This window comes from Epinephelus lanceolatus, chromosome 18 (assembly GCF_041903045.1).
Source record: "Epinephelus lanceolatus isolate andai-2023 chromosome 18, ASM4190304v1, whole genome shotgun sequence".
NCBI classification, from domain to species: Eukaryota; Metazoa; Chordata; class Actinopteri; order Perciformes; family Serranidae; genus Epinephelus; species Epinephelus lanceolatus.
The window spans coordinates 40,369,318-40,441,406 of record NC_135751.1 but is presented as its reverse complement, the minus strand read 5'-3'; the positions used below and the strand labels follow the sequence as shown (position 1 = coordinate 40,441,406).

The 72,089-nt window shown below is 43.1% G+C and overlaps 2 protein-coding genes across 4 annotated transcripts in view; one reads left to right on the top strand and one right to left on the bottom strand.

The window, feature by feature from the left end:
* Positions 1-15,646, top strand: part of LOC117268361 (phosphoribosyl pyrophosphate synthase-associated protein 2) — a 17,805-nt gene extending 2,159 nt beyond the window's left edge. For 2 of the 3 annotated variants that reach the window (XM_033644726.2, XM_078161096.1), the window contains exons 2-10: positions 1,275-1,435; positions 5,421-5,473; positions 8,985-9,051; positions 9,174-9,346; positions 10,915-11,030; positions 12,036-12,091; positions 12,363-12,672; positions 12,849-12,995; positions 13,083-13,700. In XM_033644726.2, the coding sequence (XP_033500617.1) occupies positions 1,353-1,435; positions 5,421-5,473; positions 8,985-9,051; positions 9,174-9,346; positions 10,915-11,030; positions 12,036-12,091; positions 12,363-12,672; positions 12,849-12,995; positions 13,083-13,241 (1,164 nt within the window). In that variant the 5' untranslated portion in view covers positions 1,275-1,352 and the 3' untranslated portion in view covers positions 13,242-13,700. Of the gene's footprint in view, positions 1-1,274; positions 1,436-5,420; positions 5,474-8,984; positions 9,052-9,173; positions 9,347-10,914; positions 11,031-12,035; positions 12,092-12,362; positions 12,673-12,848; positions 12,996-13,082 lie in introns of all 3 variants that reach the window. The other variant, XM_033644728.2, reaches the window with a different exon arrangement.
* Positions 15,647-27,829: 12,183 nt separating this feature from the next.
* LOC117267882 (neurabin-2-like) lies at positions 27,830-70,459 on the bottom strand. Its single transcript, XM_033643944.2, has 15 exons — positions 70,332-70,459; positions 58,051-58,455; positions 57,522-57,718; positions 57,087-57,437; positions 56,254-56,979; positions 41,536-41,668; positions 40,902-41,022; positions 36,644-36,748; positions 36,127-36,262; positions 30,098-30,241; positions 29,886-29,939; positions 29,567-29,698; positions 29,335-29,432; positions 28,720-28,816; positions 27,830-27,968 (listed from the first exon to the last, which is right to left on the bottom strand). The coding sequence occupies exons 2-15, from the start codon at positions 58,367-58,369 to the stop codon at positions 27,915-27,917; spliced, it is 2,667 nt and encodes an 888-aa protein (XP_033499835.1). The 5' UTR covers positions 58,370-58,455; positions 70,332-70,459; the 3' UTR covers positions 27,830-27,914.
* Positions 70,460-72,089: the final 1,630 nt, after the last annotated feature.

The window sequence follows — 72,089 nt, the reverse complement described above, 5'->3', positions numbered from 1 at the left end:
GGAGCTGAATTAACAGAGGTCTCTTCCTCTCCAAAACAAAACAGGCCAGGTGATTTTAAACTGGTAATAACACTGAATATAGCAGTTGCACATTAAATAAAAAAAAGGGGGTGCCCTCTAGCTCATCTAGTAGAGCAGGTGCCCCCTGTACAAAGGCTGTGTCCTTGCCACAGTGGCTGCAGGTTTGATTCCAATCAAGTTTAGAAATTAGCACCAGCTGCCAGCCAAATGATGGTTTTCTAGACAGTGTTTTTCCGACTCGTCACAAAGGAGCTGCAGTCTACGGTGGCCAATGCGAAAACGTGAATGTACCCATCTTGAGGCAGTGTTTGGTTTGTCCGTTCTGGGCTACTGTAGAAACATGGTGGTGCAACATGGCGATCTCTGTGGAAGAGGACCCGCTCCCTATGTAGATATGAACAGCTCATTGTGTCACAGCTACAGAGCTGCCTCAGCCTAGAAATCATATTCCAGACGTAAGGGAGCATGCTTGTTTTGAACAGACCACATCATCATCATCATTTCACTTTTTTTTCAGTAAAATATGAAATGCAATAATGACCATGCCTTCTAAAATCACAACTCATATCACAGTATCTGTCAATATAAACGCAGTATGACTTTTGTGGCACATCTCGCAGCCCTAGAAACAACTAACTGATCAGAATTGACAGATTAATCAGCTGATTACATTTGTTAGTTGCAGACCTATAGAGAAATATAACATTCCCCTGACTATTGATTTAAAATTTATGCTTGATTGACAGTGAAGAGATGCAGCTGAAACAGTGTGTTGCAAGACACGTCTGTCATTCAGTCTAAAAGGAGAAGTCCTCCTTGCAGTTTGCAGGAAGTAAATAAAAAACTGAGTTGCATTCTGAGACACGTTGCCGCCATTTGTGCTCATTTGTAACTTCAGCACAAGATTTGTGCCGAGGGCTTCTTATGGCTAAACATCAGTCTGAATGCAGCTGCCTTCCACCCACACACAGGCACACAGGTGTAGCTACTGTCAGTCAGGGTTGGTTGGCTGCAGTATTTTTATACCCGTCAGCTGTCGTGGTTGTGTGCCACGAGGAAACAGAGTTATTTAAGTATTAATCCTGCTTTTATCTGACGAAGCTGCTTTATGAAAAAGAGATTGTGTTGCGTGGCTCTCTGTAAGTCCTCAGGGACAAAGTGAAACATGTTTCCTGTTCCTCCTCCTCTTGAGTTTACGAGAGTTGACGCATTGATATTAAGGGAAGTAATCGCCCCCCGCCTCCTCTCTGCAGGAAGGGCTCAGCGCAGCGTGGGTGCCCAGGGATCCACTGCCTGAGTGTGGGGAGAGCAGCGGCCGAGACCCCAGAGACATGAACCACACCAAGGGAGGCCTGGTCATCTTCACCGCCAACTCACACCCCGCCAGCCGCGAGCTGGGCAAGAGGATTTCAGAGTGAGTACGGGCGGCCCGGGTGACATATGACACACAGAGACAAACTTTGCAGGTGAAAGTGGTTATTTTAGAGTACATAACTCATGTGGGTCCTTCAGGAACAGGTTTGTCACCTTCCTTCTCTCAGTGAAACAGCCTCTGCAGGAGTGTGTTGTTGTTTGTTTGAGACGTGCTCTTCAACTTTGGTTGTGCCATGTTTTCTGTCTGAATCGCTGGGTCTGCCTCTGTCAACACATGTTCAGTGTTTACAATATGGCCGACTAGAGCCAGCACTCAAAACTGCAGCTAAGCAAAATATAGGCACTTTGGAATATAATTTAAAGTGATAATGCTCCAGATTTAGCTAATGCTAATATTTCTTTGTTTTACCTTTTATCCAAAAATGAACACAATATACTAAATTAGTTCTTCATATCTGACTATGGCAGCCTAGATCTGCTAAGAAAGGGGAATTTTGACTTTCTTTTCATAGTTTGCGAGATATCTGCAAAGTGCAATAAATGATCTTGTTGACTGACAATAAAACCAGATATTTTTGTCCTTGAGGCGAAATTATTTTTAAAAAATCACTGCAAGTTGTATGTTTAAAAGGTGCGGACACACCAAACCGACATCAAAGAACTAGCGGCAACGAAAGCCAACTGTTGCGTCGTCTACGTCGCCTCACGTCGCCCTGTGTCAGTTGCATTTGAACACACTACACGGACTACATCCGACGGCCAAGTAGCACGTACGTTCTGCGCCTGCGTGAGAGAGAGCGGAGTGAGAGAGTGGTACATCCTGTCAGCCGAGGGGTTTCCTATCTGTGCAGCCGAGCACTGCAGCACCTCCACGGACTATTACATCCAGACGGTCCCGGTGTTTCCTCCTCAGGCTCCACTTCACTCAGCTGCCCGATAAACCCGCTGCTTCTTCCCACTTTAACCTGAATAACAAACCAGGGCTCAGTGGTCTGGTTGGATCCAAACGGAGAGCCGGGGCTAGCTCAGAGACTAGCGGAGGCTAACTGGCTGTGCTTCCCTCCGGTCATGCTACGGCTAACGCTCCGCTAGCCGGTCCCAGCTAGCTCCGGCTCTCCGTTTGGATCCAAACGGAGAGCCGGGGCTAGCTGGGAAGCTAGCGGTGGCTACAGGGGCGAGGAAATAAAACCTGAACAGCCAATGAGAGTGATCTCTCTCACCGATAAGCTCCGCCGCCGATTCAACATGCTCAATCGGCCGAAAAGCCGCTGACGCTGAAGTGCCGACGGCTCGGTCGGGTTGGTGTGTCAGAGCCTTAAGAGATGTCGTGGTCATTATGACTTCTGCTCTTCGTGCATCTGAAACATTCTGTGCATCCCAGTACCCATATTACCATACTGTTATGTATGCTAGAAAAATATTTAGCATGTCGTAATTAGTGCTGTCAAAATAATGCGTTAATTTTGATTAATTAATCACAGAAAAAAATCATCTGTTAAAAAAATAAATGCTGATTAATTGCTGCATTTTCCGTGGTGCCCTTTGACCCGGTGCATCACTGAAGGCCACAGTGACGAGACGACACTGCTCGGCCCCGTGACTGATTTACATTTAAAGAACGCCCAGATGGAGCTGTTGGTAGGAGCAGCGTTTTCTGCAGGTTGTGCAGGAAGGAATTTTCATACCATCGGAGAACTCCTAGCGCTAGCAGCCAGCTGCGTCAAGCCAAACTCCAGCAGGCGTTCAGACTGAGTCAGTCTACCTGTGACCGACTCACTAACTCCCTTACAGAATGGACTGCAGACTAGTTTGGGTGTTACAGGACAGCGGGACAACTGTGTCCAAAATCCAGCAGCTTTACAACGACACATCTGACAACAATTATTTGGGTTTCCTGGCATCTGCTGAACGCTCACATTTAACCCTGCAGATGACTGACTCCCCCGTCAGAAGATGACTTAAAGACCAAAGTTAAAGAACAAAGAATAAAAAGTAGAAACATAAATAAATACAAAATAAAGGAGTTAACTAATAGTAATGATAAAAATAAATAAATAATACCATAACAAAATAGCTTAATATTACATGCTTGTCACTTAGTACTCCACGCACTACTTAAAAATAGCGTAATTAAAAAAAAATAAAAAATCAAGCTAGCGGAATATTATTAGATTAATATTAGGTGATTTACAAAATGACATCTCTTATAAAAGTTATCAGACGAACCTCTTAAAGTGTATATTTGTTTTCTAACTGTAAAAAAATACATCAAACCCTGGAGCCAAGAAGAGACGGAGGATTTAAACTCCTCAAAAGGAGAAGAGAAACACCTCTGAGCTATAACTTCTGTAAATTTGACTCTGAGGTGAAAAAATATTTACACCATAGAGCTGTGAGATATTGTCTTTAACAGTCACACAGCCTGCACGTTTAAATAAAAGTCCCTCCAGCTAACAGAGTACGAATTCAATGGAAACTCACGACCTAACTGATCATCTGTGGCCTCCTTAAAATAAGTAGTCACATGATGAGATGCATCAACACATTTCATTGTGTCGTGTGTAAACAAAATATTCATGAACTCAAACTGTACTTGAAATGCACACCAGTGCTCCTGCTCGCCACAAGGACATGGAGTCAGTGTTTAGAGAACAAACAGAGGAGTCGGTCGGACTCGTCAGACACTTCACACTCTGTGTGTGTGTGAGATGAAATCAAACAGCACATTAACAGTTAACAGGGAGAACTGCACAGTGAGGTCAGCTCGTCTCATGAGGTGTAACATAACAACATATAAATGTCTATACTTAGGCCTCCGTCAGACAGAGGGAGGTCTGCAGGCTGAGGCGTCTTTGTTGTTTTAATGTTGCTAAGCAGCCACTGAATCACCTGCCCTTAGTTTAACCCTTTGAACTCTGCAATAGAGAGAGTCTGCTGCTGCCCACAGTAGTGTTTTTGCTGAGTGTGATGTCATTTCTTGAGTACGGGCCTGTGTCCACATCAAGTCTTTCATCAGCAGAAAAGTGGTGGCGGGGCGCTGGGGAGTGCTCCATCCCAGGGCTTCCTAAAATCCGACACTAGAAATTCGCTAAGTAGCTAACACGATGCTACATTAACAGAGCGTTGGCGACACCGCCACAAACAAGCTTACAAAGCGAACGGTGATAAAAGCACAGCACTAACCAGTGGGGCTGAGTATCGCCACTGATTTCCTGAATCAATTCGACTTTGATTCACAGGTCACGATTCTATTTGATATCCATTTTAGATTCAATGTGGGATATTTCAGTTACAGTACCAATTTTTGCTAGTATATGGATTAAAACTGAATATTTAGTTAAGTTTAAAAAAGAATAAAGAACACAGACATCAATTAACTCCTTTACTATCGGCGAGATTAACCGGGTTAAAGCGTCACACATCCATGGGAAAAAGTGTATATTAAAAGATAGATCTCGGACTTTACGAATCGATACCGGGTCATTCAAATAAAGATTGTTTTGGATCGGATGAATCGATTATTTTAGCCCTACTCACTAGGAACAACTAGGATCCGCTGGTCGATCTGCTCCCGAAAAATTAGGTTTTCAATACTGGTGCCTTTCTGAAAAGTTCAGAGGTTTTCAACTTAAAGTGCTCAGAGCGGCTGCACAAAACAAGCAGAGCGCTCTGAGAAAAGACGCTGAGTGTGGCGCTTGATCTGATTTGACAATGGGAAAAAAAACACCAATGACATCAGCATTTTTCAGCTCTCAGTTTAAGTTTGTCCTGCTGAAGGTGTTAAGGGTACTCCTGCAAAACCCGTGAGACACGTGGAACGGAAAAATGCTAAGTGCCACAACACGCTGTGTGATTATGTGTATTTCTTTCTTTATTTTCTTAAATACATGTTTTCTTGTTATTGAGGAAATAACCTGTTGCTTTTTCTTAGCGCTCCGTTTCTGCACAAATGTAAACATACAAACATCATCTGAGTTTGCAAAGCTAAGTTGAACTCCCTCTGTCTCTCTTTGTCTCTCTCTCAGGCGGTTAGGGGTGGAGCTTGGCAAGGTGCAGGTGTACCAGGAAGCTAACAGAGGTAAGATGGCGTGTGATGGGGAAAGACTCCCTGTGCATGTGTAGATATTTACCTACAGCTGCCCCCTGATAGTCGACCATACGTTAGTCAACCAGAAAGATCATTAGTCTGCAAGATTTAGTTGGTCGCTTCGTCGCAGAGACCTGTGAATGACAGGCTGTGAGACTGATGTTGGTGGAGAACAGCACACAGATAAATGATTGCAGTGCTGTCTTACTGTGTGTCAGCAGGTTAACTGTTAAACTGTGTGAAAGTGTGTTTATGTAATTGGAGCAGAGGCTGTGTGTGTAAAGCAGCAAGTTCTTTGAATTTGAGTTACATAACACAACATATAATATTATCTGCTGCTCTAACACTGCAGCTTTTACCAGACTGACTGCAGATGAAGGCCCTGATCACACAGAAAGAGTTTTGTAGGTTGCAAAAGGCAAGATGCACCAAGCGGTCTTTTTTTCCATTTTTAATTGAATGCCACTAGTAAAAAAACATTTGCTGCGTCATATTTATTGTTTTGAAGCAACCACCCCGTCACCTCCTTACACTAACCTTCCCATATGTTTATTTCATAGTGTGTAGCTGCTGCCATGTTGAGGCAGAGGGTACTGTCTGTAGCTCTGGTTGAGGGTGAGAGGCTGTCAGCAGATAAACAGAGATCTGTGTGGGTACATGAGACCCTAAAAAAGAGGCTGGATCATGGGGAGTACCACCAGTTGGTCCAGGAGCTTCTCCTCCATCATGGACGTTTACAGGCAGATTTTAGGACGACTCAGGGGCAGTTTGACAACCTGCTGTCTATCATCAGGCCGTATAGCTCTGGGTATCCAGCAACAGCTACCACCAGTTTCTCCTCCATTGTTTACCAACTGTAGACTTGTTGTCGTGACAACCACAGAAGCCCCGCCTCTCAAATCATCCCATTGGACAGTGGGGGAAAAGTGGTGATGACGTGGGGCGCTTTTCTGCTCTAAGTTGAAGTTTTTTGTTTTTTTTTCAACTCGAGGAGTTCAGAGCGCTCTGGCGAAAATGCCAGGTGAGGCTCGTAGCAACGCAGAAACAGCGAGCAAAAAGCTTCATTCTCATTTAAAACTATTCCAAAAAGCTGCTTCCAGCTGCTGAAACACTTTCTGTGTGATCAGGGCCTGACTGGTTTAATGTTTGTACAGAGTCGTTGTATTCCTCTGTGTAGTTTGGACCTATTTATGAACCTATTTATGAACCTCATTCTGTGGTTGCTTGTCAAAGAACAGCAGAGGTCGTGTGAACACTCATCAGCATCATCAAACTAGCCGTTTCACTCCAGACTACTTTACAGAGTATTACACAATCTTACTTCTTCTGTATGTTTGTTATGTAAATCAGGTGAGACTTAAGACAAAGTCCAAATGTTTTATGGCTCATTATGTAATTTTTTCTCCACACAAAAGCAAATAATTGATTTCAGCAGCCGGCTGGGGGGTTTGTCATTTCCAGAAAAAAATAACAAACTGTGTGTTTACTATTTAAAATTTACAAACTTAAGAAACAGCAAGTACTTGCTTTTTCTTAAGTGGTTACATCTCCAGTCTGACCTCAGGCTCACAGCTGACAGGTACCTGGTTTGTGTATATGCCGTAACACAAGTGAAGAGAATGAGTAATGGATTTGCCGTGAAAAAACAGCTTATGATGCGATGCGATAGTTGGACAATTGCTTGTGGTCAGGACACTTTTTAAAAAAAAAAAAAAAAGAAAAACCACCGGATAATTTCAGCACATAAGATAATTTCAGCACATAATTAGTATTAGGATGTGTTCACACCGGGCGCGAATAAAACAATGTGCGTACATGTAAAGTCATGTAAAGACGCTATTAGATACAAATTCCCACCAGGCGGTGCGATGGACACGACACAAGTAGCTCAATGTCCCATCATATGCTTATTGAGAGTTGTGTAGAATTGAAAAATCTGATCTTCAGCGACACATTTGCGCCGCAATAGCCAATCAGCATTGAGATCCTCCTGGGACGTATGGTGCTGAGGACGTCAGCATAAGTTCATTTATCAGAAAAATGGAGGAGAAGCTGATAGTGTCAGTCTGTGGCTACCCTGAGCTTTATGACCCCACGTCCTTCTTTTATAGAAACAAGAATATAAAAGGAGCTCAGACTGAAAGATTTGATTTCACGTGTGTATGACACAAGTTAAAGCCTTTGCTCACTGATTCTGATGCGTTTTGTGGTTTTATTCGGTGCAAAATTAGCAACACATGACAAAATGAAAATGAACATTTCCTTCTTTGCCTCTCTCCACTGGAGTTACCTATCTGACTGTCATCACCCCCTTCCTGTCTTTCATTTGGCACCACAGCTGCATGAAGAGGCAGAGCTGTCCTCTGCGTCCTGTGTGCGGTCCACATCCTCCTCCTCTTCATCATCATCCACCTGAATATCACTATCTGACCTGTTGGACGTAGCTGTCTGAGTTATGAAATGATTCTGTGCGCCCTGTTCCTCACAGCTGCCACATCTCCTTCACTGATTCTTGGTCAAACGTGTCGAAAGGCTCTGATGGATGTGAAAAACCTGTTACTAAAATTTAACGATGAAAGTTTCAGGTTCAGTGTGCAAACGTGATCGACACAACGTGAGGTTGTATTTACTTTTAGACGTACGACAATTTCAGATGAGAAAAACAGTGTGCAAAGGCCTCCAGTCGTGTGTGTAAAGCGAGCCAATGCAAATTATTCTAGTCTTAAACTTGCACGAGTAACACAGCTCCAACACTGCTCCAACAGCCCTAGGTGGTCAGTATGAAGTGTTTGCCAGCAGATCCTCAGGAACACTTTCCAAACAGTCTCTGCCTGCACCTGCTGCTTTATCACACAGTGCTGCTGCTGCAAGTAAGGCAAAACAAAGAGCAAATATTTAGCGTGGTAGATTACATGTCTGAAGCTATTTTCACGTACAGCAAGATGGCTTGGTGAGAAATTTAAATGGGTCTGAAGGTAGAAAGTCTGTCTGTTTGGATCATAGTCAGAATGTCCTGTACAATATTCACCGGCCTGTGTCAGCATTACACTGAAACACTGAAGCAGCAGTCAAGGTCGTCAGATGAATTTTCCACATCATGAATATTCAGTTTCTTGCTCCCAAACTGCTGCTTGCATCAACTCTCAGCTGTGGCTCAGTTTCCTCTGTTTCTGCCGGACGCTCGGCTGCCGAGGAAGCATTTTGTTTTCTAATCTCTATTCCGAGGGAAGCACATTTTTGGAATGCTAGTATCTACAATTTCACACAGTGGAGCGGAGAGGGAGGGAGGGAGGGGTGTGTGTGTGTGTGTGTGTGTGTGTGTGTGTGTGTGTGTGTGTGTGTGCGGCACAGAGGGCTCAGATAGCCCTCTAATGAAGCTGACAGGCCCTGCAGGCTTTGTTATGATGTAGGAGTGGTGTGTGCGTGTGCGTCTGATTGTGTGTTTATGTGCGCGTGCTTTCTTGCTGCTTCCTCTCTTCTCACGTCCTCTTTGTTTCCATAGAAACACGGGTACAGATCCAGGAGTCGGTGCGAGGCAAAGATGTCTTTGTGATCCAGACAGTGTCCAAGTAAGAACGACAACACACACAATTGAACATCTCGACACAGTTTGTCCCCTGAAACATCTCACTCACATCACGCTCTCCTCCTCCTCCTCCTTCTCTTTCTCGCCGTCCCTCGGCTGCGTCAGGGATGTGAACACCACCATAATGGAGATGCTGATCCTGGTGTACGCGTGCAGGACGTCCTGTGCCAGAAGCATCACGGGTGTCCTCCCTTACTTCCCCTACAGCAAGCAGTGTAAGATGAGGAAGAGAGGCTCCATCGTCTCCAAGCTGATCGCCTCCATGATGTGTAAAGCTGGTGAGAGACAGAGACACAAAACATATGACATGACCTAAAAGTATTATTGCAATGTGTTAAGTCTGTGATACACAAAATACATCTCAATATTTTGAAATCTCCTCTAAAAATACTACTTAAATACTAAACCACTAAAGTACTGCTACAATTAAGTTAAATAAGGAACTGTTAAAAAGTTGAATATAATACTGTTATAATAAATTTAAATAAAGCAAAGTTAAATACATTTTTTAAAAAGTACTGTAAAAGTTTAATAAAGCACTCTTGTAATAAAGTTGAATAAAATACTGTTTTAATAAATTTCAATAAAATACTTTTAATTAAAACATTTTATTATAATTTAAAATTTAAATAAAATACTGGTAAATAAAGTTAAATAAAATACAGTTATAACAAATTTACATAAAGGACTGTTTTATGAAAAAGTTAGATAAATACTTTTATAATAAATTTAAATAAAATACTTTTATAATAAATTTAATAAAGAATAATAAAATAATGTTTTAATTTAAAATTTAAATAAAATACTGGTAAATAAAGTTAAATAAAATACAGTTATAACAAATTTATAAAAAATTTAAGTACTGAAAAAGTTAGATAAATACTGTTAAAATCAATTTTAATAAGTATTGTGACAGTTGAGTTAAATAAAGTCCAGTTAAATAGTTTTTTAAAAACTACTGTTTAAGTTTAAATAATAATAATAATTTAATAATAAATTAAATTGTTTAATTATTTACTTAATTGAATGATAAGTAGATTATTTAACTATTTTTATTTAATTAGATAATAATTTAAATAATACATTTACACTAAGTACTTTTATAATATCGAATAAAATACTGTTATTTAAATAAAGTACTGTTAAAATAAAGTTTTTAAAACCTATTGTTACAATAAGGTACTGTAATATTAAAGTAAGATAAATAATAAAGTTAAAGTACTGTTCTAATAAAGTTAAATAAAATATTGACATAATGAATTAAATCAGAACCAGTGGTGCTTTTATTCTGAAGCACTTGGCTCGTCTCAGCAGGAAGTGTTGATATATTCGTTGGGAACTTGAAGCCTCCGGCCACCAGTTAGCTGTTAGCTGTTAGCTGTTAGCAGTTAGCGGCAAGTTTAACTGTCACAGCGGTGCTGTTAAACATGAGGATTTATTCACTGTGAGCTGGAAACAAATTAACAGCTCTCCACTTCATATATTAATAATGTTTGTAAGTCACACTGGTGCTCCATGGTCACAAAATGATCAGGGTCTGGAGCCCTGCTGAAACTAAAAATATGCTCCTCGCTTGCTCACACACTGGCGAAAAAACAATGACGTGACAATTTATACTTGGTGTTCACAGTACAGTGATTTATACATCCATGTGGAACAAGCTGTGATACATCGAGTGTTACCGATACATCATCCACTGCTATTTGCGGCATCACAAATAAAACATTTTATTTAGAGAATGTTTAACATTTATATGAAGTGAGACAAGGCTAATCTAAAAGTGTGTGTGTGTGTGTGTGTTTCTACTGCGAGCACTAACACCAGCACACTGACTGTGTCCCTGCAGGTCTCACCCACCTGATCACCATGGACCTCCATCAGAAAGAGATTCAAGGCTTCTTCAACATCCCAGTGGACAATCTGAGAGCCTCGCCCTTCCTGCTGCAGTACATACAGGAAGAGGTAGAAACACATGCCACACACACACACACACACACACACACACACACACACAGAACATGAATTTCATATTAAAGGACAGCTAAATTAGTTTTCTTACCTTTTTAAAGGGGATCTATGTAGAATTCAGAGCATGTATGAATTGTCTGGATACAGATCTTAACATCAGCAAACAGTGCTAAACAATGGCAACAGTGCTGACAGAGCTAGCTAAGGGCTAATTTATGCTCAACGTTAGAGACAGATGGAGCCGTCTGTCCGTACTCGGCGTTCATTTCATCCTTTTTGGTGCACAGATTTTGAAATCTTACAGATATGGACAAAATGGAGCGGTACCACTGGGAGATCATGGAGGCAGTGTAGCATAGTTCAAGTGAGAGATGACTGTAGGTGACAACAACAAAATTTAAATAATAGTGGAACAGAACAAGGTGAAACTGGTGGTTTCTCCTCCATTACAGCCTGATGATAGACAGCAGGTTGTCAAACTGCCCCTGAGTCGTCCTAAAATCAGCCTGTAAACGTCCATGATGGAGGAGAAGCTCCTGGACCAACTGGTGGTACTCCCCATGATCCAGCCTCTTTTTTAGGGTCTCATGTACCCACACAGATCTCTGTTTATCTGCTGACAGCCTCTCACCCTCAACCAGAGCTACAGACAGTAGCCTCTGCCTCAACATGGCAGCAGCTACACACTGATTACTGTGAGGATAGATAAAATGAATGAACTGTAGATTGATTACACAGAAAGGTTAGTGTAAAGGGGTGATGGGGTGGTTGCCTGGCAACAATGACAAGATGCAACAAGCGTTTTTTTGCTTGTAGCGTTCAACTACTACATAAATAGGCAGTGTGGTGCGCCTTGTGTTTTGCAACCTGCACAACACTCTGTGTGATCGGGGCCTTAGTCAGAATCCGCACCAGCTGATGACCCACGTAAAAGACAGAAAATAATCTGTTTGCAAATCTGACATTTAATTTGTGTCTTTATCTTTAATGTACCTGCAGATCCCTGACTATAGAAATGCTGTGATTGTGGCCAAATCTCCAGCCTCTGCCAAAAGGTACAGTCACCTCTCCTCACTCGCTGAAATCAGCTGTTTTGTCCGTCTCACCGCCCTCTCCTTCTCCGGGGAAGTTAAGGTTCAACTTTACATCTGTAGCAGCACTGCTGTCTTTTTTTAATCTACCACTGTGTGGCGCCAAATGAGAACTGTTCATATGTTTACACAGTGATGATATGTTCTGTATATTTATTGTGTTTGTACTTGCTGTGATGAAGGAGCGCAGTCAGTCATTACCTGAGTGTTCCTCTCTGTCTGTGTGCTCCTGCAGGGCTCAGTCGTTCGCCGAGCGGCTGCGTCTGGGTATCGCAGTGATCCACGGTGAAGCTCAGGATGCAGAGTCGGACCAGGTCGACGGGCGACACTCCCCACCCACCGTCAAGACCACCGGAGCCATCCACCCCAGCATGGAGATACCATGTAAGGCACACAGCAACGATAAATCCTGTGAACACAATCTAACAGAATACAGTAATTATGACTGTTTCCTGTGTGTCCTTTTGTTTCCAGTGTTGATCCCTAAAGAGAAGCCTCCCATCACTGTGGTTGGAGATGTAGGAGGACGCATCGCCATCATAGTGGTGAGACGACACTTTATTGTAGCTTTTAACTGAGGCTGGGCAGCATGGAGAAAATCAGATATCACCATGTCTAAACAGTGGTGGCGTGGTGTCACTAGAGGGAGCTGTGTTACCATTCACAGACTGAATGCTGAGAGTTGATCAGCTTGTTTGAGACAGGTCTGTTTGTCCCACAGGATGACATCATCGATGACGTCGACAGTTTTGTGGCAGCAGCGGAGACGCTAAAGGAAAGAGGGGCCTACAAGATCTATGTCATGGCAACGCATGGCATCCTCTCCTCGGACGCCCCCAGGTTCATCGAAGAGTCGGCCATTGACGAGGTGAGTGGGCTCTGAGGTTTTCTGGTGTGTAGTCACTTTGCTCTGCGTGACCTCACACGTCTCTCGTGTCTGGCGTTCGTCCTCCAGGTGGTGGTGACCAACACGATTCCCCACGAGCTCCAGAAGCTCCAGTGTCCCAAGATCAAGACGGTTGACATCAGCATGATCCTGTCAGAGGCCATCCGCCGCATCCACAACGGAGAGTCCATGTCCTACCTGTTCCGCAACATCGGAGTGGACGATTGAACGACCTGACACACACACACACTCTCACACACACTCTCACACACTCTCACCATTTGCCTTTTCAGGTGAATGTCAGACACTGCGCACACAGATATATCCATTTCCTGCGTGTATCATAACATACAAATATAACAGCTAACTCTTTCCTTTGCTTAAAGGGACAGTTCGGACTTTCTGAAGTGGCGTTGTATGAAGCTCTTATCTATAGTCAGTGTATTACCTACAGTAGATGTCAGTCGTCACGCCTCCAGTTTGGAGAAGCAGGCAGGAGCACTGACATGGAAGCTTCGAAATGTGCTGCTGTGCAACCAGACTCTAGAGAAAAATAGTAATTTTACCTCACAGATCACAGGAGCTGCTGGTCTACCACTGCCTCCATCAGTTCGTTAGTGTTTTAGGTCTGCAACTAAAAAACATTATCGATTAATCTACAGTCTATTGAAAAAAAAGAAAAAGAAATCTGGTCCGTACAATTTCTAAAAGCCCAAACTGACGCCTTCAGTTTGCTTCCTTTGTTCAACCTGCGGTCCAAAACCTAAACACTCTTCATTAACTTTTAAATTCAGTAGAACTTAATTGACCTCGAACGAACGTGAGCTGTCATTGACGTCTAAGAAAAGCAGCAAACTCTCACATCTGAGAAGCTGGAACCAGCAAGTTTTGCTTGAAAAATTACCGAAACGATTATTTAGTTGCCAAAATAGTTCGCAATTGATTTTCTTTCAATGTGGATTTGGTGTTTTAAGTGTGACTTCAGTGAATCCAAACAAGCTAACTGACCGAGGCAGTGGTAGACCAGCAGCTCCTGTGTTCTGGGAGGTAAAATCACTGTTTTTGTCAATGGAGTCTGGCTTTGAAGAGAGCAGGGATAACAGCCTTAGTTCCCCGTCAATAATTGCTGTGTGATGGGAAGATAAAGCGGTGGAAATATTCTAAACATAGCGTACACTTAAACTGAGGTGAGGTGGCTGAAACACATTTTGTGGCTGTCACTCAATAACACATGCTAACCGATTGAGGCAGAGTTAGACCAACAGCTCCTGTGTTCAACATGCTTAAATGAGTGTTTTTCTAAATGGAGTCTGGTGGCTTTGACGAGAGCATCAATGGGAAACTGCAGCTGTTAACTGCTTTAGTGTTGGAAAGGGCTGTTTGATGCCAAGTTAAGCAGTGAAAATATCCTCAATAGATATTTTTAGGTGGCTAAAGTAACATTTTTCTGCTGCAGTTTGCTTCTCCAAACTGGGGGCGCGCTGACTGACATCTACTGTAGGTAACACACTGACTATGGCCTCACACAGCCCCACTTCCAAGATCCAAACTATCTCTTTACCATAGAAGATGACTGAATACACACACACACACACACACACACACATATATACGACTGAACACACTGATCTGTGTCCTTCACGGACATGAATAGACTACTGCCTGTTTCTCTGAAAGCTGCCCTCTCATCAGACACCTCAGTTTTTCTACTCCTCTCTTTCTGAGTACCTTCGTTAGTCACCTCTCCATCTTGTCACATTTCTTTCCACAGAAACCATCGATGTTGCGTCTGCGATCGTTAGAACATACGGTAGCATCGAATGTCTCTCGCGGTACGTTTAGTTTCAGAAAGAGTGCCAGTGCCTTCTGCAGGACACAACACACAGGCCTTCACCGCTCCGATACTCGACTGTGTCTCAGCTAACACGACTAACTCATAACGGCCCCTGCAATTAACCCAGGATGATGCAGGTTCCTGACTAATTAACTTAGAATCAGAGCGCATGTTTAACCCTCTGTCTGAGTTATGTTATTTTACGTGTTGGCTGAATGTGTTACTAACATAGTTTAGAGTCCAACCAGCTCGCTGTGTGTGTGTGTGTGTGTGTGTGTGTGTGTGTGTGTGTGTGGTCGCTGTAGCACTTAGATGCTGCTCTGGTGTCAAATCTACTCATTGCTAAAACACAACTGGAATTAACAGAAAACATTTCTCAGTCTGGTTAATTGGACGTAACAAACATTTTGTTAAGTTTGCATTCATGACTCATCCATGTTACATAGCGTGCCATCATTTCAGTGCTCATATATTTTTATGTTTGTTCATGCCACAGACGATCCAGACTTTTGTTTTGATACAAGTTCTGCAGTTTGACTCTATATAATCACATGTACAAATGGGTAAATGATCGTTATGACGAGACTGATGAGGTTTGATTAAAACACACACGTTACCTGATGTTTCACAGATTGAGGTTTCAAACTGCAGCAAAAGATGAAAAAGTAAAATTGAAACTTTTTCTGACGAGCAAAACTTGACTGAAGCAGGTCTTTGTCACTTTACCAGATGTGTTCCAAAAATGTTTTGTATTTATTTTCAGCACTTAATATGAATAAATATGACCTATGAAAGTAAAGATGCCTCGTTCTGTTATTTTATAACTGGGTGTACTTTTTCTTACGATTATGCTAACACATGCTAATCTTTAAAGGAATACTTCACCTACAAAACAACCATTTGTAAATCAGTCAGTCGTGTTTTGTTACCTCCAACATAAGGAGAAAACTTTATTTTTGTTGCATGCTTCCACGGAAAATTGCGAACAAATTGATTTATTGATTGGGGACCATGTTTAACAGCAGCAAAATGATATCAAAACAATCTGTTTTAGGGCTGTGAAAATACCGCGTTTATTTTGATCAATTAATCACAGAAAAAGTTATGTTAAAAAAAATTTAACGCTGATTAGTGGCGTTCCGTGGTGCCGTTATTGAAGGCCACAGTGTCTTTGTCACAAGATGGAGGCAGACGAGACGACGCTGCTCGGCCCCGTGAATGGAACATATGCATTTAAAAAACAGCCAGATGGAGCTGTTGATAGGAGCAGTTCTCTGCAGGAGGGAATTTTCGTACCATCGGAGAACTTCAAGCCTGAAATATCACCTCAACACAAAGCATTTAGCAGCAAACCCTGAGGTCTGAGCTAGCACAGCCTCTGATGCTAATGCTAACAGCCAGCCTCATCAAGCCACTCAGTCTACCTGTGACCGACTCACTAACTCCCTTACAAAATAGACCTCAGAACAGTTTCAGTGGTAGAGGACACCAGACACAGCCTTGATGGCCACAAAATTCAATTTTAGTCTCATTTGACCAGAGTACCTTCCTCTGTATGTTTGAGGATACTCCCAACATATTGCCTTATTTTTTTTCTTGAAGCTTTTCCTGCCACTCTCCCATAAAGCTCAGCTCTGTGGACTGTACGGCTCATAGAGTTATTATAGACTGATACTCTGATCTCCACAGTAGAGCTGCGCAGCTCCTTCAGAGTTATATTTGGCCTCTTGGTTGCTCCTGATTAAAGCCCTTCTTGCAACAAGCATGACTGAAAGCGAAATTATTCCTGACTCCTTGGTGGTTCCAAAAAGAGGAGCAGCTTCAGTAGTGTGGAATAAACTTTTCCTTCTCTTAGCGCTCAGAGGGAACTCATTCAGCGGCTCCTCTGGCAGCAGCACAGCGTCTCTCCCTCTCCTCTCTGATTCTGTCACAAACCTTTGGTGATGCAAACCTACGTGCATAAACTCCATATATGTGACTGTGTCATAACAGCCTGTCACAGGTTACAGCCTGATGGTTAGAGGAGAAATGGCAGAGCATAAAAACAGAGAAGGAAATCAGCTGTTGATTTATATATATAGATCCCAGGGGACATTTTGTATTTGGGAGCTGTTTAAATGTGTAATTTGTTGAACTATTAATATTGTGACAGAATCTGAATCTCACTCTGAGTTACTGTTGTTGTTCACAAACTAAAGAAATGAGAGATTGTTTTAGTTTTTACTGAAGATTTGAAGCAAACTGTAAAACTACATCAATTATTAGCTGCAGTTCTGTTTTCTTAAATTAATAAAATATGTACAGATTTTATACTAATTTGTCATATCAGCAAAAATATTGTTTTGGCAAAAATACCCTGAAATATCGGGCTATTATTTTAGGGCCATATCGTCCACCCGTATATTTAATAGTGGATTTAATGGTACTCTATGTGATGTTCAAAGTTTGGGATATTGTTTATAACCCATCCCTGATCTGTATTTCCCAACATCTTTGTCTCTTACCTGTTTGGAGAGCTCCTTGATCTTCATAATGTTGCTTGCTTGGTGGTGTTGACTCTGAGGCCGATCACAACAGGTGTGTGTATACTGAGATCATGTGACACCTGGCTCACCCACAGGTGGATCTTATTTAACTAATTATGTGGCTTCTGAAGGCGAAGCATAAGGCGTCATAGCAGAGGGGGTGAAAACATAAACATGCACCACGTTTTAGTTTTGTATTCCTTAGAGTTATTTAAAACTTAAAAAAACAACAACATCAATTTAACTTAATTAATTTGGAGTATTTTGTGCAGGTCCGTTACATAAAATCAAATTTAAAATCCATGTAAATTCCAGGTTGTAAGGCAACAAAATAGAAAGCATACCAAGAGGAGTGAATACTTTCACAAGGCACCATGTATATGACATATATACATGATATATATATGACCTTTAACACATGGTTAGATCACATCTTCCTCCTCAGTTAGGGTAGAAAACACACACACACACACACACACACACATCCAAAGTAAGAGATCAGTAACATTTCCCGTCTTTGTTTCTTGTTCAACGTATTTTATGTTTATTAATTAATGCTGACAGACAGGTACTGGTTCAGACAAACATGGTGGCGTCAACTGAAGAACAGAACCAGGCAGAGAAGGAAATCTGTTTCAGACCAGAGACGCACTCAAAGATCAGCGTACACACCGTCAGATTGTCCCGCTCACACTGTTTGGCACCGCTCCGTCCATGCTCGTTCATCTAGCACAACACATGACACCTCTCTCTAACGTTATCAGTAAAGAAGCTAAGGGTTAATATTATTAAAAAGGACTGAAACTGCTCCAAAATGCCGTGAAAGTTAAGCAAAAGCAGATGGAAAATGCAAACAAGTTTCCTGTGGAGCTTTTGTTTCCACTTTTAAACCTTTTCCAGTTTTTTTTTTTTTCCCCTCAAGTTTCTTAAACATTGCATCACAACACATTATGAGCCTGTTTACACCTGGTTTTAACATACGTCTCAGGTTATCCAATCACAAGTAGACAGCACATGTGAGGAGGTGGTCTTGAACTCATTTGACCGCATATCTTTTGTAGTGCAAACGCCAGTGTGTCCTGATCGTGGACGTATGTGGATTCAGTGTTGGAAGCGGGGTCCTGGTCATCCCTAGGAAACAAGCGGTCAGCTGGAGATGCATGATCGACACAGGTGTGAACGGCGATGTGTGTCAACTGTCCACTTGTGTTCGGGTCACTAAAACACACGTTAATACCAGGTGAAAACAACACAGTCAACACAAGCTTACATTATCAGGTATCTGTTCCTCTACTTCTGTCTGCTCTGGCTGTGAAGTGTTTAAAGACTGGTTACCATGGTTACAGGACAGAATCTGCCAGTTGTCAAGGAGACTTACAAGAAAGTACAATGGTCTGTTCACAAACTCTGTTTACATTCAGTGTTAAAAATGCACTGTGAGGTCTGACAAACGTCCTCTCACTCTCAGCTATGATTATCCTGAACCTTTAAAGCAAGGCACTAAACCCTCTGATTTCCAGCAGCCGCTCAGAGACCGCCGGGGGCAAAATGTGAAGCAGGAGGAAGTAGTTTGGTCACTATTTAAAGGTCCAGTGTGAAGGACTTTAGCGGTATTTAGCGGTGAGGTTGCAGAACTGAAATTTCTCCTGCATGCTGCCCAGTTCAGACCAAAAATTCATGACGAGATGAGTTGAAACAAGCGACTACTTGCTGTATTACGTTTCAAGAATCTCAGGGTCTTGTTCACGAGTGAAGGTAGAAAAGAGTGTGAGATGGATCGGCAGTTTGGTATGCGACCATGGTGCTGAAGAGGGAGCTGAGCCAGAAGACGAAGCTTTCGATTTACTGGTCAATCTACGTCCCAACCCTCACCTATGATCATGAGCTCTGGGTAGTGACCGATAGAATGAGGTCGCGGATATAAGCGGTGGAAATGAGTTTCCTCTGTAGGGTGTCTGGGCTCAGCCTTAGAGATAGGGTGAGGAGCTCAAACATCAAGAGGGAGCTCGTCGAAAGGGGTCAGTTGAGGTGGTTCGGGCATCTGATCAGGATCCTCCTGGGCACCTCCTGTTAGAGGTGTTCCAGGCATGTCCCACTGGTAGGAGGCCCTGGGGTAGAGCCAGAACATGCTGGTCTTGGAATGCCTCGAGGTCCTCCAGGAGGAGCTGGAAAGCCTTGCTTTGGAGAGGGACGTCTGGAATGCTTTGCTAGGCCTGCTGCTGCCCCTGCGACTCGGCTTCGGATAAGTGGTTGAAAATGGATGGATGGACCATCAGCCGGTTTGAGTCGAGCTCAGATGGCCAGTTCACACTGCTGCAACTTCTCTCTGCAACGTCCTAAAACGGTTTCATCTTGTTGCGAATGTTTGGTTTGCAGTGGGCGTGCTGAGTGTGCAGGAGAACGACAGTGGCAGACGCAGAAACCTGAAGGGCCCTATCTAGAGCCAGTGTTCAATTTGTCTTTTCCTGTAGAAACAATATAGCGGACTCCGTGGATGAGGAACCGCTTCATCTGTAGATATAAACAGCTTGTTCTAAGGTAACAAAACCACATTTTTTTTCCCAGCTGACTACTTCACTATTGAAAACATAATTAAGAATATTATGTTCCGTATTTGCCGATACGTCCTCCTGAATCCGACACACTGGACCTTTAAAATATGAGCAGTAAAGACGAACCACTGGGAGAAAGACAATCTGTCTACAATCTGTAACAACAGTTAAATGCTGCGGTGCTACAATCTGTCAGTCCTCCAACATGGCAGCCTCTCGTCACTGTATTCACAGGCAAACACTCTTTAAACACTTGTTCTGTTTCTTTAATGCAGGCATGGGCAGACATGATGGGTAACAACAGTGATAGTCAGCGAGCACACATCAGAAGGCTTCATGAAGGCAAAAGCAGCATGTTAACCAAGAAAAAGTCATAACAAGGCAAAGTGATCACTTCCTGCGTCGAGACATGAAACAACCCAAAGTGACCAGGACTGGATTTGGTGATTAAACAGCAACTGTACAGCTCACATTGGTCCGACACAGAGATGAAACTGTAATAAAAATACTTATGAAATAAAAATACCCAAGTGAGTCGCTTATGGCTGATTTTCATTCCTCTAAAAAAACAAACAAAAAAAGCTTTCAGAGAGTCTTGTTCCTGTCCGACAGGACGACAATGTAAATATACTGCATGTTCTGAACAAATACTTTAAAAATGATTCAATCTTACATAAAAACCACCGTAAACCGTGAGTCTGTTGCCGAACTCAAACATACTTATGACGTCTATTCCCCAACAACTCTTGAGTTGAGCGATACACAAGCTTCAAAAATATAACACTCATGACTTCCTGTTGGTCAAAGGTGAAGGTCGGGAGCTGGTACAGATTCAGACGCTCGCATACAGGGACAGATTGGTTGACATATGAGAAAATACCTTATTTTAAAGGCATGCCTGTACGACACAAAACCAGAGGAAGCTGGTCTCTGTGGCTGTGGTCAAATTGTCTTTGTTGCTTTGGCCGGGCTCAGACGACAGGATGCTATCAAGGTTATCTTGCCAGAGGGAGCATGAATGCACCACCTCCTGTCATCTCATGGGGAAGCTGATGTCAACAAAACAGAAGCTGTGTCTCAGTTCAGGGGCCGCAGCCTTCGAGGCTGCATTCAAGACCGATTGCGTCACATTGGCGCGACCAAGGCCGTGCAATTTCGAAGGCTCCTTCAAATGCGGCTGAGAAATGGAGCCTTCTTTACCATAATTTGAAGGATGCAACAGATGAATCCTTCGTGGCACAGCCTATCCCAAGATGCACTGTGATAATTATATATTAGGTTAGCTAATGGTTAACTGTTGTTAATATTACTATTAGCTGGTTTACCTGAGAACAGCCCATCAGCATGAAATATATCAAACAGCAGTGTCTCCAAAGGTGAATCACCTCCTCAAGTATTAAATAAAAATATATTTAAATATAATAACAATCTCTGGGTCCATGATTTTGGGCTAACGAACTTACTAGCTTACTCCTTACTCAAGCGCAGCTAGTTGGTCGGTAAGAGTAACTCCAACGGGTCGGGGCAAGATCACCTTGTGATGTAACCAGGTAATCCTCCTCAGACCAGACCGTCCTATTTTGGAGACCTTTTGGTTTGGCTGATGTGGTCTTCAAAGGACGTGGCCAATGTCAACCACCAAGGCCGCGTGCTTCAAAGGCTGCAGCCCCTGAATTGAGACACAGCTAGATGCTGACGTGGTGCAAAAACTTGCTGTAAGGGCTTTACAGTGAGAAGCAGAAGACTAAACGAGCCGGGGTGAGGAAAATAGTCCACCCAGGTTGAAGCTAAGATTTTAACTGTCACTTTTAATAGCTTTCAATAGCAGTGTGCTAGCTAACGTTAGCCACAAGGGCTAGAATGTTTACTGTTGCTTTGCGACACTGTCAGCTGCTCAGTACTGACGTGATAAATTCATAATCAATCATTTGTTTTCTGTAACCTGTGACCAGATTCCTCCTTTGTTTGTCGGAGCCCCACACTGCTGTAGGCTGAGCCCGGCTGTGGGAAGGTTCCTAACTGGGTGAAATGACCCTGAATCTAAGTATCTAAGGCCACACCCACACTATTATCCACGCACATTAGTGTGGAGGTCGCCACAGGAAGCAGCCATGAGAAGAGCTGTTTGAAATCTCTAAGTGCAAAGGAAAGGTGCCTCGATGCTTCCTTTGTTATCTCCTTTAGCATAGGGTACACTGGACCATCCTTTACCCAAAGGAAAGGAAGTAATGCCGTCCCATGATTCTTTGCTGCGGCAGCATTTAAAGTGTCCCTGTTGTAAGTGCAGTCAGATTCTCTTCGCACTGTGGTCCTTTTCGTAGGTCCTTTTAATTCTCCTTCACATCTTTCCTTCACCTCTTGACGTCTTCTATCGAGGTCAAGCAAGGAAAAGTGTTTCAAGAAGAGACGTCGATGTGCCATGACAGCTTGGACGTGCAACACAAGATCTGAATTTTCACGAAGCAGAGCTGCTTTTGTGGAATTTTCTCTGTGTATGCAAGATGACACACAAACAAAGTATTCTTTTAATATTTTATACTATTAATACGAGTCTACAGCAACACTGGTGGCTCTATCAAGGTGATGCTTTGAATTCAGTGCTAACATTAGCATGCTAACAAGCTCACAGTGATGGTATTAACATGCTGATGTTTAGCAGGCACAATGTTCAACATCGTAGATTAGCGTGTTAGCATGCTAACATTTGCTAAATAGCACTTAATACACTGTGCTCTGCCTCCTTGTCTCCTCTGTCCTTCTGCCTGTGACCTGGAAATCGATATCAGCCCCCATCGTGAAGGATAATTCCTGAAACGCATCTAAAGGAGAGAGGAGGCTTGCCGGAGGAGCTATGAGCAAGGATGCACAGGTGTATCCTTTGTGGAAGTCTTTTTGCCACCTGTGATGAATTAAGGAGGCATGACACACATCATATTAATTGACGTTGCTTTTAAATAGTGGTCCTGGACCACGCATGTCACCTTTTATTAAACCCCTGTTGCCTCGACTCATCTCTCCTCACATCTCTTCCTCGCCTCCTCTGCTTGCATCTCAGATGGGAGGAGAGGAGGCGAGGAAAGGTATCAAGGATGTACAAGATATGAGCAAGGATGCACAGGTGTATCCTTTGTGGAAATCTTTTCGCCACCTGTGATGAATAAAGGAGGTGTGAAACGTAAATGGCAGTCTAGGATTATGCTTGTCACATTCTGTTAAATCCCTTCTGTTAAATACTTCGACTCCTCTCTCCTCACGTCTCTTCCTCGAGGCGAGGAAAGGAACTGAGGATGTACAAACTGAGAGATGAGAGGAGGGGCTGGTACAGCTGAGGCTGATGAGATGATTTGCTTGTAAACAAAGTAACCGACAAACTAAAAGTTTCACCAGTAGATGGTGCTGGAGGGACACACACAGGATCACTGACGTTAAATCACAATTCATCCTCGGACTCCCTGGGAACCATCGATGTTTGTAAAAAGTTGCATTGATCACTGATAAGTATCCTAATCACACTGTCGGCTGGTTCAGTGTTTGTAATAATCAGAGCTCGCCAGCAAGCTGGATTATCTTGATAAAAACATACACCAACTGATAATAATCACCACAGTGAATGTGACAGTGACATGAGAGCAGCAAAACACACTATCTGCCCGTTTAAACTTTGTATAAGTTACTTGAGTGTGAACGCTGTCTCACTCAGCACCATTTTGCCGCCCACATGCAAATATGAACCTCATATTTGGAACGTCAAACAGCCACTACTGGATAATAAAATCAGAAATGTTAAATATATATTCATATCATATAAACAGAAACTGTGTAGTATGGGCAGATGTCAAATAAAGACGATTCTGCATTTGCCAATTTGAAAGTGACTCAATTTCCCGTCTCTGGTGGAGAATATTTTCAGCATCTGACCCAAGGAGCATTTTCTTGACAAGCATTACCATCTCTGACGTCGCCTCAAGTGTTTGCAACTTCTCCGATTCATCTGACCAAAAACAAAAAATGTATGCCGCTGAACCTGAACCTCCATAGCTTCTTAGATTCCTGAAAAGAACATCTGACCTTTAACGACAGCAACACCTACCCATATTCAGACTACATCAGGCATGTATCACTTAAGTTCATTTCCTACAGTCATAATACTGACACTGGGACCTTCTACTCGTCTCCTAACACAAGAGATGTGGAGTGTGTTTACATGCACACAGTTCTCTGAATAACACTGTCGCTCATATCCACGTGGAGTTTAACAAACATTTCTTAGAGGAAAAACTAACCCGATGCGTTAGCATGTTAGCAAGGACTCATCAGCTGGTTGGAAAATACGAATACTGATTGGAATATCAATAAAAATATGATTGGCAACAACGTCATGAATACTGTATTTTACGCCTTTACACAGTCAGTAGGATACGTTAGCATATGTGTTACAGGACTTAAAAAATTCAGAGACTAGCTAACTTAGACAACTAGCTATGACTGATAAACTGACTATGTTATAGATATGTTATTATTATTATCATTATTTTTATTTATTTATTTATATCAATGGAAAAAAAGGGAATTAAAACCATATAAAGTCAGACAGATTTAAAATAAAAAAAGTTAAAAAATCAGTGCTACACATTAAGTGTAAATTTTAACATTAAGTATTCAGCAGTTGCATTTTACATTTAGGACATCAGTTACTTATAAAATAAATGTATTAATTTTGGCATTTCTTGGCTTCCGTAGCGCCTACATTATTGATCTATTTTAACTCGTAAGAGGAAATGATTTATAAATTCCCAAGATATGTTTGAGGTAATTTGGATACAGTAGTACTGTAAAATGGTTTGTCCACCAGAGAACACTGACAGGTTTATTTTTCTACTGTAAAATGTTTAGTACATATTTGTGTCATTGTTCTTTAATAATCAATATTAAGCATCCTTAATAGAAATACTGATGTATATATGTTAAAAAAGACAATTCTCCAACAGCTGCTTCAACTATCCAGTAACACTCAATAATTTTTGGCACTTTAGTTACACTCACATGTGTTTACCTCGACTAATGACATTATTTGTAGAGCAGTTTTGCCTCCAGGAAATGTTTGAACAACTGACACTTTATGGTGCACCTCCAGTTTCCCATGCAGCCTGGGCTCATGAAACTGTGCAGTGAGTGCAGGTGGACGTTGTGCACAAAAATCCTCAGAATACCAGTGTATTCAAACTCACATATTCACGGGCAAATTCACAAAGAAGGAACTGCGGCTGCTGTTTTTACTATGAATTGCACATCATTTGCAACCGCTATCTGCCCCTCAAGGTCCGATTCACAAAAGATATTGTGATAAACACTTTACAGTGCAAACACGTCTGTAAAGTTTTGCAGCTGACTGCAATTTGATGTTTAAATCAAAAGTATAAATGTTGCCTTTGAACCAGTTACAGCAGGGCGAGCGATGGCAGAGAGAAAAAGAATAGTGACATTGTCAGATGCTGAGTTATGGGTCCTGACCGACGAGGTGCAGAGGAGTTCCTCAACAGTTCATAGAAATTTAAATGTGACAAAGAGAAACCATGTTTGGGATTTACCTCCAACTCTCTGAAGACACCCTTATAATTCCACTGTAAGGGCTGCACTGATCTTTGTGAATTAGACTGTTTTTGCGATTAGGCTCATCTGCAGAGGAGAGAGACAATTTTTCTCCAAATGTATGTATGATACCTAATTTCAATATGTGATAATAGCACAGGAGCACCAAGACGCTATCTGCTTAGCAGCACAGTTAGGGGTGCATATCACCCTTTGCAGGTGCATCTTGCCCTTTTCGGGTGCCTTAGCGGGTGCATATGACCCTTTCGGGTGCATATGACCCTGTGTGGGTGCATATGGCCCTTTGCAGGTGCATATGACCCTTTGCGAGTGCCTTTGCAGGTGCATCTGGTCCTTCGCAGGTGCTTCTGGCCCTTTGTGGGTGTCTTAGCGGGTACTAATGACCCTTTGTGAGTGCCTTTGCAGGTGCATCTGGCCCTTCGCAGGTGCATCTGGCCCTTTGTGGGTGTCTTAGCGGGTGCTAATGACCCTTTGCAAGTGCCTTTGCAGGTGCATCTGGTCCTTTGCAGGTGCATCCTGCCCTTTGCGGGTGCCTTTGCAGATGCATCTGGTCCTTTGCGGGTGCATATGCCCCTTTGCGGGTGCCTTTGCAGGTGCATCTGGCCCTTTGCAGGTACCTTTGTGGGTACATCTGGCCCTTTGCGGGTGCCTTAGCCGGTGCATCTGGCCCTTTGCAGGTACCTTTGCGGGTGCATCCTGCCCTTTGCGGGTGCCTTAGCGGGTGCATTTGGCCCTTTGCGGGTGCATATGACCCTTTGCGGGTACCTTAGCTGGTGCATCTGGCCCTTTGCAGGTACCTTTGCGGGTGCATCCTGCCCTTTGCGGGTGCCTTAGCCGGTGCATCTGGCCCTTTGCAGGTACCTTTGCGGGTGCCTTAGCGGGTGCATTTGGCCCTTTGCGGGTGCCTTAGCGGGTGCATTTGGCCCTTTGCGGGTGCCTTAGCGGGTGCATTTGGCCCTTTGCGGGTGCCTTAGCCGGTGCACCTGGCCCTTTGCAGGTACCTTTGCGGATGCATCTGGTCCTTGGTGGGTGCATTGACAATTACACTGGGTTTCTTTCTGTCTAATTTCTGCAGGTTTAGTTGCTGCAAAAGCCACGCAATCCTTTTGTGAACTCGCCCATGAGTTTTGTTTAATGATAAGAGTAGATTTCTGCAAACCCTGCACCAACTAAAGAATTTAATACATGACTATCCTGAACACCAGGATGTTGGTGTGCATGTAAACCCACAGATACTGTAGTAAACACCAACAAATATACACCATTAGAAGCACACATTAGACTATTCACACCCTGTTTGCCATTGATGTCGATAGAAAAGAGATGAAACAGACTGATTCTGGACTACTAAACCATTTCGTAGTCATGCGCTCATTGCACTGCCTTACTCTCGGATATCAGACCCACTTAAATTGCTTAAGCCATTTAAACACTTTTAAATACATATATTGAATATATACAAACAGTATGCCACCACAGTTCAGACCTGAAAGCACGCCTCTGCCTGATTCCTTCCATCGCTTGCAGAGAGTTAGGCTAGAAAAGAGAAACCAAAGGCTTGGGTGGGCGTTCTGCTATGTCAAAGTTTTTGTCCCAAATCAGAAATTTGTCGGCCATCTTGTTTTGTTGTTTTTTTATTATGCAACTATCAGCAGGTTGTGGCTATTTCCTTTCAAAAGTTTTTGTTTTGTCTTTAAAAATGCGGTGGCCATTTCTCCATGTAGTTTTTGATTCGAATGCCTTGCGACAGAAAACACATTTGTCCTCTTCGCAAGAATCCAGTCCGGTCCCGAACAAAAAAAGGAAAGGTTCAGCAACCACCTGGTTCAGAAGTAGTATAACAACAATCAAGCGATGTCCTTTCTTGTTCGGTTTTATTCTGTGTTGACGCCCTCTGTCGCTCTATAAAGCACTTTGTGACAAGCCTGTTCAATAAAAGCGCTTCTTTAAAATGAATTTGAATCCGGGTAGTATACTGTTACTGAAGAGAGGAGAAGCCAACACAGATCATCCATAAATAAAGCACAGGTTGTTGAATGTGGTTTCCGTGTTGATTGCCAAGCCGGTTGCCAGGAAGACACACAAGGAGGATTGTGGGTATTACAGAGGGAGCATTCTGGGATTGGTTATTGACTGACAGAGCTGTAAGCTGCTGGCAGATGTCAGATGAGAGGCTGTTTCTTTCCTCTTTGAATGTCGCCCTCCTATTCCTCTCTTTTACAGTTGCCATCCCAGTTGTTTTTTTTTTTTTTTGTTTTTTTTTACCCACTACCTGTCCGTGCAGTAAATGGTTGATTGGAATAAAATACAGCCCAGGTCAGGATGAAGGCAGAGCTCCTCCTCTTCCAGTCACAGACAGGAGGGAGGAAGTAGCAGCAGTCTAGGAGGGTTTGGGGGTCTTCAGGGCATCCACTTTGGTCTCCAAGTCTGTAATCTGATAAAACAACAACATCAGAGTGGGAGAGTGAGTTTTGTGTTTTGCATATTGACGTAATGAAAATCTGAAATCATCTTTAAAGTTTCTTAAAAACACAATCTCTCGTTTTTTGGGGACATTGCTATAAATCATTTTGAACCATCCCCATTACATGATGTTGCTCCTCACAGCCACACATCTACCTGTGTTGTGATTAAAATGCGAAGCTTCAGGCAACACTTTGTTTTTGACTTGTTGTCGTTGCCCTGGTTACCCAATGTTTGGGATGGAGACACTATGAGAGGACTGGCAGGAACCATTCCTCATGGGACTGTATAAACTGTTTTCAATGTGCCAGCCTGCAACATTTTCTATATGTAAAAATAAGAGAACCAAAGGAGGACCAAGGACGGAGCCTTGGGGAACACCACAGGTCAGCGGGGCCACTGAAGGGGGAATGTCTCTGGTGAAAAAAGTCTGTTGACATTTGTGATTTTAACCAGTCTGATGCAGTATCCCTGAAGCCAACACATTTTTCAACATTATTAAAAAATTGCATGTTCATCAGTTGAATGTTGAGCTAAGATCAGGTAGAATTGAAACTGAACAATCAACAGCTTTTGCGGTAAGTAGGGGGCTCACTGGTTACTTAAATAAAACAAAACATGTACTGCAACAGTCTTTTACAAAACTACACCAGATTAAATTAAAGGAGGACTGACGCCTCGTCACTTGGGACCTGTCCTGTTAAGGTGAGTACTTTACTGACCTTTTCCTGCAGGTTGTCCGCCTCCTCTTTGTGTGTTGCCTCACTCTCTTCCTGTGCTCGACGCTGAGCCGTCTCCTTCTTCAGGTATTCAATCTCCCTGCAACACACAGGCACACACGTTTTAAGACCCCCTGCAATGAAAATCAACCGCGCCAAAGGAAGCACGCATCTACTCATGAGAGAGGATGAGAGGCTCGTGCTAACATGAGATGTAGAGATTAATGGCTGAGCTGTAACGTCAGCTAGCTCATTGGTGCTAGGTGAGCTAGCAGTAAATGCACTCTTCTTTCTGCGCAGTCATATGGATCGAGGGTGTAGCTTGGTAGAAAGAAAATAGCTCCTATATGAAACTGGTCATGATTTCCGGAAAGAGACGTTGCTGTTGAGTTTTTTTAATTGTTTTTTTTTTTGGCGCTTTGAGCACCACAAGCTGAGTGACATCTAATTCCATTATATTGGAGAGAAGGCAGACATCTCTACGGACAATATCTCCAACACTCGGCGACTCACGCCAGCACAATCTAGACCGATAAACAGCACTACAGGTAAGAGAAAAAAATATGTGTGTTTGATTTTGGTGTGAACTATCCCTTTAATGTGTCTCTCCTTCCTTACTTCTGCTGGTACTCTTTAATCAGTCTCTTGGCTTTGCTGTATTTCCTCTCTAGGGTTTGGTACTGAGCCTGGGTTTCCTTCAGGTGTTCATCCACCGCCTGAAAACACACAAACACACACACAGTCAGGAAATCCATAAAATAAAGTTTCTAGGAGCTGTTTAATAATGAGAGAAAAATACTTCCTCTATTCATGACTGACAGTTTCCTCCCTGCCTCTGATGTTAATTTACCTTACACAGCGACTGCGCCTCCATCCAGTAGCCCTCCAGCTTCTCCATCCTCTCTTTACTGTCCCGGATGTTTTGCTCCAACTGAGCACGCTCCATCCGCCAACGCAACTTATCCTGCTCCGCGTGAGCCAGCTGGAGGTAAGGGGTGGGAACGTGGGTGGAGGAGGACGAGGTGTGTGGGAGGCAGAGTTAGCGTTAAGTCATCGTTCAACCAGCAAAGGAACTGATGTGTTAGTGTACATTGTGCTCTGCAGTGTAACCTGGACACTGCTGTGTGCTTTATTTCTGCATGTTAAGAAGAGACTGAGCGTGTTCTCACCTTCCTCTTCAGCAGATGGATCTCTGCCTGGGTTACTGCATGTTTAATCTGGAGCTACAGACAGAGACAGATTGACACAGTGTTGAAAACCAAACTGGACACAACCCACACACACAAAACACATATAAGCCTGATAAAACTGAAAACAGATTAACTGTGAGTGAGATTAAAAGAACTGAATCCAGGATCCAGATGATCAAAATCACACATACCTCCTTGAATTTATGGGCCAGCTTCTCGGGGTCCAGCTCCACAGGAGACAACATGTCCTGGTTCTCGGCCAGGTCGAACACCTCGATGGAGTTTGGAAACACGGGACTCATCTCCTCCTCCTCGTCTGTCGCATATTCACCTGTCTGCGGGTTGACAGAGAGACAGGAGAAGATGAAGAGTACAATTACAGGCTGCAAATAGAACCCACTGTCCTATCATCATGGCAAAACAGTCCAGCTGTTCCCTTTGTGGAGACAGAAAGCACTGCCGAGCAAAAGCATTTCACTGTAATTTTTAACACATGAAAATACACTTGGACTTTATCTATAATCACCACTTTAAGCTGCTGCTCTCAGGGCAACCATACCAAGTCCTCTGTGCAAAGACAAACATCTGCAGAAAATTGTTTGTCCCTGTTGTTATAAAATATCTTGTCCCAATCCTGTTTCTTATTTCGACCCGTACCTGATGTTTTAGCTCCCCTTTGCCCCCCAGAACAGACTCACGAGGGGGGAACAACTCTTAAACACCCTGATGCGTCTTCAGTGGTCGATGATGGCGTTTACATAAACAGACGTGGTTATGGCAATAATGGTATTAGCACCATGATATTGGCCGTTTATCTGATGGCGACAGAGAAGCATGGATGCTCGTGATTCACCCACAAGTTAAGTCATCAAATAGGGTTGCAGTAAGATGCCAGTTTCAAGGTATACTGTGACATACAAGTTGATAGTCATCATACGTGTACATTCTATGATATTAAAAAAAAGGAAGGGGACGGAGAATCTCCTCTTAATTTTAGTTATTTTCAGAGGGTCTCATTTATAGTAATAAAAAGTTTGTTCATCCAAAAATAACCCTTCCATTTTCGTTCCTTTAAGGGTCATTCTGACTGTTAATAATATAAACACCGTGATACTGTTAAACCACAATATTTTTTAGTTATTGAAACATTAAAATTTCATTTGTTGCAACCCTATCATCAAACGAAAAGGACACTGCTTCGTTACCAGGCCACTAGCGGTGCTCTGTAAGCTAACGTTAGCAACCCATGCTCCTGCTCTGCCAGTCTGCTCCAAGACCCCCAAAACAGCGCCAGGCTTTGAAGCCAATTTTACACACTGGCAAATTTCTGGATCCTTCACGTGACGTCATCAGGCCCAAAAAGACTTTTTCTCATAGACTTAGATTGAGAGAGACGTCTGTCTTCACAACCCTGACGAAATGACGTTTCACTATCATGATTTGATCCATTCGATCTGATAACATGTCTAAAATCTAGAAGAGCCGCAACATTTAATCATTTTAATCCCCATTCAAGTTATTGGAGGGCTAAACCAGAAGTTAGCCGCTTGGCCGCTAAGTCTTGTGAGCTTGCTCTATGGGCCCAAAGATGAAAAAGATCCAGGTAATTTCATACCGTGGAAATCAAGCGTTTTTGACGTCATGCGTCACTGGGTGACTTTCATAGGAATGAACAGAGCTGCTGGACTTATGCTATCAAAGGGGGGAATGTGACATGGCGATATATCCAAATGGGGGACTGTCAATAAATAGCAATAACAACGCCAAATTACTAGCATTTTTTTGTTAGGCTTTCTTATAAAGAAAAGGCCCACAATATATTGAAACAACATCAAATTAAGATGCAATGGTTACCTTAATTTCAAATCTTTATTACGAAGAAAAGAGAGCAGCCATCTTGCCGAAGATTTCTCATAACACTCGATTTGAAGCGTGCTTCTAAAAAACCCACATTTGAAGGACCACGTAGCTTTAACACTTCACCCTACCCCTTTATTTCCGACCACAATCAGGACACCCTACCTCTAGACGTTAACGCAAAAAAAACGGCGGGGTAATGGCTAAGTGGTAGGGGCTAGGAGTGTGTTGAGACTGAACCTTTGATTCAGTCATCAACATCAAGTGTCTGGTGCTCATTTTAACGTAGCATCTATTGTGTTTTCATGTGAATGTGTTTTAACGTAAGCTTTTTTGCACGTGCAAACCAAAGACAAAGTCCTGCCTTTTTCATGCAACAAGTAGATAATAAGGTATTTCAATGAATGTAAGGTAAATATGAAGCTAATGCTGGTTAGCTTAGTTAAAAAATGTAAACAGCAAGTTGTCGTTGACTTTGTGGTTACTTGGTGAGCTGTAGAGGTGTTGATAGGTGGGTTTTGTTTTGCACAGACAAAGCTAAGCTGCTGTTTCCTAATTGTTCCTGTCTTTGTGCAAAGCTAAGCTAACTACCTGCTAGCATTGGCTTCGGAGCATTAAATGTGTAAGAGAAGAAGAAGCCGGTAACAACATGGAGAAATCTACCTCCAGAGCCGTGACTTTTTGGACGGACCAAATGTACAGAGCTGTAAAGTTGTCCACCATGGTAGCAGTTAGCTGCTAGCTAACCGTAGCTAACTTGTTTGTCCATTGTTTGGTCTGTGACGTAATAGGTCAACAGGAAAAAGGTCCAATACTAACAAGCTGAAAGGGGGCATATCTCCACCTATCGTAGAGGAGTCGCACATACTTGGCTCAATAAATGGATTCCCCTCCCGTGCTTGTATACTGGGACAAGGACAGTAGACCAGTTAGATGTCCTCGTCCAGCTGGAACTGTAGCTCCACTTCACTGTGTGTGTTACTAGGTGACATTCCCACTTCCACTCCTTTCTCTCTTCATAAGTTGCTGTGTAATTTCATTTGTAGGAGTGTGTGTCAGATAAAATGGTGCAAATGGTAACTGAAGCCTGGAGCAGACCACATACTGTAAGTATGAAATTACAAATTCAGTGAAACAAGCGAGCTCCTTCAATTGAACGCAGCCACTGCCTGTAAATATCCTCCAGCGAATAAGGTTCACACAATCACCACCAGGCTGCTAACCACCTGTCTGCTCCTCCTCCTCTGCTTTACAAAGTAAATTAGCTTCACATTAATTCATGACCATCATGTCTGACAAAAATGCATTGACTAAAATGTGGCATTGCACTTAATACATCTCTCTTAGATGTAATGACCGTCCTGCATCTTCAGCTCTGGTTACACTTCTCTGCTCTGACTCAAAGCCAAGCCGACTCTCTGACTGCTTTTATTATGAGGCATCAAACCTGAGCGCACGCTGCTGTCTGTTTACATTAATATCCTCTGCTTAACGCTGTCTCTTCGGCTCTCACTGCCGTCAGTGCTGATTCATGGAGTAGGTTTATTCTCGAGAAGTTCTGGAGCTTCGATCATGAACTCTTATGAATGATTTTCTGTCTCTTTGGGTTGGAAAAGTTCAGATAGTGTGTGATGTGGTGAGTTAGATGGGTGATGAGCAGGGCCGTAGACATTTAGAAATACTTGGGTTACAAGTCCAGGTTTCTCTGGGAGAATCCTACCATCATAACAATCTATTGTCAAGCCATCAACCAAACTCTGTAGTATTTTTTGAGTATTTAAAATAAATATATGTATTTATTTATTCAGTCATATTTACTGTTCTTTCTGCCTCACCACATTATGGTGTGGTGTTAAGCTGCAATTCTGGTGAGTCATTGCTTTAATTTTATTTTGATATTTTTAGTTTTTTTTTTTAGAAAACAGTGAAATTTAATCTAAAAGATAAATCAGCCTTGAAAAAGTCAACATGTGCAATTTGTGTGTAATCATACAATATAAACTCCTCTACATGTCTTCATAAACCCCTAAATTTCCGGATATATTAAAGAGATCTTGATCGTGACATCCTCAGTGGCTGCGTCTCTGCTGACTTTCAGTCGAAAGTTTAATCACACCACACGACCTGATTTACTTTCTATTATACTGTAATTGTGTGAATACATTTTGGTCAAAATAAAAGCCCCGGGTGGTGACAGGGGATTACAGGGGGCTCTGGACAAGGGTAGATTTTCAAAAATAAAAGACCCCAGGTGGTAACATTAGTTTACCAGGAGGGAGGGGCACAAGCAAAGCTGAATTTTCAAAATAAAAGCAACTAGATGGTAATATGATCAAATTCAACGCTTTTCCATAATTTCAGAAGTTGCAGTGAATTTTAAAAAAATCCTCAAATCTTCAAACTGCTTCACTTTGACCTTCTACTACTTCTGCATACTGCCAGCTATAGAAACCACTAAAATGTCAGAATGTTGCACTCTTTGAAGAATGGATTCAACTACTTTTTCTACTTTATTTGCTTTTTAAAAGTACAAAGAATTCCTTCTTTCTGCCTTTTCAGTTAATTATTTTCAACTTTCAACTTTTACAGTATTTTTAATTTAGGTTGCAGCTTTTCTAGCAATAAATTTCAGCTCTTAGCTTCTGTAGATAACACAGTTGAACTTCCAGTTCTGCCAGTTTCACATTTTAACTTTCAGATTTTTCAGGCAACTGACCCTTCGCTTAGTCCCGCCCCTGGATGCATACTAGCCAATCACAACGTAGCATCAGGCCAGCTCAGACCAGGGTCTGACAACAACACAGCTGTGCTCCATCGTTTCAGATTTCCGTCATTTTCAGGCTGGTGTTGTGGATTTGGAGCTAAATGTTGTGTCTGGGGCACGTCGTGTATTAATGATACTCGTTACCTGGAGAGGTTGGAAAAAGATATGTTTCTTCCCTGTTCCAAAACCAAAATCAGACCCTGAAAAGTGTAGGGTTAGCTAATTAGCTACTGAAGATATAACCTACTGAATGTATACACATGCTGCTTTTGCTTTTTAATGATTTTAACAGTGAAACAAAGAGCGACCCTGCTGTACAGGAACCAGTGAAGGGAAGCAGGGAGACTTTGCGAAGCCGAACACGGTTCATCTGCACACACTGTGATGCCACACAGCTGGTTGAATATGAGCAAAGTTTCCCTTTATATTCATTGTCTTGTGTGGCGATCAGCAGTGATGTGGTGGTTCACTTTTACACTGTGATCTGTAGCCTATAGTTTGGCTTTAGCTTCTAACTATCTTTGTCTTTTTAACCTGTTGTTGCTGCTGAGTCAGTTTGACATCCTGGATATATCCTTCAAACACAGACTGTAGACCCCTCTGTCTGCTGCTCTCTGACATCACTCTTTCATTTGTCCAAAAATATGATTATATTTCTTCAGGGAGTGCAGTTAGTTACAGTGAGGGCTCCATGCTTACTCCAATGGACTATCACAAAGGGGCGGGGCTTAGCGAAAGGTCAGTTTGTTTCATACTTTTTGGATTTTCAGCAGTGCTTTGTGATTCATTTCAGCTGTCAGCATTCACAAACATTTCCTGCAGGAAATGCATTTTCTAGTCACAGTCAGCCCACTGACCCCGGTGTTATGAGACATGGAATGTGCAGCTTGAATAATCGAATACATTTGGTCACCTGTAATTTGTTTTTATTGACACACAACAATTGAAATGGTTACTGTTGTGGAGCTGAACCGTCTGTTACCCTGTCTGACCACAAGGTGGAGAAGCTGGACTGAGTTTGAAAGTACAGGCCACGTGGTGGCACACAGACCGACATTTTGTCACACACACACACACACACACACACACACACACACACTAGTCTCCCTCTTTTGATTTCCTGCAGCTGATGAAGCAACATTAGCTGAAGATGTTCTGAGTTAATAACAGAGAAGCAGCGTCAGAGCTGCTCACTGCAGCACCTGGTGACATCGACTTAATGATCAGATCGCTGTGCTTCCGAAATTCTGATCTTGTTATGGTCACACAAATTTGAGTCTGTGTTTAACTTTTATATATTTTGTGACGTTCAAAGTAGACAAAGCTGCAGCCGTGTGTGAAAGCTGCATAAAGGCAAGGACGAAGGTTTTGTTTCGACATTGGGGGACACACACATTAAAGGGGGATTTGGAAAGCCCCAGGAAAATGTCGAACACATCAATTTAAGGTGGAATTGTCTTTAATTTGCTCAAAATAATAGTCCTCAAATGCACATTTTCTCAATATTGACAAGTAGGTGTCCCCTGCGCCCCCCTCAAATCTATACCTACGCATGAACACGTATTCTTGCTGTATGTGTTTGTCAGTCGGAGCATGTACCTCTTCATCATCGTCCATGTACTGCTTGTATCTCTGCTCCATCATCTCTCTCTGCCATCTCTCCTGCTCCAGAGTCTGCTGGATCAGCTGAGCCACTTCGCTCTGCTCCCCCGGCTTCTCCCGACCAATCACAAACCTGGAAAACATTCAAAACCCACCGGTTAAAAGTTAACAATCTCAAGACGACGCACTGTCATAAAATCTGACTAATTGAAACACACAGCAAACGTGTCACATTTCACACACACAGATCACAAACATGAAACATTCAGATGCATGAAATCAGAAAAATTCACACCAAAGCAACTCAAAAAACATAAAACACATCTGTCACAAACCTGAGAATTTTAGCATTTACAAACCAAAACCCTGAAAAATATGTATCTTATATTACAAATCTGAAAAAAACACACAACTTGAAAAGCCCCAGATTAATTATCTACAAAACAAGGAAAACAAAAATCGCAAAAAAAGCTCAAATAAATTGTGTGTGAATGTGTGCATGTGTGTGTCAGACCTGACGGTGCCGCTGGTGTTGCGGAGGACGGAGGCAGCGAGGCTCTGAGTGACGCCGACCAGGCTGGTCCCATCAACCTCCACGATCAGATCATTTACCTGGATCCTACACAGAGAGAGAAAAAACTGTGTGTGTGAAAATGAACAGAGACGAAGGAAAACATTCACCGAACAAGACACAGCTTTCATTTCTCCCTTCAGTGTTACTGCATCATTTAGTGTGCACCTTACAGCTGTTGGCCTCAGTGAACCAGTCAAGCTGCAGTTACAGTTTATAACCATGTCTGTCAGATGTTGCTGCAAAGAATCTACATACTCTAAAACATGGATAGCTCACACACATATCTTCCCTCCAGCAGCACAAAAGATCTGTATAATCAGCTCAGTTTCAAAGTGGACACCGAAGATTAGTGTCACCAACTCTGACCAAATGTCTCCCTTTTGTTCCTGAGATATGACTCTGATACTCTGATATGAACTCTTGTGAAGACAGATGAGGCACTTCGTCGACGCATGCGCCGAGCACTATATGCAGGGACACTGAGTAAAGACATAAAGTCAGCACACACACTGACTGTCGGTTTGACAGCGCAGTGACACAGTGTGCTTGTTGGGCTTGTGTTTGCCATAGTCTGCTTTCAGCAAATGTTTTGAGCAGTCACTACCTTTGAGGTTATTCTGGAGAATATTCTGGATGGTATTTGCCATTGTTTCAGATTGTTGCAATAATAATATTAACATACATTTTGGGGATGTGCGATATACATCCGGCCAATAAATTATCTGCCGATATTTTTATATTTTTACGCATTAGTGCGATAATATGCATTATTCTGATAATTACAATTACTAGTCCATACCCATTGGCTGTAAACTGTCATGTAGTTTGCGCCAAATTCTGACCCTACTAACTGAATGTGGCAGCAGAAATCCAGACTCATCAGACCAGGCAACGTTTTTCCAATCTTCTATTGTCCATCTTTGGTGAGCCCGTGTGAATTGTAGCCTCAGTTTCCTGTAGGCACAGTTGCCCACGTACAGTTTCACATGGTGTGTGTTCGGGATACAGGTCATAGGAAATTGCAGATTAAATAGTCAACTGAACCCATCAAGAAGAGCAATGTATTCAGACAGAGTTTTGAAAAACGTGGGACTGATGGAATGACACACTGACAGCTTCCGTGATGTAGTTATAGCAAATTAGCCAATTAGAGTTAAATTTCTCCAGTCACCTTGAGGCGTCCTGTTCTACATATCTACCAAGTTTAGTAAAAATCCATATGGCGGTTAGGCCTAGATAAGAAATGAGCTCTCTAGCGCCCCCATTTTGTTTGATGGGGTCAATAATGGAGGGGTCCCCTCAGATTATGTGTGGTCATATGCCTACAAAGTTGCGTGGTGATGGGTGAAACCCTTGAGATGTTATACACCTTTATGTGATGAGCCACGCCCTCCGCAATATTCATTGCCTTATAGAAGCTCAGTTTTAGTAAGTTTTCCAACTTTTGCCAAGAGGGAACTTTAGATATTGGTCCCTAGATTATGTTCACCCAGTTTCATGCAGATCGCTCAAACTTCCTAGGAAGAGATCCATTTGAAGTGTTTTTCAAAAAATTCAAAATGGTGGAAAATCTATATAAGCGGAAGTTATGGGTTCTTGAGGCAAATGTGTTCCTCATGAGGAGAGGCATCTCTGTGCAAAGTTTCATGTCTCTACCACATACGGGGCATGAGATATGCCCATTCAAAGTTTGACATTTCAATGGGTTGCTATAGCGCCCCCCTTTGGCCAACTGATGTAATATTGCTTCATTCACATCCTCCCATGACCCTCTACCACTGTGCCAAATTTCACATGGATTGACCAAGTCAGTGAGAAGAAAAACGTGGAACACACACACACAGACAGAGTTTTCGTCATTATATAGTAAGATAGCGGATAAACAGCGCTGATAATACGGAGCCTGAATGCTTTCATTGACTGAACAAGGGCAGCGTCTACACACCTGACACAGAGGGTGTTGGTACATGTGCCTTTAAACCTGGCCTCTCTTACCCTCAGGTGCACATAAGCTACAGGTTATACACCTCTATTTAAAATACAAAAATGTAAAATTATCGGTTATCGTATTGGTTGAAAAAATCCACATCGGTGCATCCCTGATCTATTTGCATAAAGCGTGCATATTTGTCCACTCCCATGTTAGAAAGAGGATTCAAAACTTGAAAAACATCCCTTAAAGGTGCATTGAGAACAGATAAAGAAATGCCAAAACCCTGCCATCCTCACTATGGTTGCATAGTGGAACAAACTGCTCACTACACTGACTGTGGAAGCAGAGATGTTTGGGTGGTTCGTCCCGTCTGTCTGGATGTTATTCAGTCTCACTAATAACTTCCACACTAATCTGAAATTGGTTATGACACACACACAAAAATAATAATAACATGTTGCTTCTGTCCAACCTCCACAGTCTGAATGGTGAAGTCTAGATGTGGAGTTAGCTGATTAAACTGAGCAGGAACGATTTGCTAGCTTACGATTTAAATCCAAGATTCCTCGGTTTTATCCGTCCTTTGTCGGCTAGAAGCTCATAAAGCCACGGACACATGAGGATTTATTAACAATGGAGATTTGTGAAAGTTAAATTGATGTTATGGAGCTTGGAGCAGCTGAAGACGGCTCAGAATATAAAGATGTTATTATTGTTTACTGAGCTCGACCACAAACTCTCCCTGTGGGAACATTTAAGTTAACTGAGGTCTAAAGTCAAACCGTCTGTTTTTACTGTTACTATTCCAGACTCATCAGACCAGGCAACGTTTTTCCAATCTTCTATTGTCCAGTTTTGGTGAGCCCGTGTGAATTGTAGTCTCAGTTTCCTGTTGTTAGCTGACAGGAGTGGCACCTGGTGTGGTCTTCTGCTGCTGTAGCCCGTCTGCTTCAAGAGCCCTTTTTAAACAGGAATTGTGCAAATTTGCAGGAAAGCCCAATCAGTCTTTTTTCAGCATTGGCAGTATAAAAACAAAATCGGGGAGTGCAGCAAAATGCCGCCTACCTACTTTTGTTTATACAGAATGTGCCTTTTTCGGGGCAATGGGGGTGTGAGCAAGTAACAAAACGTGTAGCTCAGCGTGTGACGTAAACAGTGACGTGGGAGGGAAGCCGCGGCTGGTCAGTCCTTCAGCGATTCTCTCTTAAGTCAGCCCGTTCTTCACCGTCTCCGTCATCTGATGGTTAATGGCCTCTTCGTTTGCGAGGACAAGGAGGGCGCGCAATTCCTTGTCTCCCCAGTTGCTCATCTTTACAGTGTCTGTCAGGTTTGTGTTTCCCTCTTGCTACTAGCTGCTCACTAATTCCTGCTATCAGCTGTTTCCTGTTTATCCACTGCCAGTGGCTCGCACGTGCGGCGTCATCAACAGCTCCTCCCACAAGTCATCAACAGCCCCTCCTGTTGCAGAAGGCCACTTCGGTCTGTTTAAACTAAAAGGGTTCCACCAATATGTCTACCCTACGAGACGGAAAATTGGGCACCTCGGATCAACTCGCCAATCCGGCTCTGTGTGTCTAAACGCTCGCAGCTTGCCGGCAAAATGGCCCAACATTCGTGGAAAATCTGGCAGTGTAAAAGGGGCTAATGTTGGACAAGGTGTTGTTGCTTCAGAGATGGTCTTCTGCACACCTTGGTTGGAACCAGTGCTTATTTGACTTCCTGTTGCCTTTCTATCATCTTGAACCAGTGTGGCCATTCTCCTCTGACCTCTGGCATCAACAAGGCATTTTGGCTCACTGGATATTTGCTCTTTTTGGGACCATCCTCTGTAAACCCTAGAGATGGCTGTGCTGAAAATCCCAGTAAATACTCAGACCAGCCCGTCTGGCACCAACAACCATGCCACGTCTTCACTGAAGTCATCAGAAGAGGGCAAAGGGAAGAAAAGAAGCCTGGATACGTCACTGCAAATCTCCAGGTGTGCTCATATGACATCAGAAGACAACCAAAAGATGGCCAAAGAAAAGGAGTGTCTGATGGCGGGGAAAAGCGGTGGAAATATTCTCAATATAGTGTCCACTTAGACTGATTTAGATATTTCTAAGTGGCTAAAATATGTTTTGGTGTCAACCCCCGTCCACAGCAATGTGTTGCTGAGCTTCTTGGGGGCTAGTCCTGTGTGTTTTATGCTAACAGAGAGCCCACCGACCACCATCTTCTGAAAGTAGTACACTGACTATAGAAATAACACATGCGCAAATGTACCTGCCGTCTCTCTGTGCAGCTCCTCCCTCGGTGACCGTCTTCACAAAGATCCCCAGTTTCTCCAGACCCATATCAGCTCCTGCACCCATTCCTATGATACTGATTCCCAGGCCGTCACTGTCTGCACACACACACACACACACACACACACAAACACAGTATCAATACCTTTCTGACTTGTATCTTTATAGATATGATTTCTGGCATTTATTACACACATGTCCATAGTTTTATTTTTGTTGTAATCATCGTCAGATTTTATATAAATTCTTTAAAACAGCCGTTACGCTACATTAACTGATGTGACGCATGAGGTGAGTCAAACCGTTTAACATACTAATCCTTATTCAGTGGTGTAAAAATGAAACACATGTCAGTATTATTATGCTGTTCTGAGAGCAGCCGTCACGGATGGTCGCTGGTTCCAATCCATTACCTTCAGAATTACTAGCTGCTAATTAGGCTAATCCGCGCTAAGTGTAATCCCATAAGGTGATCATGGAGATGTTAGCAGACAGTGAACGTCCACCAGCAGCACCTTTCAGTTGCGTGCGTGTGTGTCTGTTTGTGTGTGTGTAGTTACATAAGAGGCTTGACTGAGTGACTCTCAATGATTGTAAAGGTGTGTGTGTACCTTTCTCCAGCTCCACAGGAAACAGGTCCAGCTTCTCCACTCGTTTCTCCAGCTCGTACTCGGCCGAAGCCGCCATGGGGTCGACATCATCATTACGTCGGTCGTAGTCTTCGTTAGAGTATGTGGTGAAGACCTGCAAACAGGGCAAAGGTCAAAGGTCAGAAGGCCTGACAGTGGGGTTTTGTCAGTTCTCTATGCTGTGACAATTCCTCTCCTTGTTCCCTCTTTACTTCGTCCTCCTGCCTCTGACCCAGAAATCAATTTCAGCCGTCATCTAAAAGGTAGGGCTGGGCAATGTGGAGAAAATGTAATATCATCGCCAGTAAAAGAACAGCTCACTTGACTGTAATGCACCTTTAAAACCAGGAAAAGACAACAAGACATTTGATTTTCCGATATCCAAATCAAAGACAATACCTCGCCTCGTATTACAATGTCGATCGCCCTTTTCGATGGACGTCTCACTTCCTAAAATGCATCTCAAGGACAGAGAGGAGGCTTGCTGGAGGAGCTATGAGCGAGGACACACAGATGAATCCTTTGCAGGAGTTTTTTCATCTCCTGTGACATATAAAAGAAGCATGACACACAGCTGCCATGTTGTTAAGTGAATTAAAACTTAACGTATAAGTTGTTATGAACACTGTCACGCTGAATGCTGACAGCGTTAGGCTCTAACAAGGATAGATAACGCAGCTGTGCCACATGACACATTTAATTGCTGTCGCTTTAAAATGACAGCTCCAAAGCACAGATGTGTCATTGTGTTAAATGGCTGTTGCCTCAACTCCTCTGTCCTTGTGTCTCCTCCTTGCCTCCTCTGCTCACATCCAAGCAAAAGTGGAAGTGCCAACTGTACAGCAGAAATAAACACGTTTACAGCCTGGTATAAAAACTGTTTTGGTCTCTAAAGCCAATTTCAACACTCGTGACTCCCCCGTTTAAATTATATTATGGCTTAAAGTTACACATAATTAAGGGCAGGGCCTCTTTGAGTGACAGGCTGTCTGCTGAAGGTGTCCTCGACTTCTCAGTCAGATCTACCCCTTGCCTCTCCACAGCCAGCCTGTCACCCAAATACGGTTACTTCTGGCTCCAAAAGACCAAGATGGTGACAGCCAAACTGCCAGACTTGAGGCTCTGAAACACTTTTGGGTTTTAAAACTGATTTCAACATTCATGATTCATATACAGGGGTTAATTTTTATGTAACTCACCTGTTTAAATGTTATCGAGGCTTAAAGTTAGGCATAATTAAAGGTATGGTCACTTTGATTGACAGATGGTTATCAAATTCACAGAGTATAGTTGTCTCTATTTCAGTGTCTTTTCAGTTCATTAAAGTGAATTGTAACATTTTGGTCACCTAAAAGTGTTTTCAACCCGATCTCAGGGGCAGCAGGCTGAGCAAAGCACCCCAGACGTCCCTCTCCCCAGCAACACTTTCCAGCTCCTCCTGGAGGACCCCAAGGTGTTCCCAGGCCAGATGAGATATGTAATCCCTCCAGTGTGTCCTGGGTCTGCTCTATTACCTCCTACCAGTAGAACGTGCCTGGATGTCCTAGTGGTAGGAGGATGTCCTAGCTCCTCCCCCTATCTCTAAGGCTAAGCTCAGACCAGAGCTCATGACCATAGGTGAGGGTTGGGACGTACATAGACCAGTAATTCAAATGCGTTGCCTTCTGGCTCAGCTCTCCCTTCACTAACTAACTCCCCTCCAAGAATCGCCACCTTAACATGGTGGAAGGGTTTGCGTGTCCCTGTGATCCTCGGAGCTGTGTTGTCCGAAACGGCACATTCGGACAGAGAGTACTCGCCTGGTTAAAGGACCACGGGGCCCCACTCTGGAGCCAGACCTGGTCGGGGAGCTCACCTGGACCATGGGGCCTGGTCGAGCTCAGCCCGAGCCGCCAGCCTGTGGGCCCACCACCTGCAGGGACTGGCATCAGGGCTGGATGCGTTGTGTAGGGAACCTGGGTGTGCTGAATGTTTTACTTTTTGCACTCTAAGTACATTTAGATGCAAAAGCCTTTGTACTTTTATACCTGAGTATGATTTTAAATGCAGGACTATAACTGTAACAGAGTACTTTTACCCTGCCTACTTCTCAAACCATTGACATTTAATCGCACCTCTACACTTTTTTACTTTGCGAACAAATATGTAGGTGCCTGATGATGCAGTGTGAATTCTCAGCATGTCCTTCATTCATTCTTATGACGATGTCACAGTTCTACATTGCATGTTATTAGTACACAAGAGAAAGACCGAGCTGCAGCTCTGTGAGTGCTTCAGCAGCAACACTGTGAATGTGGACCACAGGAACACTCAGAGGCTACAAGTCTCAATCTGATTGGAGCCGCTGCAGCTGTGAGAGAGCACTATCGGACAATTAGATCTTAAGCAGCCGGTTTGCACCAGTGCTGACTCACATCCCACCATGCTCAGAGAGAAACCAGGAAACACAGATATCGTTTTATATAAATCTGAAACACTTCCCTCTCTCTCTCAGAACGTGTGAATAATAAGCTCCCGCTCTTCCCATCTCCATCCCATTATTCCCATCTTCCCTTCCACTCTCTATCACGCCCCTCCCCCGCCTCGCTTAAAGGTCAGCAGCATCTGTCTCCCCGGTGACCATCTCCACGATCACATGCTCCGTTTCCGTGGCAACCACAGGCTTGCCCAGCTTGAGTTTGGCACTGGCACTGACCTGCTCTCTCTCTCTGTCCCCGTCTGGCAGATATGCTAATGTGTGTGTGTGTGTGTCTGTGTGTGTGTGTGTGTGTGTGTGTGTGTGTGTGAGAGAGACATACATACAGAGAGACAGTGCCAAAGGCCTTTACGTGTAGGAGGTGCTGGTTACAGTTTTATTTACATTCCCCTGAATGTAGATGACTGCAGCACACACACACACACACACACACACACACACTGACACAAAGAGGGTCAGAGGGCGTGATTGTTAAACTGCTTCCTGTAGTCACATTTCCTTCCTGTTGAGTAACTTTAAAGTCATGTTAATGTGTGTGTGTGTGTGTGTGTGTGTGTGTGCATGAAGCTTCAGAGCGTTCCCTCTACACACACACTCTCCACTTTGCCGCAAAAATACCAACACAAGGACACACTAAGACCTAACAGCCAACAGGCGGACCAACAAAATATAATATTCACCATTAATATTTATATTACGCTTGTGTAGTGTCTACTTTTTTATACGCTTTATATGTTCCTGAAATTTCAGCGTAGTACACGGTATATGACGATATTTGTGATGGCACTAAATGGAAAGTCAGAGGATCATCAAAGTCATTACGAGTCATCCTCTGGGACATATGTATAATATTCTGCACCAAGGTGGGAGGCGACCTTCCAGAGGCAAACCACCAGGACCTGAAGCGCAACAACGGGATCTGTTTGGTAGCAGCGGTTACCACCGAGGAAAACCGACGAGCGGAGCGCCGTGCAAAGGGGCACGGAGGCAAGAGGGCAGCCAATAGCCTGACGCATGGGAAGAAGAACAGGGCCACTGACGACAGCACAGTCGCTGTCACCGAAGGATGACGGTTTCACATGACAAAGGACAGTAAATGACTCTGGGGGAGGGAGTTTTAGTGATCTGGTTTTAAGAGACATTTTAAAACATTTTACGTTTTATTGGTTGTTTTATGTACTAAATATTTTAATCGCACCCTTGGTTGTGTTTTTTTAAACTCTGCTCACCCCTGATTTTTACAAGAACCTGTGTAGCCTTGTATGGAGTCCTAGGGCTCCTTCAAGTCCAGGCGGCATCAGTGTTTTTATTTTTGAACATTATTTCTTAGTTTTTAATCCAAGCTATTTATTTTTATTGGGCCAGCCCCACGTGCACGTCCCTTTCGCGAAAGCTTGATTCAATGGCAGGGAATCCTGCAGATAAAGTTGCTATTGCGGCACTGACAACAACGTCCTACATTGCAAAGCAACCGAAAAAAGGAAGACAGACTAATCAAAAAGAGTCTGACAATAAACCAAATAAAACACTTGTCAGTATCAGCGAAGTGTTAAAGAGATGGAGAGAAAATATTGTCAATAGTTTCAACAATAGTTCCCGGCTGAAGCTTCAAATTCAGGTTTATGTAGCTAACGTTAGCAGAGCCGTGAATCATAGTGTCTCTTCTGCCTCACTCCCTGACCCTACACACTACCTCAGCGGGAGGAGAGCAGGCAGCAGCTCCGGAGACGTCCCCCAGTCAGCAGCGGCAACAATCGGTACCCAGCCAGCACAAACCCAAGCTCCAGGGGACCGAACAGCCCCCACCCGATCAGCAAACTTTCTGTTGCTGCTGTTACACAGGTTAGACCAGGCACTGCTGCTGCCACCAACCCACTGTCACACCTGGCACTGGGGGGTTTGTGCTGGCTGAATTAAAGCCACTACTGCCACCAGTCAAAGATCTGCTGCCCACTCTCCTCCAAGAAACCCAGTCCACAGCGGCGGGGAGTGAGGCGGAGGGACCATGGGGTCGCTAACAGCTAATTCTTATCTTATTTGTGGTCTGATAAACAGAGAGAGACACAGAAGGGAATCCAAAAGAACTTCATATTTTTAGTTTAACTGTTGACTGTTAAATGCTGAAGCAACTCATCAGCACCAAAGGTCACATCTTTTAATCAACTGAACCTGAAGGTATTGAATTTACACTCACATAAAGATTTTAATCTTCCCCTACAACAATAATTTGCTTTTAGTCTGGCTGTGTGGCTCTGCTCATGTGATGATCTGGAACAAATTGGAACAAGCTGACAGAAACAGTCCCTGAACTCACAACCGCTGTGACAGAGCCGGAGATACTCAGCTCTTAACAAACAAGAATACAGATTAAAATAAACACATAAAACTAAGACATTTAAAAAGCTTGAAGCAGCAAATGTTGGACATTTTTGCTTCCATCATGAGCAGTTTTATATCAGCACAGGTAGCTCAGTGTCGGAGCTCTGTATCCTGACTTTACCTAAGATGCCTGGGTGGACTGGATACAAATACAGGGCACAATAAGCTCGACAACCTCCGCATAATCTGATCCATCACAAGCCACCTCCTACTACACTGGATAAAAGCAGAGCCACAGAGGCAGGATGAGCCTTCAACACAGGGCTGTGCCGTCTCTCTGCTCTCATGGTTCTTAGTTTGTTGTTTCAGGTTCTGTCTTGATTGAGGGCTATGTTAAATGACAACCAATCACATCACACGTTATCAGGACACCTGGGCACTGCAACTTTTCTATTGACTGAGAAGATGTTAGCATCTATCACACAAGGTCCGATAATTTAACTCTGAATTGACAGAATAATCCATGCAGCATGGCTATGAACAATAGCAGCAACTAATTGCAACCATCTCACACTTAACGATTACTTAAAAATTTATAAGAACATAAAACTATAGGAAGTAAAGTCTCTGAAGCTAAAAACAGAAGCAGACTCACTGTTAATCCCACTGGCTGAGTAGTGAATTATCTTGAGTCACTACAGTCAGCTGGATGTAAGGCAGGTAACTGGATCAAGATTGGGCAAGGACGCTACGAAAGACTCTCGTAGTCTCTCAGGCTCTACTGGCATGAAACAGCCACAGTATTACACCACAAGAAAATGCATGTGTTGCACTGCTGTAGTTCTGAAATACATACGTAATAAATAGTGAGGAGGAAAGACAGTCAGTGCTGACATTGTACAAGTAACAAATGTACTTGCACCCCTGGGCGTGTAGCTCTTAAAACGAGGTGTGGTCAGGCACATTGTTAGCGTATTGCTATATTGATGCAGCAATAAGCAACTGTGTCATTGACCAACAAAAACCTGCTAAAAAGTCAGAATGATGCAGTATTTTCATGCCATTTAAAGAGCGCATTATTAAGATGTCCTGCAGAGACATTACTGCTCTTACTGCATTACTCTCAGCAAAAAAAAAGCACAAGTCTGCCATGTAAATAGAAGTTCCCTAGGTACAGTCACACCTGGCTTTTAAAGGGAATGGGAGATGACACTCTGAATTCATGTCATGCCCAGAATGCACCTATGATTGATTAATAATACATTTTATTTATAAGGCGCCTTTCATGGCACTTAAGGTCGCCATACAACAATCAAAAAAAAAAACAAAAAAACAAACAAACAGATAATTAAGATTAAGAGTATAAATACAACCCATTTGCCCCTTGGGCCTCATTTTGTGCCCAGATGTGTGTGCCATTTAACCAGCAGAGGTGGAGGTAGACACGCCCTAAATGCACCTGTTCCATGTACTGAAGACCAGTGGTTCTCAAATAGTGTGCTGTGATGCCAAACCAAGTGTGCTGTGGGATTTTATGATAACCACGCATTATTGTTGCAATATTCAACTGGTCCTATACAAGAAGTTATGAATGATTTTTTAATTGACTGTATTAGTATATTGTGCACAGCCATTTTCTTATAAAGAGGCAAACTCCAGCCAGAAAATGTAATTTAATTTAATTTTAAAAACCTGCACAGGGGACCTATTTGTCACTGTTGGCGCGTGGGCATTTTAAGTGTGTGACACATTAAAGCCCTGATTGGCAGCCAGTGTGAGAGATGATAACATTTAAAAGGAGAAAGCCGTGAGTGGGACGATGGATCACTTTATTATACAGAGCAAATTACAAAAAATCACCAGTGACAATGACCTACCTCTGACAGAGAAGAGGACAGAACTGTCAGTGGACAGCATAATGAAAGCTGCCTGTTTTATCTTATTTTTATTGTCTCATGTCGTGATAAGAGTGATAACACCTGTTATAGAAGGTGTTGTGCACAGATATAAACACAGGTGTGCCTTGAGATTTCAGATTGCCCTTTGCTGTGCCTTGGGCACAAAAAGTTTGAGAACCACAGCTTTAGACAATGAGCCATAGATCGTTTAAATACGGCCTGTAATGTGGTTCTTTGCTCTCGAACTGCTGATAGGTGGACATCGTTAACCTTTGGACAGAGCCAAGTTGGACAGAGAACATGCAGACTCCACACAGAGGGGCTCCCCCACCTGAAGGAACCCTCTTGCTGTGAGGCGACAATACTAACCACTGCACCACCGCACCACAACTTACATCTGCCCAGGATGTGTAGCACTCAAGAATTTGGTCAATTTGAGGGTGTTTTTTTTTTGCTGCTGCTTTTGCCTGTCATACTATGATAATAAACTTTGGGGTTGTGAACTTTTGTTTGGATGTTAAGTTATTTAATGACATCGCCTCAGGCTCTGGGAAACTGTTCTGGGCATCTGTCACTATTTTCTGACACTTCATGGAGCTGTTCATGCCGGAGGTGAAGAGAAGCCAACACCCCTCCAAACCTTCCTGCCCCAACACATCCACAATAATCACACCCTCCTCCTCTTCTCCACGTTACATTTATTATTTCAATCAGCATCAGGTGGATCCCTAATCTCTGCAAAAAGGATGACTTCCTTATCTGTTCAGGTCACATCAACACACACACACCAGGTGTCAATTCTTCGGAACAAAGCTTAACTTTGTGATTCTTATCAATCGGCTTCCTCTAGCTTTGCATGTGTGTGTGTGTGTGTACACGTGTTTTCAAGGAAAACAAACACACCCAGCTACATTCCAACTGCTTTTTTGCAGACGTACAGAGGCAGCGTTGTGCACAACTGAGCGTGTAAAAATCCAGTAAAAGTGTGAAGAAGGACAGCCGAGCTACTTCAGCAGGTTTTCTGCAGGCAATGATTGATCACCTGTTACCCTTTATCATTGTGTTGTGGTCATGTGCCGGTGTGAAGCTTCGAAATAAGCTCCTAAACAGAGTTGGTCACACGGTATTCCTGTTAGAAGATCAAAGGTGGAGGACGTCCTTCAAAGTGACGTGCTGCAGAAGCAGGAGGTCAGAGACTAGTGTGGAACCAAAGGAGGTTGGAGCTCTCCTGCCTGACTTTTACTTTAAGTGCCTCATGATGTCAGAGCAGCAATTACCAACCAGTTTTGAAATTGAGTAGCAACAGCCAACATGCCCGGGCAGTGACTTTCAGTTCACTGGCTCTGTTCCCTGCAGCAGAACACCTCTGTGAACATGTAAGACCAGTTTCAGTCATGTTGCTGTCTCTCACAGGGCTTCATGCACATCAGATGTTGACTCCTGTATGGATGCTGATAGGATGTAACCCATCCTCCTTTTAAATATCACTTTTCAAAATGACTCTTCACACTGCCTCTGAGAAAATACCACAATAAATACTTAAAGCAACTCCAGTCCAGGTCTGTTTATGTCATATTGCTGCCATACTGACGAGCTTACAGTAAGTGTCCAGTTGTGGAATGAGACAGGAAGCTTTCTGACGCCCACAGAGGCTGCAGTGGTTCATGGCTGAGGTGCCTCTCTGACCCACATAAATATACTTACACTATAATTATTACTAGCGGCGTTCTTTTTGCCACTGCTGTTGCTTTTATTCTGAAAAACATGATAATAAAAAGTCTGTCATGGTATTGTTACTTATTGACTTATGATATAATGTCTTCAGTGTTCTTTTCTTTACTTTAAAGAGTAAAAATTCGGCACCTGTTTTTCCTTACTGTTCTATAAATAATCGACTTTCTGTTTTGTTCTATATGTGTTTTTATTAACAAGTTAGTTATGATGGCATTCGTTGAATATCCAGAATGAAGTGCTTCAGTGCTCTCAGCTATGCTAACATAACTTTTTATGACATTATTTACTTTTTTAAAATGCTAACTTTTTTATGTCATTGTTACTCTTTTTTAGTGATAACGTATCTTTTTTAGCGACACTGTTACTCTATTTAACACTGACTTTTTATGCCATGTTTCGACTTTTTTTGATGCTGACTATTTTTTTATGTCATTGTTACTTTTTTAATGCTAACATTATTTTTTATGTCACTGTTACCCGTTTTTGTAATTCTACTATTACTTTTTTATGCCATTGTTATTTTTTTCAGCGCAAACGTTACTTTTTTAAATGCTAACATTCCTTTTTTTATGCCATTGTTCCTCTTTTTTAATGCTAACATCGCTTTTTTTAACTGCCAAGTTTTTACTTTTTTTTTTTACACTAACGTCAATTTTTTTACGCCATTGTTACTTTTTTAATGCTAACATTACTTTTTTTATGCCATTGTTCCTCTTTTTTAATGCTAACATTACTTTTTTATGCCACTGTTAATGGTGATTCTTTTCATGCCATTACTTTTTTAAATGCTAACATTCCTTTTTTTAATGCTAACATTACTCTTCTAATGCTAATGTTACTTTTTTATGCTAATGTTACTTTTACATCCCACTGTTACTCTTTTTTTAATACTAATGTTACTTTTTTATGCCACTATTAATCTTTTTTTATGCTAATGTTACTCTTTTAATGCCATTATTACTTTTTTCAATGCTAACCTTGCTTTTTTAATGCTAACATTCCTTTTTTTTAATGCTAACATTACTCTTCTAATGCTACTTTTTATGCTAATGTTACTTTTTTTATGCTAACATTACTTTTACATCCCACTGTTACTCTTTTTTTAATACTAATGTTACTTTTTATGCCACTATTAATCTTTTTTAGGCTAATGTTACTCTTTTAATGCCATTATTACTTTTTTTAATGCTAAAATTACTTTTTAAATCCATTGTTACTCTATATAATGCAAACATTACTTTTTTACTTACATGTTTTTACCTTTTTTATGCTGAAATAAATTTTTTATACTATTGTTACTATTTTCCATGCGGACGTTACTTTTTTATATGCTAACATTACTTTTTTATGCCATTGTTGCTCTTTTGTAGTGCTAACGTTACATGTGATAGGTGAAATTGAGCTTTTAACTTAGCTACTTGTTGTGTGTTTTTTTTTTTTTTTACTAATGCAAGAATGCAAGAACTGATGCTAACCAAGACTAAATAAATGTAATCTGGGTTAGCATTAAGTCGGCCACATATCACATGCTCAAATCCTATTTCATACCCTGGATCTTACTGTAGTCTTCTTGTTGACTATGATTAGGTAATGTTAACACAGCTTTATAATGAACCTTATTGCCACACAGTTCACAGTCGACAGTAACATTTACAGAGATGAGAGACAGAGATAGACGAAGAGCTGAGGGAGTTAAAGGAAGTGAGCCTCTGCAGAGGTAGTTTCACAGCAGCAAACAGCTGAACTGTTGTGATTGAAATGTCAAGCAGCAACCAGCAAGTTATCTCAATAAATATATTGTTCATCTTTTGTTAAAGCTGAAATAAGCAAGTTTTAGAGGTTTCATCCTGCCTACAAACATCTTTCTGTGAGAGATGAGATGAATGTTTCACGACATATGATTTCATATGATGCTTTCTGTGAGTTTTATGATACTGAATTAAAAGTTCATCTGAAACTGATCAGGTGGTTTCGCATCAGCAGCAGACGCTGGTCTCACATGATTCGCTGGGCAGCTAACTGCAGCAGTTACCTTGGTAGTAAACAACGCTGCGTCAGGCCACATCTCTGTTTTTAGCTGCAGCTGTGGCTCAAGAGGTCAGTGGTTTAAGGTTTGAAGGTCCAAGAAAATGTAAAGAATTCACTTTTGACCTGACGCCTGGCCTGGAATAAAACATGTCTCTTTATTATCCTCTACGGTCTGCGTGAGTGGACATGACTGAACAGGAAAAATGATCCTCAGTGAGCACCGTCAGTGTCGATTATGTAGTCTTTGTCCTGTCTAACAACATCATATTCTCACCACACGTCCTGTGTTTCAACACCAAGATATATCTGTTCTCTTCAGTGACACAGTATATGATATACTGTCATACTTTATGGTATGCTGTTCAGTCGTCTGTCACTGAGGAAGTATGATGTTAACGTGACGGCTTCATCGTGGCGCGTTGAAACATGTTTCACAATGCATAGAGCTCAACCAGCTGACTGCCGCAGTGAGGGGGGGGGGGGGGGGGGGGAGGGGGGGCACTCCAGTAAAGAAAAGAGCTTCTGTTATATCAAGATCTACATTCACACACACACACACACATACACACTTTGAGCTAGAGTCAGCAGGAAATACTGTGGCGAAATCAAAGAGCCAAATCCCCCCAGCAACCGTGTGTGTGTATATGTGTGTGTGTGTGTGTGTGTGATGTTAATGAAGAAGGAAGTCACTGAGTCTTTTCAATCATTTCTCTTTATCTCTTCTCATTTAGTTTCCACATCCCTGTAGACAGCAGAGCACACAAACACACACACATCTTTATGAGAGCCGTCACTAAACATGCTCAGCTTCTTTCTTCTCCCATTTTATAATCTAAGCGTCAGACACCAGCTCTCCAGAGCTCCAAGTATTAATCAGACCAGTATCTTTAATAATCTGTTGTCGTCATCAAACCTGCACAAACTGATCTGACTCTGCAGCAGTGAAACAAGCTGTAAACACAACATACTTATAAACAGGCTGTTAGCAAACTACACATCAAGCTAAATGCTCCACTACACTCACAAGCTAGTCTCTATTTTGGTGCCTGGCAGGAAGTGCAAAGCGGGCGCATCAGAGCTTTTGTGCTGAAAACAGCTGCCTGCTGCTGACTGACTGATGAGAGGAGTGAGAGTGAACCAACACAGCTGTACGACCAAAACAACCAGCTGATAAAGGCTAAAATGCTTCAAAGAGGGGAAATGTAGGGTTGGTGGATAATTTTCAGTGGTTAGTCAGCAGTCTCCTCTCTCATTAGACGGTCATTTGATCTATTGTTATTGCTGTATGCTTTCCTGAAACAGTCAAGTTGCAGTTAGAGTTTACATCCATGTCCGTCCACACTGACATGTTGTCATGACAATGCTTCAAATATGGATGTTGCTGCTGAAACATGGACGCTTCACACACATCTTCAAGCCGGCAGCACAGGGTGTTTCACTGGGTGTCCCTCAGGGGTCAGTCTTGGGTCCGCTTCTCTTCATCATCTACCTCCTTCCCCTGGGCACAATCCTCCGTCACCATGGGGTCCATTTTCACTGCTATGCCGACGACACACAGGTCTGCATCTCCTCCAAACCCACCACTGTCATCCCTCCCACCTCCCTCACCACCTGTCTTGAAGACATTCAGAGCTGGATGAGCAGGAACTTCCTGAAGCTAAATGACAATAAAACCGAGGCCCTGCTCATTGGCTCCAAATCCACCCTCACCAAGTCACAACACACCCCAGCTCCACCCATAATCATCGATGGATTCCCTGTACCCTTCTCCTCCTCTTTATCATTTTATGATAATTTTTATTATATATTGTATTATTATATTATCATTTTATGTATTTCATATTATTTTATTATTATTTATTATTTTATTTATACTTCATTCTATTTGTGTGAAACTATATAATAATTAGTGTACATGCCCAAAAACATGTTGTGTGAGGTCACAGTGACCTTTGACCGCTAAAATATTATCAGTTAATTCTTGAGTCCAAGTGGAGGCTTGTGAAATTTGACATCCTCTTTCAGAGATATTGCATTCACGAGACTGGGATAATGTTCATGCAGATGCATACAACCCCCAAAATATAAATCATAATGCCTCCAACCAGGCTGCAGGCATGAAAACCTAATCACCTAATACTAATTAAAATTCAAGGAGCTTTCAAGCTCCCCAGAGGGTGTCAGTTCACTTACATCATTAACTATCTTAAGGCTTTACAAACAGTGTCACAGTCGCTGTTTGAGTTTCATCTGACACTTTAATATTGTGGTGTGTAACACTGAAGCCAGAGAGGAAGTGCCTCAAGGAGTTCCTCTTCGTACCCGCTCCAATAAAACTGATAGTGCTGACATCAGCTGGGAAACTTCCAAAGCTACAAATGGTGCTCCGTCCCCGACGAGCTCTCTGTTCGCTGCTGCTGCTCGCTGCTTACTTATATTATTGTGGCGTATTGATTATGAATACGGTCCATCTGATGCTGGTTTTGTTTCATCACTGTAGCCAGTATCTTACTATCACTATCCTCATTCAGACTTTAAGAAGCTACAATTATAGTTAGCCACAAATGCGTACAGGTGACACATCGTCTCTTCTAGTTGCTTTGGCATGAGCCAGCAGGTATTTTCAGAACGTTGCAGAATGGCGCATTGCAGGTAGTTGCCTGTTTGAACTCGTCTTGTCGTAAATCTTTGGTCTGAGCTGGGCTTAAGTGACTAATAGAGACAACAACATTTGAAAATGGTCCAAGCTGCAGCCGGCCGTGCTGGAACAGGCTGGGATGTAACCACAAACACTGCAATTTACATCCACTACAAGTGTTTTTGCCACTGACAGGCTCAAATTATTCCTGTAAGTGTTGCCAACATTACTGAAAGGATCCTGACAGAGACAGACCTTTTTGTTAAAGGGTAAGATGCTTTTTGTTTAACTGGGAACAGACTGGAAATGGCCATCACCAAACCCACCAGACTGCATTTACATAAACAGTAATTTATAACTGTAAAACACACTTCATTCAACACTGTCAGAAACAAATCAAAACTCACACAAGCCACCTTGGCTCATTTTTCAATTGTTCCAACAATCACCAACTCTTGTTTGGTTGACATAAACCCTTAATAAGACCAGTCAGATGTGAAAATATGCTGGATCTATGCACACTGAAATTACTGTTTATTTAAATGGAGTCTGGTGGGTTTGGTGATGGTGATTTCAGGGCTGTTTCTAAGGATCTTACCCTTTAACAAACAGGTCTATCTTTGTAGGGATCCACTCCATTGTGCTGTCAGACACTCGAAATTATTTGAGCATGTCAGTGGCAAAAACAAATGGTGAACGGTGACGGTGCCAAATGCTCAAGAGCCTGTCTGATGGTTCTGCACCAATAACAAAAACTGTCCTTCCCATTAGTCGCTTAGGGTGCTCTCACACCTGCCCTGTTTGGTTTGGATTAATCAAACTCAAGCTCCCCCTCAGTGCGGTTGGTTTGGGCAGGTGTGAACACGGCAGTCACACTCAGGTGTGCACCAAAACAACCGGATTGAGACCTTCTTGAAGAGGTGGTCTCAGTCCGGTTCCAAAGGAACTCTGGTGCGGTTGGTTTGTGGTGAGAAGGTGTTCCGACCTGGATGTGAAGCAACTGCAGTCACATGACACATTGTTTGGGTTAAACATGAGCATGTTACAGTCCTGGAGGATTATTAATGTGCACCTCCTCCTGTACTGCCTTAATATGCACATTCAGCACATCCAATGCATCAAAACATTGTTTTCTAGTTGGAGCCGCGCCTCGTTTTCAAACTGTATGGTTTGACTAAAATGAACAATGACAGCAATATAGTCCACGATGAGCAGCGCTAAAATCAACCTGCGTAGTTGTCCCTCCATTGTGACATCAGAAAGTGTCACATTTATCTTGCAAGTGTACTCTTCTTCAACGTTTGCTTTACTTCCTGGATTTTTCCCACATGGAAATTCTGACCAATCAAGAGCAGCTTTCTCACACAAGGCATTTGATCTGGTCCTCTTGTAAATGCTGCCGTGAGAACACGAACCAACTCTAGGCAATTATACAACTTTGGAACAACATGAGTCCCTGATTCAGACCAAAGGAGAGGACACTAGGACTGACAGCAGCCTGAGACACAAAAACATGGGAAAATATGATCAAGGAAGAAAACACAGTTACCCTTTGAGGCTCTGACCAAGTGTTGAAAAGTAATGACATCCGACAAAATTCCACTCACCTTAATCGGCCCAGTGCTGAATCTAATCTTCCTGCTGGGTGGTGCGGGTTCCTCTTCCTCAGGGAGGCCTGGTATCTCAGTGCAGCTGGTCTCCGGCTGGTATGCCTCCTCATCTTCCTCATCCTCCTCATCATCTAGCTGGCTGCCCCCAGAGTCCTCCTCCCCAAGCCCGCTGTACGCACTGATATCCACCAGGTCTCCCTCTGAGTAATCCTCCTTCCTGGAACCATCCTCATCGTTCTCCTCCTCCTCCTCTTCGCCCTCGCCCCTCCTCTCAGAGTCTGCTTCCCTCTCATCAGAGGATGGAGAGGATTCTGGAGGCTCTTTTTCTCCATTTTCCAGTGAGGCGTGAACCTCGGCCTGCACCAGCCTGGCTCCGGCCTCAGATCCCCCGGTGGAGCCGTCAAGTTCATCTGCTTGCGGCTCTTTCTCTGGGGCAGCCACCGTACTGGAGCCCCTGGCTTCAGTCGCTGCTGATTGGGCCTCCGATTCTGGCTTGACATCCGAAGAGGAAGAGGAGGATGTGACAGTCACTGAGGACGAAGAGGAGTTGGAGGAGTTGGGGAGCTGCTCTCCCGACTGTCCTTCCTTCTCCTCGCTGGCAGTCACTTCTCCTGCGCTCCTCTGTAGAGAACCTGTCACCTCTGGTCGCTCTGTTGCCTGCATGCTCACAGCTCCTGCTGCCACCTCTTTGCGCTCCTCCTTACCTGGAGGGAGCACCTTCCCCTGAGAGAGAAGGAGACAAGGAGAGATCAAGTCATGGCTTCTGTTTTCATTTACTTCGACAGACAGCACTTTGTGATTTCCTGCATTTTTTTAAAGTTAAGTCTCACCTTCCTTACGGGAACCTCCGCTCTAGCTGGAGGTTTGGGCTTTGGTGGTAGGGCAGGGCCTGACCGACGCTGGGGGAGGTAGAGATTGTTTGGCTGTTCGCCCTTCTCGAACACGGCACTGAGCTGGCTCACGGTGGGGCTGACGGCGTCAGCAGGTCCGACTGAAGCTGCGGCAGCAGGGAAAGGAGCAGGAGTGGGAACAGAAGCAGGAGCAGGGGCAGGGGGGTCGTCCAACCGGTCCAATGCCTCAGTGGAGCCATTAAAACGAGCCACGACATCTAGACGGCTGTCCTGGAAGCCCGACGCCCGCTCCTTCTTCAGCAAGATCCGGTTGGTGGCAGCTTGCTTCTCCTAAAGGAGACAAGAGTCAGTCATTCAGATGATCTTAGATCAGAATCAGAACACACAGGTTAGCAGCACAAAGACTCCTCTGACCTGTAGCGTCCGCTGTTCGAAGATCCTCCTGGTCTCCTGGAGCTTGGAGAAGCCCCCACCCTCTCCGCCTGCTTTAGGGTCAAAACGGTTGACCCTTTCTGAGACCGTGGCCCCAAGTTTGAGCAGGGCACTGTGGTCGACGTTCTCGTTAAGGCTGGATGCCCTCGGTAGGGACAGTTTCACCGCCTGATCTCCACCTGCCAATGACAAGACAGTTAATTGACCTTTCGCTAAGCCCCACTCCTTTATGATGGTCTGACTGTCAGAGTAAGCATGGAGCCCACACTGTAACTAACTAACAACCTGTCTGACTGCTTGTTTCTCTTGCCCTGTCAGACTTTGGGGTAACGATAGATGTTCCTACATCTCAGCAATTATTTTTCCTTAGCCCGAGCCAAGGTAGGAAAGGCTCTAAGAAGTGAGTGACAAAATCTTAACAATTAAAAAATTATCTATCATCATCATCTACCTCTCCTCACGGTGTTTATCTAAAGGCTTTGACATAAATCAAACTAGTGAGTTTACCCACCGATCATTTTGGCTCCCTCCTCTTCATCACCAGGAGACTGCATCTGCATGAACATATTCTTGATACGGTGAACATTTGATCCGTATTTCCGGCCCCTCCCGGTCGGACGAGGCAGAGGAGCAGGTTTTGAGGCAGGTCCAGCGCCTCCATTGGCGGCATTGTTGAGGTGGTCAGTGGCTTTCTTGAGCGCCGCCAGCCCTGCCTCGTAGGCGTTGCGGTGGGGCGAGGGACTCCGCAGGTTCGAGCTCCCACTTCCCCCACTGCTGCCACCGGAGGTCCCGTTGCCCCCCGTGGCCGCCGGGGGTTCAGTCTTCATCATGTTTGGTAAATCAGATACCGGGCGGTGAAGAGCAGGTCAGCAGGGATGAGGACGGCAGCATCCTGGAGCTGTTTGACATTCACCTCCTGAAACACACAAAGAGACGGATCGATGGTTCGTATCTGTGATGAATCGTTTCCAATGATACCTAGTCAATACTGACAGATTCACAACATGAGTTATGACGACAGTAATCAATCTTTAATGATATGAGACAGACAGAAACAAACAACAGATGCACCCGAAACATTTACAGCTAATCTAATAATCAGATAAATAATTGTCAGATTAATCAATCATGGAAATAATTAAGTTGCTGCTATATGTGTTTCCACAAGTCAGACTGTCAAACAGTTAGTTTAGCTTGTTCAAACTTGTGGTGCTTCCTTCACAGTCTGAAACTCTCTGTTCTGAACAAAGTGCTGCAGAGACCGACACTGACCACGCAGCTAATTATCACATGTAATGGGACTCATTTCACTTTTTTAATTATGGTCCAAAACATGTTCTGTTGGCAGTCAAGAGACGGGCAGCATTATTTACACCAATATTTCTTCTCTAAACGGAGTAATTGCTCAGTCTATGAAAAGTAAAACATACCAAGCAGTGGTGCCCCTAAGGTGGGGCCATGGCCCCCTGATACAACTGCTGCCCCCTCAGGCTTAAGTAAATGTTTTGTTCCTTACAATCAATATAGGCTACTCCTTCAAATTAAAGCTGATTGTTTGTCTTTTAAGGGAAAGAGACAACCAGCCTATTCGAAGAATAATTAATGACCCCACGTCTGAGTGCGGTAAGATGGCAGCGCTTGTGGAGGCAGCAGCAGCTCGGCTCTCCTCACCAGAGAGCAGCCAAACGAAGTTTTAATTTTTCAATTTACTTGCACCAATAGTGACAATATACAGATGTTAGGGCTGCCCCCTGAAAGTTGGAGATTCAAATCGTCGGTCAGAGACCCCTCAGTCGTCTGAGATTGCTTCAAATCAAATCGGATTTCGCTGCAGAGTGAGCGCTCCTGACTTCTACGCTACTCTGAAGCCCTTTTTAAACAGGAATTGTGCAAATTTGCAGGAAAGCCCAATCAGTCTTTTTTCAGCATTGACAGTATAAAAACAAAATCGGGGAGTGCAGCAAAATGCCGGCTACCTACTTTTGTTTATACAGAATGTGCCTTTTTCGGGGCAATGGGGGGCGTGAGCAAGTAACAAAACGTGTAGCTCAGCGTGTGACGTAAACAGTGACGTGGGAGGGAAGCCGCGGCTGGTCAGTCCTTCGGTGATTCTCTCGTAAGTCGGCCCGTTCTTCACCGTCCCCGTCATCTGACGGTTAATGGCCTCTTCGTTTGCGAGGACAAGGAGGGCGCACAATTCCTTGTCTCCCCAGTTGCTCATCTTTACAGTGTCTGTCAGGTTTGTGTTTCCCTCTTGCTACTAGCTGCTCGCTAATTCCTGCTATCAGCTGTTTCCTCTTTATCCATCGCCAGTGGCTCGCACGTGCGGTGTCATCAACAGCCCCTCCCGTGGCGGAAGGCCACCTCGGTCTGTTTAAACTAAAAAGGTTCCGCCAATATGTCTACCCTACGAGGCGGAAAATTGGGCACCTCGGATCAACTCACCAATCTGGCTCTGTGTGTCTAAACGCTCGCAGCTTGCCGGCAAAACGGCCCAACATTCGCCGAAAATCTGGCAGTGTAAAAGGGGCTTTTGACAGCTGCAGATGTGATGTGGTGGCACAGAGGCACGCATGATGGATGCTTCTGGATCAACATGCTACTTTGCGTTCCTGGAGCAACACTGCGATCAACCAATCACAGCCCTCTGACGTCATCAGTGTGCTGCACCTTAGCTTTTTTTCCAAAAATCATTTGTGCCTCTTCTGAGCTACGTTTTCCAAACTTAGTACAATTTAACAAAATCCTCAGTTACACTGAACAAAATCCTCATAAGCTCCTGCAGGATCAGTGAATAAGCTTGCTAACTGGGTATGCTATGCTACGAGTAAACTTGCCTATAGACTAGAATATTGTTAACTAACAAAGATTAAGGATATTATTATTCTAGATGCAAATAGCTGCTATCACCACATTTCCACAGACTACCTACTGAGCAAGGTAACTCGCTCACCCTGCAGCAGCTCTTAAGGATTCGAGGTGACATCAGAAGATGACGCAATGCACTGATTAAGCTCATGACTCATCGGCATCATACGTGCCACCAATGCAAATGTCAACAGACTCTTATTTCACCGGCTGCACAATAAATGGAAACATACAGATAGATGTACACGATACAAACTAGCTGACCTGTGGTAACATGGAGAGGAAGCTAGTGAGCAGGAATGTTTGTGTGTTCCTGCAGCCTCGTGCCTGCGACCACATCACAGCCGTTATGATAGTCAGGACAACAGCACTCCCTCTCGTGTGATGTTGCCTCAGTAGAACCAAAGTGCATCTGCATGCAATTCCTTCACTCTCATATTGATATTGATCAAAAGTTCAAAGAGGCAAACAAGATGTCCTCAAACGTCTTCTGACCAACAATCCCAAACACAAGAAATTCAATTTACAGTTACAGAAAACAGAACATCAAAGAGACTAAAACCAGTTGGGCACTTTGTCTTGATTAAAATGACTGTATGTTTAATCAATTTTTAAATTTGTTGCTGATTTTTTTCATTTATCAAGTAATCATTTACGCTGTGATCAAGGGGAACATAAGCTGCATTCAAATTATATTCAACACTGATGTGACTGCACTTTGTCTCCCAGCTGTTCTCTAACTATCAATTTTAAAACTGACAGACTGACGGAAAAAAAAAAACAGATTTGGATGAGGAGCGCTGTGGTTCATGGTCAGTGCGGCCACAAGGCTGTCCCACTTAAAGGGCCACTCCACCAGTTTTGCACATGAAGGTCACGAGGAGTACAACAGGCTGTGAAAACAGTCTGTATAATATTAAAGTATGATGTCTTTATGGCTCTGAGGAAGATTTCTCAACATCATCATCAGGGTTATCTTGGATTTGACTTCAGACATCAAATTATATTTTGCCTTTTTACTGTTTACTCATACGGCTTTGTGTTTTTTCCAGATGCTTCTAGTTTTGCAATGTTCCCTTTGTTGTAATCATGCAAATTTCCCACTGTGTGACTAATAAATGATTATTGTATCATAGCGTATTACCCCAAAGATCCCATTGTGCCACATTACAGGAATGTGAAATGCATTTTTTCTTGATGAAAAGTCAGTTTATCTCTGCTGCTGCCGCTGCTGCTTCAATTTTGATCACTTCCATTTTGTAAGTGCTTTCTAAAATCCAAATTGCGTCAGTACCCTTTTAAAATGACATCAAAATTGCCAAAATACGCACAAACTCCAGATTCTCAAAAGTGAATATCTGCAGGTTTTCTTCACCTGCCATAGTTGTGCACTCAATATATTTGGGTTTTGTACTGCTGGTTGGACGAAACAAGCAGTTTGTATAGGTGAGGTTGGGCATCAGGAAATTGTGAGGGGCACTTTTCCCAGTTTTCTGGCATTTTATATTAATTAATCAAACAAGAAAATAACTGTCAGTTTAATCTATAATGAACAGAATTATTAGTTGCAGAACAGAAAACAGAAACCAGTGCTGGGTTTTAACTTTGACAGTAATATAATAGTGTTAAAGTAGAAAATGACCCAAACATGACTTCAAACAGCACAAAAACTTCCCCGCTGTGGATTTCCTAACACCCACATGGCGCTACAGGAGCTGTCAAAATAATCCAATTAAAACGATGATGCACTGTGACCTCACGTGTCATGTGCGTCTCCGTGTTGCCGCTCTGAATGCCAAACTTGCTTTGTGACAACATGAGCGCATGAATACAGAGCGCCGCTGTGGTCCCCAGATATCACACTGTTTTCTCATGATCACAATCTAATTAAGCGGCTGATTGCGTTTGTCAGATCTGTGCTACAGGAAGGCTTCATTTCCACCGATGAGACCAAAGTCGTGAAACAGACACAACTATTCTGTTGGTTCCCTGAATATAATCATGACGATAAACTATGACCATATAAAAAACTAAATCTCAAAAACTAGAAATAAGCAAACAAAAACAGAGACGTAATTTCAGCAGGTGGACATGGACGTGTGACCACAAAGTTTGTGACAACAAAACAATCTAATCCAGGTATCTGGGGTCTCAGGAAAATGTTTATTCCATCACAATAATTTAATTATCATTAGAAAAATACTTGTAAACTTTCAGCTCCAATTGTTTTGGTCAATTGAATTTTCTTAGCTTGCTGGCCCTTCAGTGGTTTAATATCCTGCAAATTTAGAAGGCTAAATGCATTAAAGGAAAAGTTCAGCATTTTGGGAAACAAGCTTTTTCACTTTCTAGCTGAGAGTTAGATCCAAGCAGCAACCATGGAAGTGCCAAAAACTGCAGTTCCTCAAATGGCCACTTGAGGCTGGCTCCAAGAGTGAGTCAGTCATTTACATTTAGTTTTTATAATAAGTACATTTTGTTTAATGGTTTTAAGCCTAGAGCTGTGCGATATGACGATATATATATATATATGTATATTGTGACAAGAGAAAAATGTCTATCGTTTCATATTTTGCTCTAACGTTTATATCGTTGTGACACAAATTACATATTTTACGGGAATATTTTTCGTCGTTTAGAGTCTGTCCATCTTTTGCAGGGATCACATTGATTAATTACTCTTCTTGGCTTTTTAATTGGCGAAGCTTTTATGGCACTTACCGCTGTGAAACAATCAGAAAATTACGTTTTATTGATTTGATTCACCAGCTCCAACCACTTTTTATTCAATGGATTAAAATGTGCTATATCGGGATAGGTATCGTTATCGGGATATGAAATGACCTATATCGTGATATGAGATTTTGGTCATATCGCCCAGCCCTATTTAAGCCTGTTTTTGCTCTCGAAAATTAGCATTATCACAGTTAGCCATAGCTGTAAATGCACCGTGCTGACAAAGCTAGCAGCTAGCATTAGGATTAGCTCCACCGTCTGGTCAAAATATGGCTCCAAAAAACTAAGATCGTAACAACCAAAACGCCAAATCAGAGACCACTGTATATAAAGATGGACAACATGACAGCTCTCCAAAAGTGAAGCCAAAACATCTAGATCACCCCCTGGTGGCTGGCTGCAGTGTAGGTCATAAACCCCTCCCCCTCCATGCTAGCAGACAGGATATGAGCTAAAGTTCTCATCATGCTAATGTTTGTTTAAGTGTTCATTTTTCGTCATCTAGTGCGCCGAATTGGACCCTTTGGATATATTGATATCAGTAGATAATCAGTCAAATGAGTTTTTATATATCAGCTTATCAGATATCAACAAAAAATCCAACATGACGCATCCCTTACCATGGAACACTGCCTGCAGAAACACAAACTTCATCAACAAGACATTCACTCAGTGAGACGCATCAGCCCCACAGCCAACAGCTGATCTCTTCAACATACCGCAGTAAGAACAGCGAAGCACCGTACTGACAACACGAGGATGGAGCTGCTTGAAAAGGTTAAATGAAAAATAGATGGTTTTAGCAACTCAGACGATTACTTAATCAAATGTGGACGGAGCCAGGGACACGTCTCATTTGTCCAACAGACTCAGACTGTGGGATTAGTGTGAAAATTCACAGCTGAGGTGTGAAGATTCGTCCTCATACATACATTGTCACTAAACAATGATACAGCGTGTGCTTCTTTTGATTCAACATGGATCAGTGCACAACAAACACACACTCTGAAGTAATCTGACACAGTCTCGCCTTGCAGTTTGTTTCTTTGGATCTGAACAAGAGAAATACTAAAGTCAGATTTTCCAGAGTAGTTTAGATCAAAGAGACCCAAACTGCTCTGTGTGATGTCATCATTAATTAGGTTTAGCCTCAAATTAGCTGGAACATAACTGACATTTCCTCTGGTTTAGAGATCTGTGGTTATAAACTGTTTACCATATTTACCATCTGAGTTGAGTGTGTTGGCATCCTAACATATGAATTAGCACCAAGTGCAACTGAGATTAAAAGGAATGACATCAGCTCTGGTCAAATTCACTACGGCATGGGCTCTGCATCAACGTAGAGCCTACGCCATACCCTACGCCGTAGCTTGATGTGCACCTCCCCAGAAATGTAACTCCACATCACAGTGACGCAGACCTCCTGTCTGTCTCTGTAAGCTGAAACCATTTCCCTCAGTGGAAACAAAGCTTTGATTTACTTTAATTTCACAGATAAGAAACAATAAATTGTGAAGACAATAAAGTCTCCACTAAAATAGCATTTTAAGTCTTGTGTGTGATTTATCCTGGCTTCATATGAGCAGAGGAAATCTCTGCTAGCCGCTAGGCTAATTTATACAATGTAAAATGCCATAGGCTTTTGCTAATAACGTTAGCATGTTGTATTTGTTTGGAAAACGTGTTTAGTATAAGACAGTTGTTTTGTCAGTGAACCTTGTGAGCTGTAATGGAGCTGAATTTTGTAACGTTACCTTTGTTAAATGTTGCTGTTGTCCCTGGTTTCATATGAGTAGAGGAAAAGTTCACTAGCTGCTAGGCTAATTTATACAATGTAAAATACCATAGGCTTGTGCTAATAACGTTAGCATGTTGTATTTGTGGGGAAAATGTGTCCAGACAAAGACAAGTGTTTGTCTGTGAATGCTGCGAGTTATAGTGAAGCTGATTTGTGTACTTGTGTTTGAAACTGTCTCTATTAAGCCATGTTTAACGTGTGTTTAATGTGTGTTTTGAATCAACTAAACTTTACCGCACTTCACAGAAACTCCACAGCCGACTAGTGTTTTGGAGGTGTAACTGCAGAGTGACACAGACACACCACCGCACAAGTATAAATGCTCACAACGGCATAGGCCACGTGCGTAGGTTATAGCATAGGGTCTGCATAGAGCTGACGCACAAGTATTAATCCTGGTTTAGCCACCTCCATGTTGAGAGCTGTGTCAAGACAAGAGTCTTACACACAGTCCCTTTAACCTCAGAACGACTCTAAGTTTTGTGTTGCCACTCGAAACTTCACTCATTCATCACATACTTTGCGACATTGTGCTGCAACATGTATCTGAACTGAATGTGAATAAAACTTGTTCGATCATGCTGCTGTTTGTGTGTGCTAGTTTACATCCTTTTCCATGGCAACGCTAAAAGACTGGATGCTGATTGGACGCTGTGTTGTTACAGACTGAAACTGTTTTTGGGCAGGTCAGACTAATAAAACATAATAAACACCGTTGAAATAATTGCTGACAGGCATTCTGGGGAATGTAGGAAAGACATTCATGTCCCTGTCTGCCACAGTGCACACACTCACAATCACTCACACACACACACACACACACACACACAGACTGCCACCACAGTAAGTCTTGTGACACTATCTTGCTAAATAGTAGATTATCACACACTGATCATGTGAATTTAAGTGAGCAAATCCAATGTAAAGCAAATAACCTTTACACACACACACACACACACACACACACACACACACACACACACACACACACACACAGCTCCTGGCTTTTTTCCTGTCATTGTTGAGACGAACCTCCTCGGCTCCCTGAGCGCCGTCTGACACAAACCAGAAATCCACAACACAGACAAACAAAGACAGACCGTCCACTGTCTGCTCTGCATTTGTGTCCGTTCAACAAAAAAACACATGCATCAGCCCACATTTCATTTTACACTCCCCGTCCAATAACAACTTCATCCCTCTCCCGCTACCCCTAATCCTTTGCGGTTCGGGGCTGCTTCCTGTCATTCAGTCTGCATTCTCACTTCTGTCTGCACTCTGGGTGTCCTGTTGGAGGACGGGGACATTTTAAAGCACCTTGGTGCCAACATTTGAGGAGTGGCATCACTCTCACTGGAACTTAACTGAGGACACAGTGTGGAGTTAAAGGACACTTCCTAATCATTAAAACCAAGGTCCAGGTGTTCGGAAGCAACCTGATCAGATTGGATCGAATCTTGAAAATGTTTTTTTTTAAAGAAAGAAGGCTCATGTGATCAGTTTTGGTTTTGATGTGGCTCAAACCTTCAGCATGTGTTGTTCAAAATCCAGCAAAAACAACAACAACAAAACTGTATAATGCAATAACACATGTCGCAGAGTATCTTGAGAGCCACCTTGGGTCGGAGGTGAGTCGGCAGATAGTCTGTCACGACGAGTCCTCATGTGTGAACAAGCCTACGAGCAAGTCGCCCCCTCCTCTGTGACTGGGATTGGATATCTGGCATGCTAGAAAACTGGAGAAGTGTGACACGACTGACAAAGAGCATCAGCCAATGAGAGGTGGGATACGTCTCATGTCAGCACACAGGAGGACGGAAGAAATGCGAGGAGGACAAGCCGCAGGGTTGCCAGGTCCGCTTATTAGCTGCGACTTTGGGCTTGTTTCTAAAGTGGAGTTGCTTATTTGGGCTTGCTCTCTAAACGTCGCCTTCCTCTATATATATCCGTCGCTTCTTTTGGGCTTGTTTCCATAGCCCTGGTTGCTTGTTTCTCTCCCAAGATAAGGCAACACTGACAAACCAGCAAGAAACAACAACAATGCGGCGTCCACAGGATCACGGGGAGCGCGTTGTGTTTGGACCCAGGCCCTGGAGGCAGATCTGATTCAACACTGGGAAGAATATCCATGCCTTTACCATGTGTCGTCTCCAAGTTTGGTGACATCACCGCGTTATCTGGGGCTCTGTCGGCGAGGGCTCAGTGGAGAAATCTTGTGGTGTGCACACACAGGTCGTAACGCAGTTGACAGAAACACACGTCACCAGGTATGAACACTCAAAAGATTACGATAGTCTCCGTGACGCAAAATCAGGGTGAAAATGGTGTAATGTGAACTAGGCTTTAGTCAATCTAGATGACAAAAACATATCCTGGGTAAGCTGAACAGGCTTCACAGTGCAGGCCTCACGTCTGGTTGCCAAGCAGTTTATTTTTATATAAGTTCTTTGGATAAATAAAGCAGATTGTTGACTACAGCCTTAAGCTAACGTTAGCTAGCTGTTCGTGTTGCACGTACAAATATAAATATCTTAACTTCTGACAATATGGAGATGCTACATGTTGTTAGCTTGGTTAGATTCTCCATAATGCCGTTGTTCAGTTCAATTTGCTGGTAATTGATACGTTATTCGAAGCCTAATTTTTATGCAAGTAATATTCATAGCAGAGGTGGGTAGTAACTAGTTACATTTACTCAGTTACATTTACTTGAGTAACTTTTTGGATAAATTGTACATTTCAGAGTAGTTTTAATGCAAAATACTTTTTACTTTTACTTGAGTTATATTGTTTTAAAGCAACAATACTCTTACTTAAAAATTGATTGATTGATTACTTGAGTACAATATTTGGCTACTCTACCCACCTCTGAGTACATAATTACATATATATATATATATATGTACAGTATATATAAGAATATATTTGTGTTTTTTGTGCCTTGATTTATGTTATGTTTGTAAAGATTTAATTTATTTTTGTTTTAGTTAAAGGAGTATCATTTAAAATACATGAATTTGCAGATTATTATTTTTGATTGATTGATTACGTTCTCAAGTAATTATTTGGATGACTACTTTTTACTTTTACTTGAGTAATATTGTTCTAAAGTATCAGTACTCTTACTTGAGTACAATATTTGGCTACTCTACCCACCTCTGATTCATAGTGGTTTAAATAAACATTGGAGCATCCGTTGTAACTGTAAATTATGTCCCCAAAAAGAAAACTTTTTTTTATGTTTTATCTAATAAGATACCAGTCTGTTCATCTCACTTCAGCCTTTTTTTTTTTTTTTACAGAAAAATGTACCTTGTGGACTAAAAAAAAACAACTGACTATATTATTGTAGTGGGCTTTGTATTTGTATTTATGTAATAAAAACTCGATACGATATCACCACACAAAAATATTGCGATACTATTCTGTAGACTTTCCCCCACAGCCCTCGTAGCTGTTAATATCAAACTAAAATTATTTAACTTTTCATTTATCACTTTATATTAATAAGAACGAGACAGTTAAAGGCAGTTTCTGACAATTGCATCCAACAGGCTGTTTACTGTCTCTGAATAAAAACACTTAAAGTGACCACGCTGACTGGTTTACCTGTTGTTCTTTGCATGACTAACAGCCTACAGTGTGATGTGTGGTCCCATTTAGAGCACTGGTTAGTTTGAAACGATTGTAGATTTTACTTTGAAAAACCAGCACAAAAGTAAAATGGATTTAGCTGATCCTGGAGAGAAAAACATGACATTTCCAAATCCAGTTTCTGAGTCTTACATGAAGTAATCTGACAGACGCTGGATCATTTGAGACTGACATATCAATGTGGACTACATGAATCTGCAACCAGCTTCCAGTGTGTTGTATTTATCCAGAGCTATCTTCTTCCTCCCACACACACACACACACACACACACACACACACACACACACACACACACAGTGTCTCAGTCAGCTCAATACAATCTAAAATGAAACCATCATAGCACAACTACAGCCTGCCTGCACCAATAATCCTCAGCATATGGAGGTAAATGACTATTGACTTATAATCTATATAATGTGAGAGCAGCCCCTCCCTTCACTAAACACAGGCTACAACACACTCACACACACACACACACACACACACACACACACACACAGACACACAGCCTGTGTTTTTCTAAATGACATGTGTGAAAATGTGAGAAGTGTTTGGGTGACCAAAATGACCTTGTCTCATCCTGTCACTGAGGACTGAAGCTCTGTGGATCAGCTCTATCTATGTGTGTGTGTGTGTGTGTGTGTGTGTGTGTGCATAGGAGACACACTGCTGGTGCCTGTACCCTGACATGGTCATATTCACACGAGTAATAAGTGCTCAAGTCTCCATGCTTGCACAACATCTCTGTATCTCTGCATGTCTGTGTGCGCGTCACACACGCAGTGTCCAACAGAAGGGACATTATGGCAACTACAATGACTCCATCTATTCAACCCCACAATCCCTGCATCTGTCGAGGAGAGTCCCGGGCCTGGCCTTGTGAACGGTTCACTCTGGCAGACACACACTGCGTGCTCCTGCTGCTGCTGCTGCTGGCTAGAGACAGGCTTTGTTGGCATACCCGACATATGCTGCTAGCTCCGAACTCCCATCCGAAAACATACTCTTTTGTATCGCGTGGAGTTTGGAGCATAAATAAACAGCAATCAAATTAAATGCACAGCTATTATGAATCACTATGAGTCACTCCTTAATTCGGCGTGCATGTTTAACACAGAGCAGCGTTTTCTACAGTCAAAAGGTCAACTATTCCCTGTGGCTTGCGTTTCCCCATTCCGTCAAAATACACCAGAGCGGAAGGCGACGTGTGCGCCGTGCTCTCGCGTCAAAATTGGATTTAAATTTAAATTCAGCAACGTTTGATGAATTATTCATGCGCCGAAATCAACAGAAGCACTAAAAGTATGTGAGGTAATCTTTCTTCACATCCTTATAGGTGTTTACGTCAGCATATGAGCACGAGAATTAAAAACAGTGAAAATTGTAAGGGGGTTTGGCGTGGCGTTCTTTCTGGAGGAAAGCGAACGCGGCGTGGGCACTCCGGATGTGTTTTTCTGCTCTGATTTATCCCGTCAATAACATCCAGCACATCCAGACATTAGCAGTGCGCAGTTACAGCTGAGTCCGCGCTATAACGTGTCACCAGCCGGTTTAGGACCCGGAGGCAGACGGACGACAGGCCCTGCTGGGTGTCTGTCTGCTGCGCTGCGTCGCTTCCTTCCTGCAGCCTCTCCTCTTTCATACACAAACGGTGCGTTTAAACGCAGGTCGAGCCGCGTTGACACGGAGACCAGGTGCGGCTCCGCGCGCCGCTTCGCTCCGTTAACCGTACCTTATATTCCAGTCTGTCCCAAACAGCCCGGTGCCCGTTAGGATCCGTGGTGGAGACAGTCCATTGTCCTGCTGCTGCTGCTGCTGCTGAGTCCTCCTGTGAGCGAACAGACTGAGTGCCAGCCTCCCTTCTGCTCCTCCTCCTCCTCCTCCCCCTACCATCATTTTCCTCCATCCCTCTCTTTCCTCTGCACCCCTACTCTTCTGCGTCCTCCTCATCCTCCCCCTCCTCCCTTTATTATCCCCCGCCACTTCTCTTAATTTCCTCCTCTCCGTCTATCCACCTACACCCATCCTCCTCTTCCTCTTCCTCACCCCTCTTCCCCATCACTTGTATTAAACACACATCAGCATCATTCTAACATCACCTCATTTATTAATCCTCTGACAGACTGTAAGGTTTAATTTACTGCCTTTAATAAATACTCTGACAGCCAGCTGACCTCACATGACCACCATCCAGTGACTCACAGTAACTGAGTGTTGACCTGTTTGGAGGCTGCTTGACTTTTACAGGCTGTTTGACAGCTCAGTGTAGAGCATCTGTTACAGGATGGAGACTCAGCGACATCTGCTGACCTCACCAGGTAAAAGCAACTACACCACTACTACTGCAAGAGTCAGTAATGTAGACAGAGGTACAGTAGTGTGGTTCAGTGTTGAGTAAGTGTACTTAGTGAGAAAGTACCAGTGCAACTATGTGATCTCCTGTCTATAACAAGTAAAAGTCATGTATGTTCAGGTGGCATTTGCTTGTCCCTGTGGTTCTCCTCTCCGGATCCAGAGCCATCTGGAGGCTTTCTCAGCTGCTTCGGTGATGTTCTTGATGGCTCTCTTCCTTGCTGTTCTCGTGATGCCCAGTGTGCTTGAGGCTTTGTGGAGTGAGTGTCCCACAAATCCTTTACTGCCAACCTCGATTGGCATACATCTTGCCTTCCAGCCCTGTGCTCGGCAGTTGATGACCATATTTGGTCCGCTTCCTTTTGTGGGCCTCCCCCACGCCCAGTTTTTTGAGTCTTGAGTCTGGATTTAAACATTGGAAGAGAGCCAGTGTTGCGGATGTCAGGTGGGAGTGAGTTAAGGTGCAGACACACCAAAACGACATCAAAGAACTAGCGGTGACGAAAGCCAACTGTTGCATCTTCTACGTCACCTCATGTCGTCCTGTGTCAGTTGCATTTGAACACACTACACGGACTACATCCGACGGCCAAGTAGCACGTACGTTCTGCGCCTGCGTGAGAGAGAGCGGAGTGACAGAGTGGTACATCCTGTCAGCCGAGGGGTTTCCTATCTGTGCAGCCGAGCACCGCAGCACCTCCACGGACTATTACATCCAGACGGTCCCGGTGTTTCCTCCGCAGGCTCCACTTCACTCAGCTGCCCGATAAACCCGCTGCTTCTTCCCACTTTAACCTGAATAACAAACCAGGGCTCGGTGCTCCGGTTGGATCCAAACGGAGAGCCGGGGCTAGCTCAGAGACTAGCGGAGGCTAACTGGCTGTGCTTCCCTCCGGTCATGCTGCGGCTAATGCTCCGCTAGCCGCTCCCAGCTAGCTCCGGTTTGTTATTCAGGTTAAAGTGTGAAGAAGCAGCGGGTCTGTGGGGCAGCTGAGTGAAGTGGAGCCTGAGGAGGAAGCACCGGTTAGCCCCGGTTTCACTACAGGCAGATTCACTCGCTACAGGGGCGAGGAAATAAAACCTGAACAGCCAATCAGAGTGATCTCTCTCACCGACAAGCTCCGCCACCGATTCAACA

Coding starts and splice junctions, on each gene's coding strand:
- LOC117267882 (XM_033643944.2), bottom strand. CDS start 58,369: ATGATGAAGACTGAACCCCCGGCGGCCACGGGGGGCAACGGGACCTCC. Junction 56,980..57,086: donor CGGAGGTTCCCGTAAGGAAG/GTGAGACTTAAC, acceptor CTTCTCTCTCAG/GGGAAGGTGCTCCCTCCAGG. Junction 28,817..29,334: donor ATTAAAGAGTACCAGCAGAA/GTAAGGAAGGAG, acceptor TGTGTGTTGCAG/GGAGATTGAATACCTGAAGA.